Here is a 72089-nt window from a genome sequence, read left to right as displayed (position 1 = left end):
AGAAAACTTTGAGTTGTGAAATGTATATCATTCTGAAACAGTATATTGTCATAATACAACAGGCTCTTTTATCTGAAAATGGATTCCTCACGATATGACCCCTTTGGAGACAGACAGACTCGTTTTGTGGTGGGACAGAGAGACAGAAGAGGCAGTTGCCCATCACAAGAGGAGAAGAGAGGCGTGATTGGGCAACAGTGCTAGCGGCAGCGGTCTAAGCCAATCGGTGAGCTGCCAAATGTCACATGTCACAGCGTGCTGGTGGAGGAGGATGCCAGCCGTTTCCCTATGTATATTCTGAGAAAGATAGAAAACAGAAAGAAAGACAGAAAGAGACAATCTGTCATCGTTTCTCATCTCTCAGATGGTCATCTGAGTTCTTATTTGAGTTCTTTCTTATGCAACATCAATGCCTGTAATGAAAATGGAAGTCAAAAATTCAATTTGTTCAGCTCAATACATTTTAGAGAGTCTGAGCACAATTTTTTTTATTTGTTTCTGATTTATTGCAAACACAGACATATGGGACTCGGGGGCTTATGCAGGGAAACACTCACAGCGTCACGAGCCAAAGATAAAATTTGATCTACAGTCATTTGTACAAAGCCTCATATAAGCACTAATGGTCAAAAGTTTGAGATCAGTATGAGAAAAGTAATTCAGACTGATTAAAATCATCAAAGGTGAAGAGTAAAGAAGAGGAAAAAAGAGGAAAAAAAGTGTCTCCATTAGCAATACTATTTAAGATACGATAATTTTGCGGATTCACTCATGCATTTAAATGCATAAACACTCCTAATCAGAAACAAATAAAAACAGATTGCCAGCACTAATGGATGGCAAAATGCACACTCTGACATTTGAGCACTATGTGTACAAGGTGTATTAAATTCCAAGTGCCGACTCGTGACTTTTAATGCAAATAAGGCTTATGATGGGATCAAAAATGGCATGTTTAAAGGCTCTTTCCCAATCAACATCAATCATCTTTTGCATTAAAATCAGCCACAGACTCGCAAGAAAACAATGAGTTCAATGGGGTTATATGGGGATGGGATGAGCGTCCGCAGAATCCTACACTTTTTTTAATGCGGATAAACAGTGCTTTAATTCTGTAAAATATTCAAATGCACAAAGGGAATTATATACGGACTGTCTGAACATAGATGAATGTCTTAAAGCTATCGCTGATTTGCAATGATATTAAAATGAAAATATTAGAAGTTAGGATATGATATGAAATATGATGTGAGAAACTGCCTCACCCCAGACCCAGCGTCAGAGCGTGTGAGGCGAGCAGAGAGGGCAGGAGGATGAGGAGCACGTCTGAGGAAAACAAACCCCTCTTCATCACCTCAGTCTTCCTCACGCTCAGAGAGCCTGACTGCTTTGGGTGATGAAACACAAACTCCCTAAAGAGAGAGAGAGAGAAAGAGAGAGAGATCAGGGTCATTCAGCAATATCATCTAGATATGTATACATGGATTTAGGACACGAAAGATCTGAGAATATAAATATATTCAATAAGGGGCCCTATTAGCGCATGGTCTAAAGCGCAGGGTGTAAGTGCACTCAGGGTGTGTCCGAATCCACTTTTGCTAGTTTAACAATGGGAAAAATGGTCGGCGCTCCCGGCGCATGGTCTAAAAGGGTTGTCTCTATTCTCTTAATGAGTAATGGGTGTGTTTTGGGCGTAACGTGCAATAAACCAATCAGAATGTAATATCCCATTCCCTTTAAAAGCCAGCTGCGCTCGCGCCATGGCGGATTCGCTATTTACATGACGGAATTTGCAAGCGGAAAGACTGAACGCTTCTCTAGAGAGGAAACGGATGGCACTTATGTTTTATACTCATTATAAATTACAGTTTCATCAGCATAATTTCAGTGAGAAGCTATTTTGAAAAATGCACATGAATCTGCGAATGTCTCAGTATTTGGTGCATCTCTCTTTTGCTTTAATGACAGCAGCACTGGAGCAACATGAACAAAACCTTGATCAAATGGCTGAGGAAAACGTGTCAACTGGAGTGACAAGACTAGATCGTCTCATTCTCACCTTTATATTCCAAAAAGTGCATTCAGGAAAACCTTGGCAGTAAATTTGGCAATATATGAGTAGGCGCAATGCTAGAGCTTTAGTATAAACAGGTCGCGCGCTGCGCTCGTCCAATTAATGACACTGACTGACACCGCAAATATGAATGATAACCCAGGGTTTAGGAATGTACAAAGTGAAACATCAGTTTATTAATACCTAGGATTAAGGTGTGAAAAACCCATAGCCTATATGTATTAGATCAGGGGTGTCCAATCCTGCTCCTGGAGGACACTGTCCTGCAAAGTTTAGCGCCAACCCCAATTAAACACGCCTGAACCAGCTAATCAAAGTCTTACCAGGCCAAAGCTGCTTGAATGTCAATGGAGGAGAAACCGACTGGACCGAAAAAAAGCAGTTTTACAAGAGACAATTTCGCCACAGGTATGATTCAGTTTAAGACACTTTTCATTCATTTCTATGGCATCCGCAAACAGTGATTGACTGTCAAAATTCAATGATGTCAAGGCTGTAATGTGATTGGTTATCAAGGCACACGTGATCAAGTTAGCCGTTACGCTTTCTCCAATGGTAGAGCCACGGACCATCTCTGACTAGGCATACTAGAAACTTGAGGCAAGTTGGAGCTCAACCCTGCAGGACCGAGTCTGGACACCCCTGTATTAGATGCTTTTGACACAAATATCACGTCTGGCTGGAGAATTTAACAAGCGTGCACCATGTGACCCTGAAGGTGTTTTAAGCTTAATTTCGCTGAAACAGATTAAGCCAAATTCAGCATTGTAATCCCAGTTTAAATCTTGTCTATCCTATCATATAAAGCTTGTTGCTATAATGAAGTCAGACTGGACCTCATACACATGCAGATGTTGGGAGAGCAGGAATATGCAAAGAAGTTTCATCTTTTGATGAAAAGACATTTGACATTTAAACATTTAAACATCACAGCTCAATGCAACCAAGATAAAACTCAAAGCCGCATTGGTTGCAGGAAAATGGAGTAGATAGTGTATGTTAACATTTTTTTATGTTTTTTCACAATCAATAAAACGATCAAATTTAATGTGAACGTTTTAACTAAATGACTCTACATCAGCTCTATTTCTAAAGACTGATTTTAAATAACCTTTGAAACATCTGTGCAGCAAGATTTATTTTTGCACAGTGCGTATATGCACCGCCATGAAAATTGACAATGACAAAGTAAAGCTTTTTGTGCTTTCTCAAAGGTTTTTGCTTTTAATAGCATCATGATATCGGAGCAGTCTCTTGCTAAAATCTGCAATCCTAACATCATTAAACGTTGCAATCCAAAAAGTTTTTGTTGCAAAGGTTTTTTTTTTTTATCTGTATAATGATATGTGCATTACAAACTTTCTCCTCTAGAGAGCCAACTCAGATTCGCTGACTCATGGTGTGGCGCACAAGCTATTTTTGTGTGGCGACTAAATGATCCTCTCTGAGATTTAAGCAGAGGTATGCAGGGCTAACGGAGGTCAAACGCTCCACTGCAAGAACTGGCAATCTGTGAAGCGCTCCGTTAATCTGAAAGGACACATCAGCACACAAGAACACCTCATTTATTTTCTTCCAAAATGACGTTTTTATGTCCTTAATAAGCATAATTTTATCTAGGACTGTAAACTGGCATCATGTGCACACAAAAAAAAAGTTTAAACTTTATTATTCTATCTATTCCAGGGCTTTCTGGCTGTTTTTTCAGTCAGCTGAACCTATAGAACTCAAATTAATTACATGAACTATCCTCTGAAATTTTAAGTAGCCTATTGTTCTTATCTTTCTACCATAAAAAAATTTGGGGTCGGTAAGATTTTTTTAAAATGTTTTTGAAAGAAGTCTCTTACAAGGCTGCATTTATTTGATCAAAAATACAGTAAAAACAGTAATATTGTGAAATATTTATTCCTGTGATCAAAGCTGAAATTTCTGCATCATTACTCCAGTCTTCAGTGTCACATGATCCTTCAGAAATCATTCTAATATGATGATTTGATGCACAAGAATAATTTATGATTATCATCAATGTTGAAAACGGTTGTGCTGCTTCATATTTTGGTGGAAACTGTGATATGTTTCTGAGGATTCCTTGACTGATTAATATAGATTTCAAAAGAACAACATAGAAATGTTTTTGTAAGATTATAAATGTCTTTACTGGCACTTTTGATCAATTTAATGCATCCTTAGTGAATAAATTAGTCTTAGTAAAAACATTATTTTTAGATTTTAACAGTTTTTAATGAATGGAAAGTAATGCAAACAACTCAATGAAAAAAAATTAAATAAATTGGGGTAAAGTATGAATTTCAATACATTACATTAATACTCGCTTTTGTATATAAGACATTTACATTTTACATTTACATTTATTCATTTAGCTGACGCTTTTATCCAAAGCGACTTACAATTGCTATATATATGTCAGAGGTCGCACGCCTCTGGAGCAACTAGGGGTTAAGTGTCTTGCTCAGGGACACATTGGTGTCTCACAGTGGATTCGAACCCGGGTCTCTCACACCAAAGGCATGTGTCTTATCCATTGCGCCACCACCACCCATAAGACCAGAGTAAAGGGTTTGGATTAAGGGTTTGGCAGTTCCATCATATACCACAAACTGCTTACAAAACACAGGAATACATTTATTAATTACTAACCATCAACCGCCTATATGACTTCAGAGGGTGAACAGAAGAGACGAACATGATTTAAGAACGTAGGCTACAAATGAATCAAAGTATGAATTAAAGGTAAATCTTACTTGGGCGGGAGGTTTTCTGGCCGACTGGACCAATCCCACACCCATTCAGCACTCACTCGCCTGTCATTCTCATCCGACTGAAAGAGAAAGAGAGCAGACAGAGACAGTGTGAGCGTATCAAATACATGCATTAAATCAGTGCTTCTCAACTGGCTTTGCTTCAGGAACCAGTCCATGGTACAGTGGACATCAAGTGGTGACCTGATACAACCATGTTTGTCCTTATTGCAAGTGAACCTGTATTTAATGTAGTCTGGGTCGTATTTCTTTTTATTAGGAACTCCTTCAAGTTGTTTTTCTGTCCTATCATGCATGATTATACAGTTGCGTCTGCATTCATCAGCATTACCGCAAAAAAACAGAAATGCAACACATTTGTGGGTCACCAGCAGTCTCTGCCTTTGCTATTTTTCACCCGTTTCACTTGAAACGGACATCACAACAGAAGGGGCCTCCGCTTGCACTCGAAAAGAGGCCCGGCCCTGTCATCACGCAGCACACAAACACCAGGGTTGGGAATTAACGAGGGCTCGGGGCAAAAATGCCATCAAAATTAATAAAAATGCTTCCAAAAACCAAGATATGGTGCAAAAAAAAGTCCCCGTATAAGTTCTTGTTTTTAATATTTATAAGCAATTTCACATGAGCAAAAGTGCAGTTTTCCCGAATATCAGCACATTTGTAAAAGTGATATTGATTTTATACAATAATTCTCCGGGGGGATCCGGGGGGAGGGGGGTCTCCGACTACAGCCATATAAATGAGACGCATAAAGGGAGGGTTTTTTCAGCTTGATGATTGAGTGACTAATCAAAAACTTATGAGCATACATAAAAACCATGAAACCAATTACCATTGCAAAGTCTGTCTCAATCAGTCATTATAAAAGTACTGATATGATTGTAACCCTCAATCATTCTGGCGATGTTGTTGGAGCTAACGTACTGTAGACTGAACAGTGCTGTTACCTGTATAGTGACACAGTCTGTGCTGCTGCTGCTGCCCTCACTGGCTGGTTTAGGAGATCCAGATGTTCTCGGGGTCACGACCTGCGGAGGACTGAAATCAGAGACGAAACTTGTGTTATAAAAACAGAACGTTTTGTCCACTTCCAACCACTTCTGTCCTGATTTCTTCGAGGGGAGGTCTATTGGTGGGTAAATGTATGGTGTTTTTTTTCCAGATCTTTCGATCTAATGGAGAAAATAAGCTTGCGCAATTTACATATGAACGCGAAAAAACACACAGAGAACATCAGCTTTCATTTCTGCTCTGACAGACACAAGACCAGCCGAACACTGTGAGTGTGTGTTAGACATCAGGAATGGTGAGAGAACATTGTGCTTGGTATGTTTTTCCTCTTCAAACCAAACTTGGGTCTTCAGCCGACAAAGTTTAAATCTCGTCTGGCTAGAGCTCTTCCTATAATGGTTATGCATTAGGCCAGTAGGTGGTACCTCTGGAAGTGGTCGAAAGTGGACAAGCTCAACACGTTCTAGACCCCGTTTACACCTGTGTTTAACGTCGTCCACTTGTGCTCCGATCGACCAAAACGCGTCTTAAAGGAGAACTCCGGTCAATTTTAACATTGAGCTCATTTTTTTGTACATTTGGAGTGCTGTCAATACAGAGAACAACGACAAAAATCGGTGTTGCCTACACCGAGTTATTCTATTTTTAAAATTTGCACCCTATTGACTTCAATGGGGCAAGTAGTAAGCCTGCTTTTTAGCCTCTTAACATCCTTAAGTGTCATTACAAGTGCACAGAAAATGTGAGTGATTCCTTCCGACTGAACACGGGTGGATCTGACTGCAGTAGATGTTAGAGATATTAATAAAAATGAAGTTTATTCAGCCAGCGCTCATACCTTTGTTTACATCCTGTTTTCAGTGGAAGGCCATAGTAATCGATTGTCGAGTTCACGCGCATAGGTTTAGTACCTATGATCACGCGCGTGAACTCCACAATCGACTACTATGGCCTTCCACCGAAAACAGGATGCAAACAAAGGTATGAACGCTGGCTGAATTAACTTCATTTTTATTAATATCTCTAACATCTACTGCAGTCAGATCCACCCGTGTTCACTCGGAAGGAATCACTCACATTTTCTGTGCACTTGTAATGACACTTAAAGGATGTTAAGAGGCTAAAAAGCAGGCTTACTACTTGCCCCATTGAAGTCAATAGGGTGCAAATTTTAAAAATAGAATAACTCGGTGTAGGCAACACCGATTTTTGTCGTTGTTCTCTGTATTGACAGCACTCCAAATGTACAAAAAAATGAGCTCAATGTTAAAATTGACCGGAGTTCTCCTTTAATACCAGATGTAAACAGGGTCTTGGATCAGGTTTGGAGCTGAACTTTGCAGGAAAGTAGATCTCCAGGAACAGGATTGGGCACTCCTGGTGTAAATAATACTGAAAAAAGTCAACCACTAAAGCCCAATGTTCCATGCATACAACACAAACTGTATAGACTGTTACTTTTTCAGTATGTAATCACTCATCAATCACTAAACATGTTGGAAACTGATTGAAATTAGTGATGAGTCGTTCATTGCGTCTGTCACGTTGCAAATGAACGAAAGACTCGTAAGGTAAAGTAATTATTTATGTTCCCTGTAAATTATTTTTGACTGCATTATAATGATTTCTTAATTCAGAATATGATCAAGATTGCGGAGGTGGATGTGGTCGGGGAATTTGCCTGTTAAAAGTATAACATTTAAAACCCCTTAAATAAACGAAACTGACTCGAAAAAAGATTTGTTCATTTTGATGAACGAGATCGAACAAGAGAATCAGTAAAATGATCCGAACTTCCCATCACTAATTGAAATAAAACACTGCAAGTCCAAACATGTTTGCAATTATGTCTTTAGCAAGCTGTGTACAGCAATACAGGTACAAAACAGGTATGATTTGAGTGCCCTATATGTAAACACATTGCTTGACGTCTTGGAGAAACAAAGAAAATAAAGAGATCTAAAGGCTCAATATTCATAATTCCCAAAGAAAAGCTTAAACAGGCCTTCAGACACACACCTCTCTGTTTGACTGCTCCTCTCACACTCCAGCTGAGCTTCCAGCAGAATCCTCTCCAGCTCCCCCTGCAGGAAGGAGGCTGTGGTGTCCTGTGCTCCTAATTCTCCTCCTGTTTGACCTGCAGATCCCACCAGACCCTCCAGCTCCACCCAAGAACCTGATGGACATATGAACCGCGTGGACTTCTGGTTACTTTTGGATTAATACAATGGATTCAGTTTATTGCTGTGCTGTAAGACAGTGGAATCTGTTTGCATGAACGTCAACATGAATACATCCATTTTGTGACAAAGTAATTAGTTTCATAGTGACATAGTTTCCAAGTAAAACTGGATTTTGTCTATCTATCTATCCATTGTTCTATCGTCCTGTCTGTCTATCATTCTATTGTTGTATCTCTCTGATTGTTGACATGAACACAAAAGCTTGCTTACATAAGCATTTTATTTCTGTCAGAGATTAGCCAGTCACCCTCTCTCTCTCTCTCTCTCTCTCTCCTAATCCTGACCTTCGTCATCTTTCCTCATGTGTCAAGCATCTTCTCTTTCCGCCTTCCTGGTCATTTTGTGGTTATTTTTCAGAGACAGGGGTTTTGCAGTGGAGAGAGGAGGGATTGTGCCATTGCTCCAGATTCTCCAGCATGTGGAATTGTGACATAACCGCAGACGAGGGCCGTGTGTACAACAAGCACAATATCCGGCTGTGAGTGTGTGCATGTCTATTTGTGCATGAATGAGAGAATGCATTTGTGTGTTTTATGAATGATAACGTATTCCCTGAGAGGGATTCGGTTTTATGAAGAACTTGTGTTCTGCAAACACTATTGTTCTCACATTTCCCCCTGCGGACAGTTTAAGCCTCTGATCAAATTATGAGTTGTTAACCCTCTTCACAGTAATTGGCTTAGAACAGGCGAGTCATGGAATCTATTTACATAACAATACAGACAATACAATGGCACTGCAAAATAAAAACACACAGATAGTAGGCTACAAGGTTATATATGTGCACTGTAACACACTTTGAACAAACGTGATTGTGTTATTTTAAAATAGAATTCATAAGAAGTTAAATATATTTTAAATGAATTGTAATTAATTTCATCAAGTTATTTTTTATAGAATTGAGTCTAAAATGTCTTTTAAATCGTATTTATATGCATTCATGTTATTTATTTTTTTCTATCAAAATTATAATAATTGTATAATTTATTTGAAAATAATTTATGTACAATATACTATGGGTATTAAAATGATAACTTTGCAATTTAAATTAATAATAATAATAATATACATAAATATCAATATCACATATTATCACATATGTCACATGTTATAAATAGGCCTTTCTTTATAGGCTGCACATCACAGGTTAGAACAATGAAGCAGTGTTATGTAAACATGCAGTCTTACCGTGCAGAGCATCGTCCGGTGTTTGAGATCCTGACAGAGACATGATGGGACAGAAGAGTTCAGGAGATGATGCACTGACTTCAGCTCCTATCGGCTGTCTTTGCCCGTGTTTAACCGTCCTCTGCGTTTGTTGACAACACTTTTGTGGGTGTGTTTGAGTGGCTAATGCTCGCTGATCACCGTTTCTTAGAGGACGTTAACTCTCTTTCCTCCAGGGGGCGCTCGATGGCTCAGAGAACCGAAGCCTCCATTGAATCACATTCAAAACACACGTTTTTTATTTCTTTATTAATTAATTTCTTTCTTTTTATTTAAAAGTATTAGTTTTACATAAAATTGGGATAATGTTAAATAATGGAGAAAAAAATCAGATAGTAAATTAGATATTGATATCTAGTAACTGTAATGACCAAGCAGAGTGCGGTCTAGTCTAATTGTATAGAGGGCACCTGAGTAGTGACACTGAAAATAATAAATAGACATTGTATTTAAAATAACTGGTCGATATATAAAATAGCATAATAAGTGTTTACGACCCATCGTTTCTGACCAATCAGAGACAACTTGCGGGACTCCACGCCCCGCCCTCCGTTTCAATGTTTTGCCATTCTCTGCACTTGTTATTTTTGTGACGTAAATGCGGTAATCTCTCTTTCTCTCCCCACGTGTTTCAGCAGGAGGTAAACATTGGCATATTTCCCTTCTTTTCCATAAATAGACCTAAACAGGTGCCTATCTTTGGTATAAACTGGAAAACAACAAAAACTCAGCAGATTAAAGATTTGTTTATTTTATATTTCAAATCACCCAAGTCCAGATATGACACGTAGGCTATATGATACAATTATTTTAAAGGGTCAGTATAAGATGGTTTGTCTTTGATAACGACAAGTGAGAGTGTCTCAAAAACTTGCATGACGTAACAAAACATCCAGCAGGTGTTGTTACCATTTAGAGTCACATGACCTCAAATAAACTTTTAATAACATGATAATCTCTTCTGATCACCACACACACACACCATCTAATCCGTCTTTCATCGACAAAAAAGTACCATGGTACTACTGTATTTTCGCAGTTTTAAGTGTTGCATTTCAACTGTGATCATTTAAATGCATTTTATGAACACTGGTAAACATCTTCACACCCGACTGCTACTTTCTGCCCTGACAAGAAGACATATTCCACTTCAAAAATGTTGTAGTGAATAGTGTTCATATTAGTTCCCCTGATTCCTCATTCTTGCTCTAGTTTGTTGTTAATCACGGATAATTAGATTCTGTTCACGTGTTCATCTGGTTCCCTTTGTTTGTTTGTTCCTTGTATTTAAGCCCTGAGTTTCTTTCTGTTCCTTTGTCCGGTAACGTCAATGTTTATCGATCTCCTGAGTTTAGTTTTGTGAGAATAAAGATTATTCTGTATTCGTCGTGCACGTCTCTACAGCACCCACACGTGACAGGAATACAGTAAGGAAATATACTATGTTAGTATAGTAGATGCTACCATAATAATTGGTAATAATATAAGTTTTTATAATCTTTTTAAAACTGAATATTAGCATTTTAGAATACATCTGTACTGAGATCAAACTTAAAAATAATTGACTAATTAATAATTTCCTGCTCATTGTCATTATTAAAGCCAACTGTATCATATTTTGATAACTCTTTACAATAAGGTTTATTAGTTTACAATTAGTTAATTGACATGAACTAACCATGAGCAATACATTTGTTACTTTATTTATTCATCTTTGTTAACAATAGTTAATAAAAATCCAGCTGTTCATTGTTTGTTCATGCGCATCAATTAATGTTAACTAATACAACTTTTGATTTTAATAATGTATTAGTAAATGATGAAATTAATGAGTGTTAAAAAATGTTGTAGAAGTGCAGTTGAACATTATTGTAAAGTGTTAGGCCTATGCAGATTTCTAAGGATTCTAAATAACATGATCAACATGTTGCAGACAATCTACGTCATGCCTTCTGTGGTCTGATTGATAGCTTATACTTTTTTAGCAAGTAAAAGGACTTTTATGTTAATCATGCATAGTTAGTGTTAAAGGGTTAGTTCACCCAAAGATCGTTTTGATGAAATCTGAGAGATTTCTGTCCCTCAGATTCAGATTCAGATTCATTTTATTTAAACAGGGACAATGCACAAAATAACATTAACCTTGTATCAAAACAAGGAGAGATGCATTGTGCCAGGTTATAGCACAAGTGCTATTTTCCGCCCGTAGTCCCTTGACAGATCAATAAGACAATAAGACAAAATTTCATAAAAGTAAAATACAAAACATTAAAATATACAATTTTACAACTACAGTCACACTTAATTTCCAATTAAAACTATCATATGCTCAATTGTCCCCCCTTCCTTAAACCAAAACACACACACACACACACACACACACACACACACACACACACACTTCATAAATGTGTACAATTTTGTTGTGACAGTAACCATGCCTTTGTCAAACTCGAAAAGGTTAGAGGATTTGTACATGTAATAAGGTGTGTAGGAAGAGTATTCCACTGAGTTATGGCCACAAAAGAAAAAGTTGTTTTGCCAAATGAAGTTTTGCGATTGGGAATATTGCACTCTCCTCTAGTGGCTGACCGAGTAGCTCTTTTTTTTTCTGAGTTGAGCGTAATAAATTTTTTTAAAGGAGGAGCGACAGCATTATTAATGATTTTAAAAAGTAAGCAAACATTTGAATGCATTATCAAATTTCCAAAATGTAAAATATTATACTTAGTAATTATTTTGCAGTGGTGATATTGACGCGTTTTTTTATCATGGATCTTAAGTGCTGTTTTATATAATGATTCTTACCCGCTTGTGACCAACTTGTCATGCAATACAAAAAATGTGGAACAATCATTGCACTTAAGTAAGTATTTGATGCCTCAATGGTAAGAGAGTTTCTTATATATCTGTAATTTATAAGATTAAATTTTAGTGTACTACTCAATCTTTTAACATGTTTTTTAAAACTAAGAGTTGGGTCCAGGGTAACACCCAAATATTTGAATTCATCCACATTTTTAATTGCATGCCCATTTACTAAAACCTCAGGACATTCCTTCAGTTTACATCTATTTTTAAAAAACATGGTTACCGTCTTTTCAGTATTCAAAGTGAGACATGAATTATGTAACCATTCAACAACCTTATGCATTACATTTGTTAATTTTAAAGCAACCTCTGTAGCATTCTTCCCATGAGTGTACAGCACAGTATCATCCGCATACATTATTATATCAATATCATTACATACTAGTGGAAGGTCATTTATATACAGTATATACTAAAAAGCAGTGGCCCTAAGATTGACCCTTGCGGGACTCCCATGGTACAGCTTTTCAAGGGAGATAATGTGTTGTTGATTCGCACGCACTGATGTCGTCCACTCAGGTAAGATTTGAACCAGTTTTGTGTATTTATTGAAATATTGTAGTGTGCCAATTTGCTTAATAGTATCTCATGATTAACCGTATCGAAAGCCTTGCTTAAATCAAGAAAAACTGCTCCAACCACTCCACCTTGATCTAAATTTGTTTTAATTTGTTCAAGGAAGTAGCAGCATGCTGTTTCAGTTGAGTGTTTTTTCCTGAATCCAAATTGCATTGGGTGTAAAAAGGCATTAAACTCAAGGTGAGCAATTAGTTGTTCTACTACCAACTTTTCAATGACTTTTGAGATGACCGGAAGGATGCTAATTGGTCGGTAATTGCTAACCTCTTGTTTGTCACCAGATTTATACACCGGGGTCACAATAGCAAGCTTTAAGGCACTAGGAAAGATGCTTTCTTTAATAGATTTATTTAATACTTTAGTTAAAGGAACAGTCAAAGATTCTTTATGAGTTTTTAAGAAAGCAGTATCAAGACCATAAATGTCCTTTGCTTTGCTATTAGTTAGTGTTGAAAGTATTTTACTAACCTTTATATCGTTTGTGGGTGTCATAATAAAACCAGCATCACAGACTAAGGAATAATTAAATGTTTTTTTAGTAAAATTTTGACCCAGTTTCTCCACGGAATTAAAAAAATAATCGTTAAATTCTATTGCAATAGCTAAGCTATCATTTTGAATATCATTATTTATTTTGAGCTGTATGCTTTCATACTTGGGATTATCCTTGCCAGTTAATTTGTCAATGGTCTTCCATAGTTGTTTACTATTCCCTTTTGCTTCTCTAATGATTTCAAGAAAAAAGGATGCTTTAGCCTTTCTAAGCTGCATTATAACCTTATTTCTCAGACTTTTATAAATTAAATGATCAGTAATTAAACCCGATTTTAAAAACCTTTTTAAAGAGGCATCTCTTTTTTTCATTAGTTGCCAGAGATTACTATTAAACCAATGCAATCTATGTTTAGCTGTAGGTTTTCTAGTTTTTGTTTCTGTATATCTTGCTATTATATCTTTAAGGGCTGACATTATTTCATTGCATGCTTGCTCACAAGATTTATTTTCAACAGTGTCCCTCCAATTTGTTTGCTTTATTTCATTCTCAATTTGTATTAACTCTTTCTTTGGAATAAATGACATAGTGAGATTACCTTTCATTGTGGTTTGGTCCCTGTACCTTGATTTAGTCAGTTTCCTAGCAGCTAAAGTAAGATTATGATCTGACAGGCCAGTAACAAGGTTATATATTTTAGTTATCCTTTCTGGTGTATTTGTAAATATTAAATCCAATAATGTTTGGGAAGATTTAGTTATTCGTGTAGGTTTATTTATCTTTTGTACCATATTAAATGTTTTTGCAACATCCTTAAGCTTTTTTCTGCGTGATTTGTCAAGCCAGTTTAAATTGAAGTCACCCATAAGTATAACTTCTTTTCTTTCATGTTGTTTAAGGATTGCAGATAAACAGTTAAAAAAATCATTTGTGGCAGTAGGTGGACGATAAACTGCAAAAACAACAAAAGACATTTCGGGGGACAATGTAATCCTAACCCCAATGCACTCCAGGGTGTTTTCATTCATATCTATTTGTTTGCTTAGAATGCTCTCCTTAACATAAATTAAAACCCCACCGCCTTTCCCTTCCTCCATTGACAGCTACACAACTACCCACTTTGACGCTTCAAAAAGTTCATAAAGAGATCGTAAAACTAACCCATATGAATCCGTTTGAGCTTCACAAGAACCAATGAGGTTCATTCTCGTGTTACGCAGCACGTTTGAGCTTCACAAGAACCAATGAGGTTCATTCTCGTGTTACGCAGCACGTTTGAGCTTCTGTAAGAACCAATGAGGTTTGTTCTCGAGAGTCAAGCGCTCAATTCATAATGATTATATTCATAACAACTTTTTGAAGCGTCAAAGAAGTAGTTGTGTAGCTGTCAATGGAGGGACAGAATTCTCTCAGATTTCATCTAAAAGATCTTCATTTGTGTTCCGAGAATGAACGGAAGTCTTGCGGGTTTGGAACGACATGAGGATGAGTAATTAATGACAGAATTTTCATTTTTGGGTGAACTATCCCTCTAAGGCCACAATAACACCTTCCAATGTGCTTCAAAATATTTAGAGGGGTCATATAATGGTACATGCACTTTTACAAGTTGATTGTACTGAAATGTGTGTTGGCAGTGCCTGTACACAACCATCATATAATGATAAAAATCCATCCAGTGTTTTTTTTTTTTAAATCTTCTTATATGTTTTCCCCCATCTCAAATCAAGCCGTTCGTTTTTGTGACGTCACACGGTCGGACACCCCTCCCACGATTGTTGATTGACAGCAGCGTTTCAACACAGACCCGCCCTCGTTCGTGACCGAGCTGTCAATCATAGTCCGCGCGTTCATTGTTGATACGCTGGAGCACTGTCTATGAGCAGAATGGCGTGTAAGCGATTGTGGTGTTCTGTTCTTGGGTGTAAGAAGGAACACATCAGTCATTTTGATGTTCCTAAATCCGAACCGCTGAAGACGCAGTGGCTGAGTTTGTTTTCGAAGGGAATATTCCCCACGATCAACAGCAATGCTTTCATGGTTGCGCGAATCATTTCACACACCAGACTGCTTTACAAACGAGGGTCAGTATAAAGCTGGTTTTGCTAAGAAGCTGCTCCTGAAAAAAGGATCGGTACCAACTATTCGTGTTCCTGCTGCACCTCCAGAAGAAGAAGTGAGTGTAACGTTTTATTAACCTTTATATTAATATTTATATTAATCTTTGCAAATCGCTTGCTGCACGCTTCACGATTAATGCGGCTGTTTACGCTCAGGGCACATTACAGCAGGTTTTCTATGTACGACGTTCTCAATATAATTCATAATCCCACGTTTATAATGAACAACACGTTATGGTTATTGTGTTATTATTACAAACGGTGTACGCACAGAACAGAGGGGCGGGGTGAGCAAAGCTCATTATCATTTAAAGACACATGCACTTAAACGGCGTGCTGAAAACAGAGCTGTTTTTGACCAGGTAAAATTAGTGTTTTCTTATAATACTAATGAGAATTTTTAATTAAAGTATATTACAAACTTTTAATTTAGACCCTAAACAATCATATTAGCTTGTACAAAAATGGCATTATATGACCCCTTTAAAGTCAATAACAAATGTATTTTGTTTGACTTTATAGCTCATTTTTGTGAATGATCCCGAGGGCCGAGGCTAACAGATTTTGGAAATGATCTTCACCACACTCCGGAGAACATCAGGATACAGTGACAGCCAGAAAAACAATATTGCGATCTAATATTTATAAAATGAAGATCAAGAGTCTTATTATTATTGTTCATTTTACAAAAATCAGCAATAAAAACTTAAACTGATGTATTGATTGCCCCTGTTTTATGAGTGATCATGCAATTCTGACATCATTGGATGGTTGTTTAATATGTCAGCACCAGAGGGAGACATTCAAAAGCATTTGAAAACTTCAGGATGGACCCTGCAACACACAATATAACAATATAATGTATTTATTTGTTTTAGTTTGATTAACGTTTGGCAAGGTCATGCGTTTGATTCCTCGAGAATGCATCAACTAATGAATGTATACCTTGAATGCAGTGTATGCATTCAAGTATATGCAATGCAATGTTTTAGATCAAAACATTTGCCAGATGCATAAATGTAAATCATCTGAAACATTTTGCTGGTCAGGAAGAGGTCTGGCAGTTGTAAAGATATCAGGTATCTTTGTGTGTGTTTACTGAAGGATGAAAAGGAAACATCCATCTGTCCATCTAAAGAACACCTGCATCATCAGGCGGCCAGCTCACAACGTGCCATTTGACCCCGGGGTTGTTCAGCTGGATCATGTTGCTCTGCCCTCAAGGCAAATGTGCATGAGAAGCTGAGATGATTATTAGTTGTTTGCTGACAGCAGCTGGTAAAAGCTGACCTTTCTTCTGCTCCAGCTTTTTGACTTCCAAACACGCCAATTCTACACTCTTGGAAAAAAGGTTCTATTTAGAATCTTAAAGGCGCTTCATATAGAACATTTTAGGGGGTTCCAATGGGATCGATAAAATGTTATGAATTAAGCATGCAGCTCTTAAACAACTTTAGCACCTGATAACCTGTTAAACATGAAAGTATCATGCAACACTTTAAGACATTTCTCCTTATATAGAACCTTTTTGGCATCTTTGAAACTGAGTCAAGACCCAGAGGGTTCTATTTAGAACATCATTTAACCGGTTTAGGGGTTTCTAATGGGATCTATTACATTTTATGAATTAAGCAGCTCGTAAACAACTTTATCACTAGAAAAAAAACATAGAAATAACCTGTTAAACATGAAAGTGTTATACAAAAATGTAAGAAATTTCTCCTTATATAAACCTTTTTGGCATCTTTGAAACTGAGTCAAGACCCAGAGGGTTCTAGAACATCAATAAACCTTTGTTTTTTTTTACATTACATGTGTTACCTGAAATAAAAAAGCAACCAGACCAAATGTAGTGGACTGTGTCAAGCACACAAAAAAAAAAAAAAAATAGGATTTACTTCAAAACAACTTTCCTCCCCGAAATTGCAAGCAAATTTCACAAATAATTACAAAGAAACGGCAAGCAACACTTGAAATTTTGATGTAGAAAGACTTTTCACAATGTACTTTGAAAAATCATTATGTACAGTCAGAAATCATAATGATAGTTTTTATTGTACTCAATTTAATAACATTTAAAAATGTCATTATTGTAATGCTAAAAACAGACTTAATTGTCATGAAAATAGTGTCACGTTTATTTGCTGTTAATTATTAATCCTGATATTAAGAATAAAAGCACATAATCTGATGAGTGTTCGACTCATGTAAGCGTGTTTACTGGGCTGAGGTGTTTCCGTGTGAGCGGGATGGACTTGTGGAGCGTCGGGACCAGCTCGTGTTTTTCAGCACACTGCTGATCCAGCTATCCCGTGTCATGTGACCCCGCTGGCCAGGACACACTGGATAACAAGAGGCCCCTGACGCCGCCGTGGGATTGAGACCCAACACTATATATAGCACGAATGAGTGCTGAAGGGACATATCCAAATACATCATCTCTCTGGCCTGAAGATTAAAGGGGTCGGGGAGGGAGAAAAATTAATGAGCTTTAATCTCAATGTCCTCCTATCATTTCCATCTTATTTGGTCTATAAAGTGTAAGTATAACTTTAAAAGTCAATGTGAAACCTCATTTTACTTCCATAATCTTATGTGTTTCTGAGTAAAAAAAATTTTTTTGAAAAGTGATGGATGGATTGGCTAACAGAAGAGCAAGCTATGACTTTTTATTAAATTACATAAATATGGTTTTACTAAAATTGAATTATACCTTTAAATTTCTTGCGCAAGCTATTTCAACTTTAAAGCCTTTAAAAACACATTGAGCTACTTTATAAATGCAGTTTATTATTTAATTAGGACAAGTTCATAAAAACATTTCATTCCAAATTAGTGTCCTTTGAATTTGTAAAACATTTGACAACACATAAACACATAATCACTATTTAAATTAAAAAAAAAGAAAGAAAAGAAAGAAAACTCCAAAAGTTGTTATAAAAATTAAGACCTTTATCATTGTTTTCATGATCTACTTGCAGAGGAAAACACTAAGCACCAAAAATGATTAATATTTACATATTTAGTATGCCCATGTCCAGTGATTAGTTTTATAGGACCTGTTAAGACTGTAATCAGTGTGATGTGTTCTAATGATATGGCATTATTAACCATTTTTTGCAGAGACATTCAGCCCTGAAATCTTTAGTTATATATTTCAACAGCACAAAAATTATTTTGAAAAAGAATAGACATGCATAGGTTACAAAATTATGTACATATTCAGCATGCGCGTGGATGCATTGTATTAAGTGATTTAAAGGTGCATACATTGAACGTGATTGTCTGTAAAACTTTGCTTTTTAAACTTTTTTTCAAGCCCTGCCATCTCCCTCTCCCTTTGATGTTGTATAATGTCCATGAATGTCCATGCATGTTCATGCAGACGGAGGAGAACTGATGTGAGTCTGAATCTGTCCTGGTCTGGAGGACAGTAGAGGACAGCAGGATAGAAAAAAACGTCGTCTTAAACATTTTTCTAAAGAGTCAAAAAAAAAAGATTTTTAAAATCTGTTACTATAGCGGTTCATTCTGTTACATTTCATCAATTGGGCTGTCAAGCGATTACAATTTTTAATTACATGAATTAATCGCACATCAAACTTGGATGAGAAATTACAGCAAAAAAAAAAAAATTTCAAGTCATTATTGTGTTAAATGAGAAAATCATCAAAGAGACATTACAAAAAGTAGCTTTAAAAAAAAAAAAAATATATATATACAGTATATATATATATATATATATATATTTTTTTTTTTTTATATATATTTTTTTTTTTTACACAAACTTTTAGGCTTCAACGGCTATGAGGGTGAGTTAATGATTATATAATTTTTGGGTGAACTATACTTTTAATGTTTTTTTATAAATAAGGAAATATGGAAAAAAATAATATTATCATTTTTAATGAAATATAACTATGGAATATATGGAATATAACTAAGATATACATTAGTATAAATATAAATACCAAGTTTTATATGAGATGCGATTAATGGATTTGACAGCACTACAGTATATGTTACAGTATGTGTAGAATTAACAGTATTTTACCGTGCTGAAATGCACAGCGCAGAAGATGGTGATGATGAGGATGCCGATGAAGATGGAGGCGATCGACACATAGAGCGCCATCTTCCCTAAACGCCTGGAACCATCATAATCTCCCTGATCATAACTGTTTCTGGACTATAAAAGAGAGAAGATACATTACAAATTACAGACACAAGTTTTTCCCTCTGTGATTTGTATGTTTTTAAATTTGCCAACTCATCCAGCCAAACTAACAGCTGAAAAACCCAAAATTATACATTTAGTTTCATGTACACACAGTTTACTACAATATTAATATTTGATGATATGTGAATATTAATATTATTGATAATAAACATTCAAACTGGAAGAACAAAACTACAGCCTCTTCTTTAGAAAACCTGGCCTAACACTTAGGCCTACATCTCTGGGATATTCTGCTCTCTAGATATGGGTGGGCCCTTTTAAATATAAATATTTGGGATATTTTGTCTTTTGCCTATTTTATCCTCTGCTAGGTTACAATCGTCTGATTCCTTAAACAAGTAATCAACAAGCAAACTTATCCTCAACAAACCCCAGCATTAAGGAATAACAACTCAAAGAGATAATGAGTTAAGCGTACAAGTTTCATATTTAGTTTCATATTTAGAGTCAAAAACTGAATATTTTGTCCAATAATCTGTTTTATTTACAAATTTGAAAAATCATTATGTACAGTCAGAAATCATAATGATAGTTTTCATCGTACTCAATTTATTTCATTTTATTTAAAAATTTCATTATTGTAATGCTAAAAAAACAGACTTAATTGTCATGAAAATAGTGTCACGTTTATTTGCTGTTAATTATTAATCCTGATATTAAGAATAAAAACATATATTAGAATATATTTAGAGTCATTACTGATATGATCAAGTAATACTTGACACTAACTGAACAATCAATATAAAAAAGTTGCTGCAATACATTTTTAAGTACAATCAACTTGGATGATTGAGTCATTTCAACTTAAATTACATTAAACTGGCTTATAAAATGAGTCGAATCTTGTATAACTTAGAACACAAAGTTGAAAATGTCTTATTTTGATGAGTTGAAGCAATGTGAAAACATGTGTTGTCATAACTTATCGATGGTGCAATATGAGTCGGGCGGGATCTGACGGGGAACTCACCATGACGGAGAACACCAGGGCTAAGATGTTGACGGGGTAAGCAGGACAGAAGCAGGTGAGGATGGTCAGGACCAGGTAATTTCGTAGAGGAGGTCGTGGGGTCGTAGGACCGAACCAGTGGTGATACAAATCCATACTCCCGTTCAGAGAGCCTTTCACATCCGTCTGTGAGACGGCCGGAGCCATGACGGCAGGCCAACACTCCTGATAACGGGCAAATGTCCACCAAAAAAAACACTTTTACAGAGAAAGCAGTTAAAAACAGAGTTAACTGAGAGGAATAAATCCAGCAGAGCTGTGTGGGCTGTCAGGAATCAAGATGAAATGAAGAGTGTTTTCGGTGGGAGGGTGTTTGGGCAAGAAGAACCTGTGAGTAATGGGATCGCAGGGGAGATGAGACAAAAATATGGACAACACTTTCCCATGGACTGATTCCAAGTCATCAAAACTTGTGTGTATGTTATTCTCTGATTTTCCGCGGTTGTACCAGGACCAACATCTACGAGGACTAGGTCTCGTCAAACTGAACTAATAATAGGGTCAAATGCAGAAATGGTGATGAAACTGGTGTGTGTGTGTGTGTATTTCCACATGGGTGGGCGTGCGGTATTGGGGTCACAGGGTATCAGGTGTGTGTTATGGGACAGAGATGGACATATCAGAGCAGGAGGGGGCAGGTCAAACACGTCTGTTCCCATGCCTCGAAATTTTGGATGGCGTCTCACTTGTTTGCTTATGACGATCTGGAATGCGGCAAGCTTCACGGACAGCGACTTGAGCTGAGACTGACAACGCTGAGTGTTTAGATCTGATAGTTATGAAATGGTTGAAATCTACTGTGAATGTTAATGTTGCAAACCAGCTGAGAAACCACACACATTTTTGGCAATGTGAAATATCTACATTTCTTTTTTTCATTGAAAATGAGTACACCACAAACACCATAAAAATGTGGTATGAAACATATTCAGAATTTTAGTGCTTTATTGTACAGTCTATAAATTATAAACGGCTTTAACATTTGTTGTGAATATTCAACTTCTGTATAGCTTTTGAAATACATATTGTAGAACTCAAAGGTTTGGACACTATTTATTTATTTATCTATGAAATGGAATTGAACTAGTTTGGGAAAAGCAGCCAACATGTTAATAATAATTCCTTAATTATGATGACTTAACTAATATTTTAAAGTAATAATTATTATAGTTATAGTAATACTAATATATCTACATATAACATTTATTTAGGATTTCTGAAATTGAATTGGACTGGACAGTTAGGTAAAAGCAGTCAACATTTTATTAATAATTCTTTAATTTTAATGACTTTACTAATATTCTAAAATTATATATATATATATATACACTCACCTAAAGGATTATTAGGAACACCATACTAATACTGTGTTTGACCCCCTTTCGCCTTCAGAACTGCCTTAATTCTACGTGGCATTGATTCAACAAGGTGCTGAAAGCATTCTTTAGAAATGTTGGCCCATATTGATAGGATAGCATCTTGCAGGTGATGGAGATTTGTGGGATGCACATCCAGGGCACGAAGCTCCCGTTCCACCACATCCCAAAGATGCTCTATTGGGTTGAGATCTGGTGACTGTGGGGGCCATTTTAGTACAGTGAACTCATTGTCATGTTCAAGAAACCAATTTGAAATGATTCGAGCTTTGTGACATGGTGCATTATCCTGCTGGAAGTAGCCATCAGAGGATGGGTACATGGTGGTCATAAAGGGATGGACATGGTCAGAAACAATGCTCAGGTAGGCCGTGGCATTTAAACGATGCCCAATTGGCACTAAGGGGCCTAAAGTGTGCCAAGAAAACATCCCCCACACCATTACACCACCACCACCAGTCTGCACAGTGGTAACAAGACATGATGGATCCATGTTCTCATTCTGTTTACGCCAAATTCTGACTCTACCATCTGAATGTCTCAACAGAAATCGAGACTCATCAGACCAGGCAACGTTTTTCCAGTCTTCAACTGTCCAATTTTGGTGAGCTCGTGCAAATTGTAGCCTCTTTTTCCTATTTGTAGTGGAGATGAGTGGTACCCGGTGGGGTCTTCTGCTGTTGTAGCCCATCCGCCTCAAGGTTGTGCGTGTTGTGGCTTCACAAATGCTTTGCTGCATACCTCGGTTGTAACGAGTGGTTATTTCAGTCAAAGTTGCTCTTCTATCAGCTTGAATCAGTCGGCCCATTCCCCTCTGACCTCTAGCATCAACAAGGCATTTTCGCCCACAGGACTGCCGCATACTGGATGTTTTTCCCTTTTCACACCATTCTTTGTAAACCCTAGAAATGGTTGTGCGTGAAAATCCCAGTAACTGAGAAGATTGTGAAATACTCAGACCGGCCCGTCTGGCACCAACAACCATGCCACGCTCAAAATTGCTTAAATCACCTTTCTTTCCCATTCTGACATTCAGTTTGGAGTTCAGGAGATTGTCTTGACCAGGACCACACCCCTAAATGCATTGAAGCAACTGCCATGTGATTGGTTGATTAGATAATTGCATTAATGAGAAACTGAACAGGTGTTCCTAATAATCCTTTAGGCGAGTGTATATACACATAAAATTGTGGCTGTGAACCCATTTTTGTTCATGTTGTTAATATTACAACCTAAATGTATTTTTAAATATTGTTTTGTTGTATAATATTTCAAAAGATCCTCAGATATTAGAGATATACTCAACACTATTTTTTATTTTATTTTTATTTCTGGATTGGACTGGATAGTTAAGGAAAAGCAACCAAAAATGTTTATTTTCTCCATAATTCCAAAATTTTGTTGACTAAAAATAATATTGTTAGTATTATTTCAACAATTTTATATTCCATTTTTATTTACGAAATATTTCAATGTTCAGGGTTTACAATATTGTAGAATAAAGGGAACATTATATGAGTGTTGTGAAAAACTACATACACTATTTAACTGTAAACATGATATTTTAGATTTCGATTACAATTAGATTTTACATACAAGAGCACGATCCATTCCGCATACGACCAAACCATGACAATCTCAGCTAAAAACTCTCTGCAAATCCACAAAGAAAAACATGAATACAGATGCCATCAAATGGAATGTTTTAAAATAATTTATTAGGATCTTTTTATTTGAAAATTTCCAGAGGTGAAAATTAAAAAAAAAAAATACAGTAAAGGGACAGCGGAGCAGCGTAATCGAGCATCAGGTCACAGTGTTGCTTTCCAGTTCTGCTGCTGATCCCCAAGCCCCGCCCCTTTTACAAATCATCCGAACAAAACATGTACTGTAAAAATCTCAGAAACTTTCAAAGGGGTTAAAACGGATCTTGAAAAATATAGCTTTTTTTTTTTTCTGAAAAATAATTCTTAATGCCACATAATCGCCGCCGTATTCGTACCACCGCTAACGGCGTTCGTTATTACTTGAGTTTAAAAATAACTTATTGCTTTTTGTTGGTTAAATAGTTACAGTGTGTGCCGTGCAGTAGTTTTGTGAGGCGTCCCCGTCAGCTGGAGTTTTCGGATCGTCACGGTGACCACTGCTCCAAAAAGAGGCTACACATGTCAAACGGAAGACTCAAATGTTATTGCGAATAGGTAGAAATCAATGATCAAATCCAATATTGCCAACTTAAATCACTCTGGATGCAGTATTATTAATGTATTTTTCCCAGAAGGCCTCCGTTAGAGCCGTGATGTCACAGACGTCCTCCTCCATTACCGGCAGAGACGAGACAGTTTCAAAGGTGGCAGTTGAATGCATGTAAACTAGCTACGTGTACATCCATACTTCAGTCTACGCTGTGCACACACACACACTCTCTCCGTCACACACACACACACACACAACAGGATAGAAACGGAGATGTAACAGCGCTCAGACTCCTTTGCTTTGTAAATGTGTCCTTCATTTCTTTAAAAACAGCAGTGTACCGTCAAAAAAACAAAGAGAAAGGAGAGGGAAAGTACACTGAAAGAAGTACACCGCGCAACAAAATTATATATATAATATATATTTCCAAAAAACAGCATGAAGAAGCCTAGCAGCCGTGCCCTTCCGAATGAGGCTACTAAACTGGTTGCGACCTTCCTCTTCCCTAAAATGGGACCGAATCATATGCTCATTTTGGAAAACCAAACCTGGTTTTTCAGGGATGCGTTTTGACGCCTCGTACGGGACGGCAAACGTTAGAAACGTGGCTTACGAATTCATGCAAAAAACCTCGAAAACTGAAGCACTTTGTGCAACCGAAAGAGCCCAAGGAAAATTTTGTTTCCCGAAAGAGCATCAAAACATTTATCTTAGAGAAACTGTCAGTATAAATGGAGTCGAAAGTGAGAGGAGCACAACCAGAGACCAACATCAGTCCAACTCGGTCATGATGCTAATCTCAGAAATACAAGATTCAATGTGAAGAAAGACGTTTGCATGTTAAAAACCCCATAAAGGACCCGCACCCTCCCGCGCCCCGCCCCCATCTGAACCCTCCCAAAATACATGCAATATATACAGTATCTACAAAAAGAAGCTGAACAATGAGCCTCGGCACGAGCAGAACGAACTCCTGTGTAAATCTGAACATGTAGAAAGGTTCGACCAACGATTCACGCAGGAAATTCGTAAACGAGGCCCATTGCTTCTCATATAAAAACCAATTTTACGGAAAAAATATCAAACCGATTCAGCTTACAACATTACAAATGCTGTGTAAAAACTACCAAAATATACATTTTTGTCCTGTCGTTTTGTTTTTGTAAATTTGATTCATTCTCACGTCTTTGTTCGGTGTTGTTTGGATTTGTAATGCTTAATAAACATCAAGGAAGACAAATCCTGAACTTTTTTTTCCAGTTTCGTTGCTCTTTCTCTCTCTCTCTCTCTCTCGACATCATCCGTTACAGCATGAGTACAGTAAAAACATCAAAACACAGTCAGCAAAGACATCGTAACAAATGCAGAAAAACTTGTCAAATAAAAATCCGGAGAAACGGAATCCCTCGCGTGTTTCCCGCACGTACAATCAAACAATATGGTTTTTTTTTTTTTTCTTCATTTTTTTTTTTCTTTCCAAAGACAGACGGCAGCATATCATACACGAGTCGCTGATAAACAGGATACGTCAGGAAGAAAATACGGGATGAGGAAAAAGAAAAGTGATGTTAGTAGAGAATGGAGGAAAAAAAAAAAGAAAAGATGGGAACTCCAGAGTGGAGTCGGGAGGGAGCGTCCCGTAAGCACGTCACGTGGTCAGCGGCGCTCGTGCTTCACAAGCTCGTGAGATTCTTCATCCCGTGCCGGATGCTGATAGGACACCTCAGTGGTAGCCATTGGTAAAGGCAGTTGCAATCAAAGGGCCCTTGGAGGAGAGAGAGAGAGAGGGATTTTAAAGGAATGATCCGGTACAATACAAGACTCCTGTGGCCCTGTTCACACCTGGTATTAAGATGCGTTTTGGTCGATCGGATCACAAGTGGATGACGCTAAATACAGGAGTAAACGGGGTCTGAAGCGCTTTGAGCTTGTCCACTTTTGACCTCTTCTAGAGGTAGTCGAAAACACATTCGACCGGATATAACAGAGACCGGTCGATTACGCATTTCTTACTTCTAAAAGTTTCATTTTTACTTCTAACGTTTGTTCCAAATATTAGTTTTTCTTCTAATATTTGTTAACTCAGAGTGTAATGCACTTGGAAGTCTTTGTGGCAAGACATTCCTCATCACATATTGTAATTCTTCTGTACAGAATGTGTTATTTGAGATGTAAAGTTGTTTCTCAACTAGTGCGACGTGACCCAAATTTGGATGACAGGTCTGTTCTTAGCAGGGGGGTTCAGTGATATTTTAGTATCATTAAGATTATAGTTTGAATTAGTTTTTATTTTTACATTTTTCCTTTTCATTTTGATTTTATTTAAAGTTTTTGTTATTTTGTACATTATTTCATTTTTTTTACATTTTTATTTCATTTTATTTTAGTACATCAAGTTAAACTAAATGAAAATGAGAAATGTTTCCTTACAACTAACTAAAATAAAAAGTACGTTTTTATTTTATTTTATTTTATTTCAAGTAACAAAATCAGAAATGTTGCCATGGCATCTAAGTTTAGCATGAAACAAATGAAACAAAATATTTAAAAAGCATATTATGTACAACGACTACAACTTAAACTAAAATTAAAATGTGAATTGAAAAATATTTTTTTTTAAATACTACAATAGTAGCAGGGCAAAAAAATGATAAATGCAAATAATAAAATGCAATATAATAGTTGCCAAAATAAATAATAATGCACTTTTAACAGGGCACATAAATTAACAAAGTATTTATTTAATAAAACTTCAGAAGTCTTACAATTTACAGCTCAAGTCACATTACCTACTTTTTATGATGCTTGTGTCCTTTTTGACCGTAAAGTTATATTTATAAATGTTTGCGTATGTGCCTGTATGTCTGACTGTACCTACCCCAAGTCCATGTCCGAACCCCGTGCTGGGGGCGGGGCTTGCCGCACTGATGTAGCTGCTGACTGAATCCTGATTGGCTGCTGCATAAAGGTCTGCCATTGGCCCAGGGCTGCTGGTGCCCAGGAACCCTGCGCGTGACGGGGTGGAACCTACGGGCAACAGACGACAGACAGATGTTTTAAACGCTCAGAAGGTACTTTACAAGTGGAAAGAGTTTAACAAATTTCAAAATCTGAAAGTAAAAGATCATACAACAACCATAATAGAGCTGATTTTGCGCACCTCTGACCACCGCTGCAGCTGCGGCTGCTGCCATTGGTCCATAGGCAGTCAGTGGAATGGCTTAAGGACAGAGAGAGACACTTCATTCAGGTGACAAGAAGCCACATGCAGGTGTCAGTCACACCCTACTACAGTATCCTGTTTTACTCAGAAATACATCAAAATGTAATAAAAAATGATATATAATGTAATAAATAACTTTCTCCATTTCCGACTATTCTGCTGATGTAACCATTGTCACGTGGACAGGAACTAATAATATAATTTTTCATGATCTAATCAAATCCCAATGGCTAAAATCAAGTCCTGCCTAACATTATGTATTATGAAACACTGAATATTCAGTTTCACTCAGAAGTGTTACATTACAGAAGTTATATATATATATATATATATATATATATATATATATATTATTTGATCAAAAGTACAGTAAAAACAGTAATACTGTGAAGTATTATTGCCCTTTAAAAGAACTGTTTTATATGTGAATATAGTTTTAAACTGTAATTTATTCCTGTGATCAAAGCTGAATTTTCAGCATCATTACTCCAGTCTTCAGTGTCACATGATCCTTTGATTAGAAAGTTAAAAAGAAATGCATTTATTTGAAACAGAAATCTTTTATGACATTATAAATGTCTTAACTGTCAAATTTTGTGGCCAAAACTGCTTTTATCAATTTAATGCATTGTAAAAAAAAAAAAAAGATATTAAGTTGCCCAAGTTTTGAACGGTACTGTATATATGCACCATTTGTACGCTGACTGTAACACTTTTAAATATTGCTCTGTTTAGGCATTACGGCATGTTAACCTCTGGCTCAGCCAATGTGTGTGTGTGTGTGTGTGTGTGTGGCCAGATGAGAACTAACCTGTGATCTCTTGGGGGTGAGAGGAAGTCAGAAGGGGTGTCCGTTCTAAATGGAATTCTAGAACACAAACGGCAAAAGAGTGGTTTGTGAATAAACTCAGCGTGAACAAGCTCAGAGCTAAAACACCAACACGCACGCACACACACTGCAAAAAAATGATTTTCTTAGTATTTTGTCCAGTATATATATTTTTGTTTTCCAGCAGAAATATACAAAAATTCTTAAATCAAGATACAGTTACTTCTGATGCAAAATGATAGCCTGGGTGCCAGCCCGAACCCCGCCCACAACATTTTTTGGTCGGGAAGTTCGGTCTGGACTCGCTCCGTTGAGGAGCTATTATGCCCGAACAAAAATTGTTCGGACCAATCAAATTGTCAGGGCGGGCTTTATACGATGATGGACAGATGAGCAACGGTAACGTAATCATCCACGTCACCAAAGAGCGCTTGATTTGAATTAGTTTACAACAAAGACGACTGCTGCTGGAGAATTGAGATTTCACGAGTTCACATTTACAAATAAGTCAGATAGAATAAATGCGTATATAAGATTTCACACAAATAAGTCGATGGAATAAATGCGTATATGACGTGCTGTCCGAGGAGAGGGCTGTGGGCTCGGTAGCCATACTCCCCCCGTATTCCTGGTTGTGAGAGAACAAGACAAGAGTGAGGATTCGGGGTGGTGGAGCGATGCTGAAAAACTGTCAAGGAGTGTTAGGTAAGTTGACAGAGTGAATATGCTTCCTCATGCTGATAGATAGGGTAACGTTAGACATGGTATTGTTTGATGACAAGTTGATATTGGATTGATTATTTGTACGTGCTCCTCCCGAACTTTGTTTATGAAACATCATGTGTAGATTCCGCCATCGCGTCTGTTATAGAAGATAACCACAGTGCATTCATTTTAAAAGAGGAACAGAGAGCCGCGACATTTTGTTGGTTGAAAATATGAATGAAGAACATGCGTCATTTACTCCGTTGCTCTGATTGGTTGTAGGTCTATCCAATTGAGTGCAGAGTTTTTTTTTTTACTGGTTCGGTTGAGACACGCCCCATAATCAAATCTCTATGGAACAGTATCAGACTCACATTCTGACTAGAATCTGAGTATGACGACGTCAGGCTAGCAAAATGACATAAGATATTAAGAATTGTTTTCTGAAAATATTTTTAAAATTAAAGGGGTCCTTCACTGCTGGCAAAATGGGTTTTCAAATCGGCAAACTTGGTTGCCTACGCAGCAGAAAGGCAAAATATATTTTTTAATCAGTGCTACCTGACTAGAGAAAGCACTGTTGTCTTTCCTCTCGCCAATTAGATAGGAAAACTTCAACACCCATAATGCACTGGGCATGTTGCCATCCAAGGCCACTCCCACCAGTCTGCCATAGATAGGGTGAATTCAGGTTGATTGAGAAACTTTTTCCAAGTCATCTTAATGGCAATCACCCTGAACTGAATATTCACCCTACGCTTAAAGGGTAATTTCACCCAAAAATGAAAATTCTGTCATTAATTAATCATGTGATTCCAGTGGTTTAACTTGAGTGCTTTGTTTGCGCAAAAAAACATAATTTACCACTTTATTTACAAAATATTAATATCTGACGCACGTTCACACAACAACGTCTGCTCTCGCGTCAACAAAACACGCATGGGTCGCAGTGGTCTTGTGCACGTTGGAGACTAATATTTTGTGAATAATTTTTTTTTTTTTCGCAAACAAAGCAATTGCGTCGCTTTATAAAACTAAGGTTAAACCACTGGAGCCACATGGAGTTCTGTTAATAACCCTCTGATGATCCGACCGTCCGTGAGCGGGGATACAGAAATGCAGAAGTATAATCTGTAGTTTTGTAGCCGTCAAAAGACTTTTGCTGACAAATAAACGTGAATTTCTCGGTCCAGGTAACACAGAGAACGAGTGAATATTGCATTACATTACAAAGCGGATTTAAGTCTCACTTTAAAGGGGTGATATAATGCCCTTTTCACAAGATGTAAAATAAGTCTCTGATGTCCCCAGAGTGTGTATGTGAAGTTTTAGCTCAAAATACCCCACAGATATTTATATATAGCATGTTAAAGTTGTCACTTTTTGAGGGTGAGCAAAAACACACCGTTTTGTGTCTGTTCCTTTAAATGCAAATGAGCTGCTGCTCCCGGCACAGGGGGCGGAGCTTCAACAGCTTGCACTCACACACACATGCATTGAAAATGTCAAAAACTTTTAGCCTTTTACGTTCAACCCGGAGTCAGACAATGATGGAGAGACTCAAGAAGAAGTGACAACATGTAGAAGCAACAGGACATTTCTAAATGGTTAGTTAGTAGGTATGTGTTGTTATCTTCTAGTCATTGATTAGCAAATTCTGTCTTGATAATCTATAAATCGTGTTCAGGGGGCGGGGTTTATGTAAATTCTAGGGTTGGTGATGTCACTAACCCGGGAGGAATGTTGTGTAGTCTCTACCAGCCGTTTGTTGTAGTCCTTAAAAACCGATTTCTTTAAAAGCAAATATCTCCCTTTGCTTTAACTTTGAGCGTTGTAACTTTGGAGATGTTGTTTATGCTCAAACAGCAACATTACACACTAACTAAAGCTAGAAAAGTGAAATCATAATCAACCACCCCTTTAAGTTATCTGGCAGTACGGTTTTGATTACTTGATAACTTATTTGATCTTGCTTCTCCAGTAAATGTATCCTGATTTAAGAACGTTTAGATATTTGCACTGGAAAACGAGATAAAAATCCTGAGGAAGAACATTTTTTGCAGTGCACACCTAGTCCTATCTACACAAACACACTGACGTTCACCATGAAAGGAGGTTTTCAGAGCAGAGACAGTCTATGCACACAGAAACACACGCAGGGAAGAGACTTACAGCCAGCTGTAGCTGATACACAGGAGGAAAGGAAGGGGACAGATTGAGGTGCAGAAGGACACGAGGGATAAAAAAGCACAAGGAAGAGAGAGAAACGGGAGGATGTCGTTAGATCGCTGATCTTAAGGTATGGAGTGTTAGACATGGAGCGAAAAACTCAAAGGTTAGTATTAGAGCTAGGCAGTGTGACGGTATCATGCAACGATACAGAGTTTGCGATGCCAAGGTTAGAAACAATTGCACGGATATTTACATGTGAGAATATAAAATAACACAGAGAGGGACACATACACAGTCGATGAGTATTTAAAGGATAAGTGTAGTTGTTTACAGGTGCGCTGTCACATCGTTTAGATTCTGTATCATTGGTTTTATGATATTCATTTGACTTTTTTGAGACTTTTTTTTAGGCTGATCATTAATTTGTTATGAATAATTTTTTGGTTTGCATGCATCAAGAAAATCAATGAGAAGTTCCTTTCATTTGTAAAGCATTTAATTCACAGGATTATATATATATGAAGAGTTCAGATGCAAAAGCCTCTAAGTGCCATCTGAAATTTTCTTCTACAATGATCATTTTTATAAAGCTTGTATATTTAAGTTCAGTAATTTCACTTAAATGGCAATGAAAATGACCTATTAATTGTCATTTAAGTGAAATTACTGAACTTAAAAATACGAGCTTGATAAAAATTTCAGATGGCACTTAGAGGCTTTTGCATCTGAACTCTTCATATATATATACACACACACACATAATATTATCTATTACAGGTTATAGCTGAAAGCGCTATCAAATTAGTTTAATAGTCAATCAAATTGTTTAATAAATGATCCCACGAGAGGCAAAGGAACATTTTATTGGCAGTGACAGGTAGTCGACAATTGTCAATTATTGTCAATGCCATTTGGGGAAAAAGGTCATGTGACTGATCAAGTGTGATTTCTGCAGTTCCTGTTTAATCAGAGGAAACATGCAGAACTTCTTTGACTGACGTCGCGCTGAGAAACAGTTATAGTCCCTATATGGAGGACAGATGGCAATATTTCTTTCTCTTTGAAATGTCTTGTGGGAAAGCATGACAAAAAAAGCATAATCTCCTGCTGAAATCTACAAGCAGCTTTAAAAACTGTGAGTGTGTTTTGATCAAATCCATAAAAAATATTTTTTTGCAATTATCAGATAAGAGGGAAAAATAGTTAACTTCTTGGGGTTTGTAATGTATTAAATCATGCATTTTGACATTGCAGTGGATGACTGGCGCTGTGAAAGTTCTGCACAGATAGAAACGAGGGATGGTGGACGTACCTGGGAACTGGTATGTGTATCCTGGTGTGATTCCTGTGTAGCCACGACTGGCGTAGGTGGCCGCCTGGAACCCTGGGTAACCTGAAAATAAACCAAGTTTACTTATATAGCACATTTACAATAAGGTTCCATTTGTTAACATTAGTTAACTAAACGAACTAACAATAAAAAATACTTCTTTGTTAATGTTAGTTTCAACATTTACTAATACATTATTAAAGTCCAAATGTTATTTAATGGACCTGGGATAATAACATGATCTAAAAATGAACAGTTGTTTTATTAACTGACGTTAACAAAGATTAATAAAGAACTGCAACAAATGTATTTCTCTTTGATATTTAATGGGACGTCACTGTAAAGTGTTACCAGCATATTTCATACACCGTTGTAAAGTGCTTTCCATTAAAAGGATTAAAAAACAATCACAAAATAATCATAACAGGTGTAAGAAATAAAAATAATAAAAAGTAAGAATAAGAATAAAATGTATTACAAACAAAGAAGAAGAAAACAGAAGAATAGGTTATCTTTTCTTCCACAGTTAAAAAGTCATTTTTGCTCAATGTCTTTTAATCAAGAAGTGTTTTTAGTGGATGTGTTAAATTAGTCTCATATTTGACTACAATATTTGTTACTAATTCTGAATTTAATTCTCTATTTATTCACTTTCACTAATTTATCCAGTTATTTCCAGCAGTAAGAAATTTGCAATGTTGTGTATTTGTTTTAGAGTCTGCTAAATGATTAACTGTGAATGAATGTTCTGAATAAACCCCTCGGTTTAACCGTTGTAAAATAACATTTGATGTAATTTGCAATGTTTATTTGGTAAATTAACCCAGCCCACACACAGCCAAAACTGCAGCTTCATTTTCACAATAAAGTATAAAAAATATAAACTAAAATCTTGCATAATGTGACATTTGTTGCTCTGATTTGTGGCACACTCACGATCACACAGCGCAGTTCCCTGTTGTAAACAGCAGGTGGCGCCAAACTCTCATCAGACAGGACTGAACGCTTGATTTACTCATGTGTGCGCGAGTTCACTGAAATGATTTGCGTTTTCCATCTTTCGACTCACCCAGCATGCCGATCCCCAGCATGAAGGCGTCCATGCCGTAGGGCATCACCCTGGAGCGGCCTCGCGCCGTACCTGTCGGTGACATCACTTCCTTCGGCTGCGCCTTCTTGCACTCCACCTTCAAACAGAGCCGAAGACCGACATCACACACAGAAATAAGTCAAGCCTCCTTTATTTCTATGGCGCTTTATACAATACAGATTGCTTCAAGGCAGCTTCACAAGTAAATAACAGAATCGATGATGCCAACTTTAACAAACATGAGAATAATGAATAGCGTCATTATTCAGCGATGTTGGTTTAGGTTCAATTATGAAATGTGCTCAATTTCAGCTATAAGCAGCTCTACAGAAGACAATAGTGTCATTATTCAGCGTGAGTCAGTTCAATGATGATTCAGTTCGGTTCAACGTCAGTGTCGATGTTGCAAAATTCATCAATAATGAAGCAAATTTGATTCAGCTGTAAAGCAGCTCTACAGAAGACGAAAGGTTCATTATCCAGCTCAATTCAGTTCAAGCTTTGGTCTAATCTGATAGAGTCAGTGTGGTCAAATCGACATTATTTAAAGTGTCTTTTAAACCTTTATAAAAAGGTGTTTTAACATAGCAGGACACACTCACCATCTTGTTGTTGATCTCATGAAAGTGGATCTCGCAGACCTTTTCCACCACGTCTTCATTCTCAAAGGTCACAAAGCCAAAACCTGCAGAGCAAGTTCACACGAATCACAAACATGACGCTGCTTTCACAGAATCTAAACATAGAGCATGTTTATTTTGCACAGGCCAATCCTGACATCAATTTTCCCCTTTACTTTCTCATTAGCTGTTCTCTCTTTTGTTCTGTTTACATCTGCTCATATATTCTGGCCATTCTCTCCTGAGATTACCTCTTCACCTGCTGCACTTACCTGTCCTACTCAATCCCGCCCACTCATCTGTCACTCACACTCAGACACAACCACAGGCTCCGCCCACCTTTCCTTTCGCAGGTGCTTGACGGTTTAACCTCTGAACTACTAACCAGATTACATGAACTTTAGCAATGCCTCTGAGCCAACAGACATGAGACAATGATGAGAAGAGACGAGATGAGACGAGACGAGATCTCAAATATCACATCAAGGTATGAAAGACCAACCTTTGACCTTTTTTTTTTTTTCAAGAGAACCTGTTTGATCTGACTTTCTTTTTATTTCTCCAAAAGAAAGCTTAAATGACGCATAACTTTGGCAAGTTCAGCAACTTTTGATCACAACATGATCACATATAAGTTTTTCTAGTAATTTAAGCATCTGAGACTAAGTTGATACTTGAAATATAAATGAAATATAAGTCCATTAAGTCTACTGAACTATGAGCTATGAAAGAGCAACTATTGATCAATTAAATGAGAATTTATTTCGTCTTTTATTTTTAAGTCTCGAGTATTAATTCTCCTAAAATAAAGAGTTGTAAGAGAAACGTCTGAGACGAAGTTGATACTGAAGAATAAGTATAAATAAGAACTTCATTAAATCTCCTGAGTTGTAAATGAGCAACTTTTGAAGATTAAATCATTCCTCAAATACAAGAGATGAGATGACGAGACGAGACGAAACGAGAAGAGACGAAAAGTAAAGAGTGGAGAAGAGAAGAGAAGAGAAGAGACAAGACGAAAAGAGATGAGAAGAGTGGAAAAGAGAAGAGAAGAGTGGAGAAGAGAAGAGACTAGAAGAGACCAGACCAGACAAATAGAGAGGAGAAGAGTGGAGAAGAGAAGAGACGAGACGAAAAGAGAGGAGAAGAGAAGAGAAGAGAAGAGAAGAGAAGAGAAGAGAAGAGAAGAGAAGAGAAGAGAAGAGAAAAGACAAAAAGAGACGAGAAGAGTGGAAAAGAGAAGAGAAGAGTGGAGAAGAGAAGAGAAGAGAAAAGACAAAAAGAGACGAGAAGAGTGGAAAAGAGAAGAGAAGAGTGGAGAAGAGAAGAGACAAGATGAAAAGAAAGGAGAAGAGACGAGAAGAGAAGAGTGGAAAAGAGAAGAGACTAGAAGAGACCAGACCAGACAAATAGAGAGGAGAGGAGTGGAGAAGAGAAGAGACGAGACGAGACGAAAAGAGAGGAGAAGAGTGGAGAAGAGAAGAGACGAGACGAAAAGAGAGGAGAAGAGTGGAGAAGAGAAGAGAAGAGAAGAGAAGAGAAGAGAAGAGAAGAGAAGAGAAGAGAAGAGAAAAGACAAAAAGAGACGAGAAGAGTGGAAAAGAGAAGAGAAGAGTGGAGAAGAGAAGAGAAGAGAAAAGACAAAAAGAGACGAGAAGAGTGGAAAAGAGAAGAGAAGAGTGGAGAAGAGAAGAGACAAGATGAAAAGAAAGGAGAAGAGACGAGAAGAGAAGAGTGGAAAAGAGAAGAGACTAGAAGAGACCAGACCAGACAAATAGAGAGGAGAGGAGTGGAGAAGAGAAGAGACGAGACGAGACGAAAAGAGAGGAGAAGAGTGGAGAAGAGAAGAGACGAGACGAAAAGAAAAGAAAGGAGACGAGACGAGAAGAGAAGAGACTAGAAGAGACCAGACCAAGGAGCAAAGGAGAGGAGAGGAGACTAGACGAGAAGAGACGAGACGAGACGAAAAGAGAGGAGAGTGGAGAAGAGAATAGATGAGACAAGACGAGAAGAGACCAGACCAGACGAATAGAGACCAGACTAGACTAGACTAGACCAGACCAGACGAATAGAGACTAGACTAGACTAGACTAGACTAGACTAGACTAGACTAGACTAGACGAGACTAGACGAGACGAGAGAAGAGAAGAGAAGAGAAGAAAAGAGGAGGGTAACATCAGCTCCTGAATGACTGCAGAAGCATGTACACACTTGACTGTTGTTGTATAATTATATGACTCAGCGAGGCTTTGAACGCGAGCGTGTGCATTTGCGTGTGTGCGTGCCTGAATGCCGCCTTACCTCTGTGCCTGTTGGTGGTTTTGTCAAACATTAGCATCGCGTCATCAACCTGCAGACAAAACACACACACACACACACACACACACAAAAGAGAGGGATGAGACACTCTAAGCCATTACCCAGCATGAGGCTCTATTGTGAAGCTCTGAAGAAACAGAGAGGGGCAGCAGATGGAGGGGTCGAGAGGGAGGAGGGAACAGAGAGAGAGAAAGAGATGGACAGAGAGAAAGAGAAGAAAGACAATATGGATGGAAGAAAAAGAGAGGGGGGGGGAATAAAAGAGGGGACTTTGAATACTTTGAAGCACCTTAGGTTAAGCAAACAACGCTGTTTGTATCCAGAGCAGTTTTTCAGTGTATACGGTTCTATAAGATCAGCGGTTCACAACACAGATGTTACACTGCACATCAGATAGCTAACTAAAACTGGCTGTGCTACAAAATAAAAGCTCTTCGTGGAACTTTCTATGATGCTTAATTTTTATGCTTCATTTAATTTGCATCTTCATTCTTAATGGTGAAGGAACCTAGTGCTGAAGTAGAAATTCAGGGTCATTTAATCCCATTAATTTAAACCATTTTCATGATGTGCATGATTATATGATAGGGCTTTTTGTAAATCATTTTGCATACACAGGAAGCAAATATTTCAGAATGAAATAAATATTGATAAGATTATAGAAATTGCCATGACTTGTCAAGGTTTTACAAAGTTTCCCAAAATCCTGGTTTGTGTGATTATTATATAAGGTTTTTTTTTTTTTTTTGTTTTTTTTACAGATTGCACACACAAGAAGCAATTCAGGCTGATAAAATATTTTAGAGTAAAACACAACTATATAAATTTATTTCCATTATATAACTTCCCTAATATCCTCTTGTGTGTGATTACATGAGGAGGATTTTGTTTTGTTTTTACATTTTCCACAAGAAGCAACTCAAGCTGGTAAAATATTTTAGAATTTATTTTCACAATATGATTTTTCCAGGTCTATAAATCCCCTGACATTTCTAGGTTTTTTAATGACTGAAGTAACCCTAGAAACTGTTTGTGGAGAATAAACAGTGAAACCGGTGCAGACACAAAACGAAGGTGCAAACACATCTCTCTCTCTCTCTCTCTCTCTCTCTCATTAAACAGACATCGGTGTCCACCGGCCGTAGTTTACACGAACAGCCTGATTCCCTGAATCTCTCAGTCCGCTCCCTCCCGACTTCACAGTTCGTGGGGGTAAATCTTTTCAATAACTCTCTCTGTCCTGTTCCCCCCTTTCTCTTCAAACCCTCTCCAAAGTTTACTATTCCCATGGAGACTCTGCAAAGAATTTCAATTAGAAGAATTGACCCCCTCCCTCGCTTCTCCTTTCATGAATAGAACAGAGAGAGAGAGAGAGAGACGAGGAGCTGGATAATAGCTGTTATGAATAGTGCTGGAAGAATAAACTTTGACAAGAGAGAGGAATATGTTTTCAGTGATGAAGCAACGGTCAGGCTAACAAATGAAAAGAGAACTTTAAATTCAAATTGCCGTATAAAAAGCTATAAGTCTCCTACCCATCAACAGGCACAATATCATCTAACATAAGACTGCACATAATAACATTTGCCGTAGACATAACCGATTAGACGTTGTACAATCAACCGCCACAATAAAAAACAGTTATGAATAGATTTAAAATCTGTTTGGATGGGTTGTCTTTAAAGCCATTATAAAATGGTTCACCTGTGACTGTACATCAGTTAAATTATATATTACTGCTTCAGTCATTCATTTACAGAATAATCTTTTGATCATAATAGTGCAACCATAAAGAGCCTACAGTTAGGCTAATAAACAATATTATTACTTTGTCAAAGATTTGCTTATTAGCATCAAGCATCGCTATTACTAAACTGAAGCTTTAGGTTAGATAATGTGGATATTTACATTACATTAAATATATACTGATCTTTCATTAAAAAAATTCACAAAATTCTAACCTTTCATTGAAGTATAAGTGAAGTAAAACAATTGAAAGTGGGGGGAATTATGAATCACATTATGAAGTAAATGTTTTTCTCCAATGCATGTTGGCCACAATTATTGGAATTCTTATGAGTAAATTATCTCTGAAGTATATTCCCATTCATATTTACATTATTTTTATTTTTTTAGCAAACCAGGGTGACTTTATCCAGCCATGACTTCCTGTTCCACAGGAGTATAAATATGAGGAAACACAAAGGCCAAATTCTCTTAATCATCCATCACAACGAGTAAAACCACAGAATATAGTTCTGATGTGCAGCAAAAGATTGTTGAGCAAATAAACGGCGAGGAGGAGAGAATTCACAGCTGGAGAATTGCAGAAAATAGTTGAGTCTTTTGGCAGCAAACACTCGAGATGTGTTTGGTGCACACTGGGATCAAAGGTACCCCATGCCCACGGTTAAAGATGCTGTTGGAACTTTAATGTTGTGGGGGCCTATTTTTTTTTTTTGCTGGAGGTCCTGGTTCAGATACATGGCATTATGGATTGTAACAAATACCAACAGATAAACGAATCAAAACCTGACCGCCTCTGCTAGAAATCTTATAATGGGCCGTGGTTGGATCTTCCATCAGGACAACGATCCAAAACAAACATCAAAATCAACACAAAAAGTGTGTCAATGAGCACAAAATGAAGCTTCTGCCCTGACCGTTCCAGTTCCCTGACCTCAACCCTATAGAAAACTGAAGAGGATCTGGAGAGATTCTGTATGGAAGAATGATCTCTGATCTCTTGTCCAGGTGTTCTCCAAACTCATCAGGCATTATAGGAGAAGAATCTTGGGAAAAGGACATTGCAATAATTGAGTGCCAATAATTGTGGCCAACGTGACCTAGAGAAAAAATATTTATTTCATAATGAGATTTTTATATATATATATATAAAAATATGAATAAAACATTCATTTTGATTATATTATATTAATATGATTTGTAACTCGAGATTGCTGTAATTGCATCTAGCGTAACACCACACCTTAACGTTGAAAATGTTGATAATGACTGTGTGAATTTGTTCACAGTTATATCCTGCTTTTGATCGTTTGATGAAACTCAACACAACCTGTAACACGAGCATCGTGAAGCAACTGTTAACTGTCTCCTGTCCAGATCCGAGGCCTAATTATTTACTGACTGATGGCTTCTTCAGGATTACACGTCACTTCAGTCTGTGTGAGCCGAAGCGCTCGAGAGTCACATGACACGCCAACATTTATGTGACCGAGTAGCTCTTTTCAATGCCACCTGGTTAAATGACCATGGGAAAGGTCAAACACTCTTAGCCCAGATAGGCCGCTGTCAAACACACACTCTTAGACTTGACATTTAACTATAACCCTCTCCTAACCCCTCCTATTGAAACCTGGTCGTACCCTTCCCTTCATTGAGTCAATCCCACAAACACCCCCTCCCCATCCTCCAAAATCCAATGACACTGCAAAGTCAGGAGAAGACCGCGGACCGACAGCTGCTGTGAGCATTAGCATTGAAGTGTCTGATGTGAAAAATGATCAATGTGATGTTTGTGTTTATGAGTTACTGATCAAGTATAAATAGGTGAAAGAGACGGAAAACTTGTTCTACTCTCCCATTAACCATTCCAATAACAGATAAACCGATAGTGACAGTCCAATTTTTGGATGATTCAGATGTTTTTGTCCCTAAAAACATTCACACTAGAGCTCCAAACTACAAATGTACAGCCTAACTTTTTTAAACCGGGCATTAAAAATGAACTTTTTGCAGATATGCCAAATTACAAATGATAAAAAATAATGCTGCTGATAGTGTCACCGATATATTGTGTATCCCTAAATGATCTGCATATCAAAATTAAAAGTTTGAGAACTAAATGTGGTGTGGTGTTTGAAAAGGTGAGCATTACTATTATTATTGATCAGACTTGAGGTTAGTGATTCCAACAAACCACTAACCATGAGTATTAAACTTTGGCGCACAAACAATCCTGCTCCGTTTGTTCTATGAACATGAATCATACCTCAAATTGTGAGGTTTGTTGAGTAGAGGTGTGTTGTTACTTTACTAAGCAATGAGATTTACCTGGCAGACGATAAAACGACTGAAAAATCCCATGGATTTAGACTGAAGAGTGACCCGAGCCACACATAGGCCCTGTTTACACCTGGTGTTAAGATGCATTTTACAAGTGGATGACACTAAATACAGGAGTAAACTGGGTCTAAAGCGTTTTGAGCTTGTCCACTTTTGCCCTCTTCCAGAGGTAGTCGAAAACACATTCGACCGGATTGCTTTCGTAGTGTAAACGCTCATGAGGTCGAGTGTGTTCAAACAGACACAAAAGACCGTCTACTCTCCGTCTACTGATCTAATGAGTAACATTATGGGAAGAGCGCTAGCCAGACAGGATTTAAACTGTCAGCTGAAGTCCCAAGTTTGGTTTGAAGATGAAAAACATACCAAGCTCAATGTTCTCTCACCATTCCTGATTTCTAACACACACTCACAGCGTTCGGCTGGTCTTGTGTCTGTCAGAGCAGAAACTAAACCTGATGTTCTCTGTATGTTTTCCGTCGTCGCGTTCATATGTAAATTCAGCTTATTTTGTCCATTAGATCGAAAGATCTGAAAAAGCCCATACATTAACCCACCCACAGACCCTCCACTCGAAGAAATCAGGACAGAAGTGTTTGAAAGTGGACAAAAGAGATGGATTAAAACACCAGGTGAAAACGGGAAAGTGTCTCCCTCCTCTACTTCTGATCCGATCGACCAAAACACATCTTAATACCAGGTGTAAACAGGGCCCTAGAGACAAGAATAGATTTGGTCCAGTAAGAAAGAACCCAAAACACCCTAGCAATTTATGAATGATTAAAGTTTAACGTTGAACTTGCACCAGTTCCCTCCCAAACTTCGTCACAGTGAGTTTTACACAGACACTCATGTTTGCTTTCTGAAAAAGTAAGTATTTAGTTGTTTTGTACTTTTGTAAACTGGCATGTATAAAAGTTTACTTAATTATAATTAGTAAGTTTATCTTAATCGTAACAAAAAATAAACCCTGACATTATATGATTGCAAAATCAGTCTAATCAGACTGAAGCCAAAAATGATTAAAACAAAGAAAATTGCTAATATAAGATTAATCGCATCTAACATAAAAGTTTGGGTTTATAAAATATATGTATTATATATGTTACACACACACACATTTATATACAGTGTGTCTGTGTGTGTGTATAATATATAATACATATATTATATAAACACAAACTTTTAAGATTCGATTAATTGCGATTAATCGATATGACAGGACTAAAAGACATGACAAAAAATATATAGCATCCCTAAACAGAATAAAAGGTTTAGGAACTGTCAAAATATAAATAAATTTGAATAAAAAAATAAAGTTCAAAAGTTTAAGAAGTCAGTCCTTCAAAGACGACAGCTAATAATGCTCCAACACAACCTAAAATCATTTTACATGTCAAAACGAGAAACAGCTATGAGACAAATTACATTACAAAAGAAATGTTAGGGATTTCTGGAGACATGTTTGTTTACACCGTCATGGATGAGCACGTTATTTAGTCTAACAAAACACACACTCTCTGTCCTCTCCAAAACCCGCCAAGTGTCACATTTCTGTTTTATTAAACAAGCAGAAGGTATAAGATCTCCAGATAAAACTTGATTTTTATGCCTTCCTCATCACTCGTTTTCCCTTTAAACAGGCCAGCGGACAAAAGGTCCAGTGAAGCTCTCTAATCGACACCTCTCATGGCTGACTGGAGACTAACTTTTCCAGTCTGTCCGTTCCACTGGCCCTCTCCCTCTCAGTGTTTCATTATATCCATTGTTGTGGGTCGGAGCGCTTGGACTCTCACTGTACTTCGCTTTTGTGAGGCTGATCATATTCCAACCATTTTGGATTGTGCCTAACAGATCGGGACAATGGAGGGCAGTGAGTTTTCCCGGACGGGCTCGGCCGGCCAGATTGTGTTCACGGCAACAAGGGCTTCTCCCACCAAATACTGTGAACAGATACATACGCTAGTGCATGTGCACCGTGTTTTCTGATACCGATCCAACCGCTGAGTGAGAGGAGTGTGGAGAAGAAGCACAATATTTGCACAGATTAAATGTAGAAAAATCCCTTCTTTGTAGACTTTAACCTTGCCTAAGATGAATCCAGATTGCTTTCACATACTTTCCCCGTGCTTGAATGCCCAAAATGGAATTTGAAACACGTTTGGATTTTACTCTACCAGTCAAAAGTTTGAAATTATTACGATTTTGTTATGTTTTTGAAATGTTAACATAAAAACATTATTTATACATCGTTCATGGAACTTTTTTTTCTGAAATGTTTTGGACGTAAATGTTACTACTTGTTTCGGAATGTTCAGAGAACATTTAAAAAAGTAACGTTCCAATAACGTTTGTGGAATGATAAAATGGAATGTTTCCTTGACGTTCGCAAAACCAAGAACATTTTTTTAAAAATCATTCAGAGAACATTCATAAATAAGGTTCATATTTTTGTTAGCTTGGATTCTGGTAGTATCCTTCATTTTTGGTTGTTTTGGTTGCAAATCAGCATATTAGAATGATTTCTGAAGGATCACGTGATCATGCAGCCTTGATGAGCATAAGAGACTACTTTCAAAAACAGTAAAACATGGTAATTATTCCAAACCTCTGAACGGTAATAATACTGATTTTATGTTGTCTTGAAACTCCCAGCAGCCCAACAGGTGCACGAGGTGCTGACACCCACTAATACGCATTTGTGAGAGTGTACACCACTGAATCCACACGTGCATTTACATATTTAAAAAAAAAAAAAGAGCCCACATGCACCCGGTGTCACAGTGAGATGTGTGCGGAGACAATAGGCCCAGCAGGTCACCGTGGAAACAAGCTTGAGAGGGTGGGGGGGGGGGGGCAGCAGCTGTTGCATCAGTTAAGATTCGGAGACCCTCCCCCTTTCCCAACAGCACCCTCACACCCTCGCCCCATTCTCCCGTTCCTACCTTCACACCATTTATTACAGTAAGTGTCACTTTATATAAGTGTGATTCTGTTGTGAGGGACTACTTGAAATGTCTTCAGAGTATGTCTCATATAAACATTACGTCATGATCGAATTATGGTCTTGGTAAACACGAGTGGATTTTGGTATTTTTTTTACAAGTCAAAATGATCATTACAACATGAAGAAAATATTTTTTCTTAAAGGTGAAATCATAAAATTGACCCTATTTATATAAACACAACATTCCCTTCCAATCACATTACACCTGGTGTGTTTCACAAACCAATCAGTTCTTATAATTAAGTCCTGCCTCACCGAATATCCTGTTTTACTCATAAATACACTCTTGAGCATCAAATTAGCAAAGAATTAGAGCTGCACGTTAAAGTCCCCCCTATAGTCGATAATTTTATCCCTTAAAACTCATCTTTGATCACCAAAATTACATATTTTAAAGTTTTTTCCTTCAAAATAAATTTCTTCATGCCTTAAAATAGCTTGAATGTAACTCTACACCCTTGCCTCATTTAGTATACGTGGTTCTATGAATATGCAAATGAGCCCCGCCTTCACTCACTCACACCAGCTCAGAGATCCACTCGTTGACGATCACACGTTGACGTGATTGGTTACAAGGTAGTTTGTGACGTCAGAAACACCAGCGTTTTTTAGACTTTGGTTCACTGCAGTTTTAAGGAGAAAATACTCAGCAATGGTGTTTTGAATTTGTGGTTTGTCTTAAAGCATATTAAACACACCAAAGACATATAAACAACATTAAAAGCTTGATTTTCACCACAGGCAGACTTCAAATCATTGAAAAATTTTGATCTTGATTCAAAAACATTCGTTTCACCTCTATCTGTTAAAGGGAGTTCACCAAAATGATGTCATTATTTACTCGTTTCAAATAACGACTGTATCAATTACATCGTTTACACCAGTAGGTGGCGACAAGTGACTGTTAAAAAATTTTTTTGAGATTCGTTCAAACACACTGATTCATCCAATAATGAAACGAGTCTTTAAGAGCGAGTCATTGAATCGTTCACTCAAACTGATTTTTAGTTTCAAATAATTCATTCAAATTAAATACACATTTTTGAATAGACTGCAGCAATTAACATTTTGTCATTCTCAATTTGTGCAGCTCTAATTAGAAAGATTTCTGAAGGATCATGTGACACTGAAGAAGGAACAAATTACATTTTAAAATATATTCACATAGAAAACCATTATTTTTAAATTGTAATAATATTTCACAGTTTTTACTGCATTTTTGCCCAAATAAATGCAGCCTTGTTGAGCAGAAGAGACTTCTTTCAAAAACATGAAACTTTTGAAGGGTAGTTTACATTTGAAGGTCAGAAGGTTTTCCCTATTAAAGAATCACCCATAAACATGATCATGACCAGTTGTTTGGTGTCCCTTTTACTCTAATAGTTCTGGCTAGTTTAGGACAATTTTATAGGACACCCACTTTTAAAGCTTCCCTTTGTAGTGCGTGTCTTACTCTTTCTCCTCCTTCTCTCGCTCTCTTCTCTTGCCCTCGACCCACAGGAGGCGATGCCGCCTCCCTCACTCGTCTCCTGCCTCTACTCATATGCTTTTCTCTTTCTTTAGACCCTGTTGTCCACTATTCAACACAGCGGGCCGCTCTCGCACGAAAGAAAAAGCAGCAACACAAGGACTCCAACTGGGACACCAATTCTTTACCACTGACATCGAATATGACAGTAACAAATGGAACAAGTGGAGACAGATGGAGCATAAAAGAGATATCATGTGTTCTGTGTGCATCAGAACAGAGACAGATATACGGGACCTTTTTGTTATTGGAAATGTCAAAGAAAGCACCAATTATCAAGAACACATTATTGGGTGATATTACAGGCATATCACAGAAAACTGTTTTTCTGGTTCTTTTAAAACTGGTTTTGGTTTGTGTGTGTGCATGTGTGTGTGTGCACCTACTTAACTATATTTTGGGGACAAATTTGTACACAGAAGTGACCAAAACCTGACAAAATCTCCAAAAACCTCCCTTTAGGGACCTCCTCATTTGTAAAGCTGGTATAAAAATAAAGTAATTCAAGTTTTTTTTTTTAAATGTAAAAATCCAGAAAGTTTTGTGTGATGGGTAGGGTTAGTGTAAGGGGAGAGAATATACAGTTTGTACAGTATAAAAACCATTACATCTATGAAATGTCCCTATTTAGATAGCTAAGTAAACACGCGTGTGTGTGCGTGTGTCTATATACATTTATAAAGTTGAACTATGTAGACATACTCTAATATATTTACAACCATTTATAGAAACTAAGATGCAAATCATCATGTGACATCATGACATCTATGACATCACAACCACAAGCTCATTAACATATAACCGCCTACATTTACTTAAATGGTATTAAGAAGCGTGACCTGCCCTGATGAACAAAAGTATGATTGTCATACAGAAGTCTTAAATTACAGTACTAAATACAGCCGGTTTATTAATGATCAGAGAGAGGGGGGGGGAGTTGGAAAATGCATGAGAAACTAAACTAAATGACAGAAATAAGAAAAGTAGAAAAGAGCCCTTGAACTCACCTTTCCGAACTGATCGAAATACTGTTTCACATCTTCGATGGTGGTGTTGACAGACAGCCCTCCAACAAAGATCTTCTTTGTTCTTGTTACCAGCTGAAAACACCAGAGAAAAGACAAATGATGAGACTACAGGACTTTCTACAAGAAAACTAGGGTGGCATTTGGTAAAACTTTACAATAAGGTTTTATTTGTTGACATTAGTTAATAACTACATGAACTTACGATGAACAGCATTCTACAGCACTGACATGCTAATTTTAACATTTTACTAATATTTTTTGTTAAAAAAAAGAATGTGTGTGTCTATTACACAAGTTAATGTATGACTGTTCCAAAACCTAGTGAGCTATTTAATTAATGTCTGCGCAGCTGCCTTCTAAGGGAACATCCTAACTAAAAATGGAACCTCCAAAATGGAATTTAATGAACTCGGATTTGGAACGTTTCACATAGTGAGAAACTCTGTCAGACAGATCCACAAGTAACACTTTTCATGACACGCAGGAGAGACTTGATTTCAAGCTAACAACGCAATACACTAATAAGCATAAAAATACACCGCACCAATATCTATTTTATTCTTGGAGGTTTTTTTTTTTTTACATTATTTTTATAGGACAGTCCAGTGTAGACAGGAATTCTATTTCATTTTTAATTTTATTTTGACTTTTTTTTTTTTTTTTTACGCCATCTTGGAAGAAATTTCACTGAGCCCATTACAATGCATTCTGGGCTTACCTTCTCTTTGAAGGATATATAGCTACTACAATTCAAAAGTTTGGATTTTTCCAAAATAAATTAATACTTTTATTCAGCAATTCAGCTAAGGATGCATTAAATTGATCAAAAGTGCCTAAATGTACATTTCTGAAGGATCATGTGACACTGAAGACTGGAGTAATGATGCTGAAAATTCAGCTTTGATCGCAAGAATAAATTACATTTTACAATATATCAAAATAGAAAACAATTCTTTGATATTTTAATAATATTTCAAAATATTACAGTTTTTACTGTATTTTTTTATCAAATAAATGCAGCCTTGGTGAGCAGAAGAGACTTCTTTCAAAAACATTTAAAAATCGTATCGACCTCAAACATTTGAACAGTAGAGTATGTGCGATACGGTCAAAAATAAAGTATCTTTAATTGTTTTATTGTTTAGTCTCTATTTACGGTCCTCTTACTTGCCATTCTAAAGGTTTTGTTTGCTTATTGCCCATGCTTCAAGCCACTTCTATTCAATATGGTCAAAAAGAAGAGCTGTCACATGGAGAAAACACCTATGACGCTTTGAAACACTCAAAGGTTTTAGAACAGAGCCTACATGTCCTTAATGAGAAGTGACGTGTGACATCACAACACCTGTGATGTTAACCTGAACTGAGACTTCGCACTCACCTTCGGCTGAGCTCTACGTGGGAAGGCCACCTTAGGGTCAATCTGAGACAGAACGAGAGAGAGAGAGAGAGAGAGAGAGAGAGAGATTTGTTTAGCATGTGAATTAAGCTTCTTTGAATCTTGAGAGGGAATAAGAGGCATGAGTGAGAAGAAACGTCACGTACGGTCCGTTTGAAAGACAAAGATAGTAGTTCATTAATATTCTCAAAGTCCAATCACAGCTGTTCAACAAACAGACCAGGCGGTGTTTCCCAAAGATTTACTGATGTTAACATAATGTAATCATTATATGAAAAATAAACATTAAACAAATCAAACTGAAACTGTGCATGTGAAGTCAACTAGATCACCAAATTAAGTATTTCTACATCTTACATCTCAGTCAGTGTTTTCTTTAAGCAATCTACACCATGAAAATGTAAGTTACTATATTTAGTATGTTTTATTTATTGATGAAAGCCTCAACACATACTTCAACACAAAGTTTTACTTGAACAATATTCACAGTCTTGCGAGCAGAACCTGGCAGGAAATGAAAGCTTTCGTAACAGACAAATCCTCTGAAATATTTCAAAAGGAATTACATTAAATTCCCACCATGTTTCAGGCCAGTGTGGAATCATCTGACCACTGCAAGTCATGTGAGAAACACAAGAAAAACTGAAAGAAAACTTCTGCTTAAAGCTTTTCATCTGCCCATGTTTTCAAATATCTATTGTGGCAAATAAACGTATTTAAAAACTTGTTTTAAAAAAAAGTTAATTATACCAAAAATGATATAATCTTTTGCAAATATCCTGCAAAATGAAAAAGGTCACCAAGTTTTTCACCAAGGCTGCATTTATTTGAAAAATATAAAACTATAAAAAAATATCAAATATAATTATATATATATATAATAAAATATAAAATATAAAATAAAAAATATAAAATATAAAACTATAAAAAAGAATAAATAACATAATAATATATTTTTAAAATTAATTATAATAATAAAATAAAAATCTGTATCTGTGTAATTCGAAAGTCAGCAATTCGAAAGTCAGTCATTTTTTTGGAAAGATTTTAATATTTATTTAAATTCACATATCTTTTTTGTTATTGAAAATGTCAATATCAAGAGCATATTATTTGGTGATATTACAGACATATCACAAAAAAAACTTTGTACTCTGTAGATATTTATAGAAACTAAGATGCAAATCATCATGCAACCACAATCTCATTAACATATGATCACCTATATTTACATAACTATTTACTTATACCAAAAAATCACTCTTTTGTAAACATCCAGCAAAATAAATTTGGAAAACAATGACATTCTAATTGTTTGTGAGCACTGATGCTTCCTATTTGTTGGGATATATTGGGATACAATAGTAATATGAAATAGTTGGATAAATATCTGTATAATATCTATATCAATAAGCAACCCTGACAGCGGGGAAAAAAGGAAGCTCGCAGAAAAAAAAAAAGATCTATTTGCAAAAAATTGCTAATTGTTAAACTAAAGTTACTAATAGTTTTAGGATCATAATATATTCCGAAAGATACAACTTAAAATAAATATTTGATAAGTAAACCATACTTGACCAGATGCCTACAGCAGACTGTATGAGAATAGAGCCTGTAAAGTAAAATATAGATCAGTATCCTGGCAATCTAGAAGGTATAGATTTGTTAATCAACAAAAATCAGCACTAATCCCACTAGACAAGGCTATCTCCATCCTAATTCTAGAAACCATCTCTAGCCACCCCATGCCATGCACTGCCATTGATCTAAGTGACCTTCTACACCAACTAGATTCATATAGGCGTAGCACACAGTAGCGATCTAATGGTGCGCTCCAGCAAGACTCTACCACGTTGATCTTGCTAGTGTCTACAGTTTTAGTTCTATGATTTCAGCTCAGAATCTCTAGACTGCACTCATAGTCACCTTTTGATCCCAAACCTCGTCCCAACCTGTGCACGAGAAATACAAAACATCATGTGAAGTCATGTCGGATATATGAGTGGGAATCAGTTCAGCCGGATAAAAACCTCACTCATAGATCACCATCATTTTAAACTCATTTCACAGGATTCTGTAAAGCATTGATTATCCTTAAGTGATTTTTGATGTGCGCATCTACTAATCAATTTAGTTTCTAATAGTTATACATTATACAAATTATACAAACATTATACAAATATCTTTGCAAGCACTTTATCAATTCTGAGCCCCTTCATTTTTTAGTCACACTTGGTACCTTCACGGTGAAATCATTTTTTAGGAAAATCAATTTAATATATTTTTGTTCAATATTATTTTATGATTGTTACTTTTTATTTTATGATACTATGCGATGTACAATTTTGAAGAGCTATTTTTTCCTTTAAAATGTATATCTTTTTTTTTTCAAATAATAATTATTTTCAATAAATGCAATATTTCAGATTAAAATAGAGTGAAGGCCTTTAAAATATATATTTTTTTAATTGAGAATAGTGGCATTTGGAGACATTAAAAATAAGAACCTGTGCAATGTCATGGTGTGACCAGATAGCTCCCTATATAAATATATAGAGAGGCTTTTGGATTCCCTAGTTGTTTTTTTAGACATAATTTCTTTCTTTTATTAGGTTTTGCATTTAGAAATACATTTAGACATTCTAAAAGACTACTTTTTTGTCAAGGTTTAGATATTTTGATATCTGTCTCTTTTTTTTTTTTTGGTTTTGCATTATGATTACAATCAAACATTAAAATTTTGTTAGAAAGGGAGTACATGGATAGCATTTTTGTTACTCAGGAATTGATTGATAATTAAAAATTCTAGCAAAATAAGGAATGGATAGTGTTATTTTAAAACACTTAATACAAACATTTTGCAATTAAAATGTCATTTTTGTCGGTGCATTCTGCATTGGGGTTGAATTGTTGATTTTTTCACACATTTGCAAGATCTTGCTATATTACAATTATACTAATTCAAATGTGTGTTTTGAAAATGAACCCCTTCATTGCTATGTGGTTTGTTTTGGGGTTTTTTTGCATCATGGGTGATTTGTACTTTGTACCACCAAAAGATTCTCTGAGTTTTCGTATTTTCCATTAATTTCCTATATCGGTCATTATTGACCGTGAAGGTACCAAGTGTTACTTTTTATTTATTTACACCATCCATACATTTTTATGTGTGTGTTCAGCTAATGCGACAAAGTGTCACCCCATTCCGATGAAGATAAAAATTAAAAACGTAAAATAAAATAAAATAAAATAAAATATTTAAACGTGGGTTAAATTATTCATTTCTTAAAAAAAAAAAAAAAAATCTTACTGACCCCAAACTTTGTATGTTAGCACATTATATTTGAGTGTGCCAGATTACAAAACTACTTTTTTATTTTATCTTTTTATTTTTATTAATATTTTAACATTTTCTGAAGAAACAAGTGACATTTGCCCCTGGGAAAAACCAATGTGATGCAAAGATGTTGTGGATGTGGTGTTTTTAGTGCAATGTCTGATAGTTCAGCAGTCATTTTAATAGCACATCTCTTCTTAACAAGCTGCATGATTTGAGGATTCATTCACAATAAAAATAAATAAAATAAAAGTGTGTTTCCAAAAGTGTGCATTCGTAGCGAAGCAATGGAAGAACCATTTTTGGTTCCCCAAAGAACCAGTCAACGGTTCTTAAAATAACTCTTAGCGTGAAGAATCTGAAGAATCTTTTTCCACTATAAAGAATCTTTAGTGCACTGGAAAGGTTCCGTGGATGTTAAAGTTTCTTCATGGAACCATAAATGCCAATGAAGAAACTTTATTTTTAAGAGTGTAGGGTTAGGGGTTTGTAAAAATGTGTAGCCCTAACTCATGAAAATCATATAGTTCCGTCTTTAAAAATATCTGAACACAACTGTTGTTGTTTTAGCTATCTGAGCATATTCCTTCAAATATGTTGTAACATCTATGGATAACCAAAGCTTTACGGAATCCAAAATGAGGTCAGAAATGACACTGCTACAGTTTTAAGTATCAGACAGAAAGAACAAACTGATAGAAACACAAGCGTGTGTGTGTGTGTGTGTGTGTGTGTTGACGAAGGCTACTCCTTTTACAGGTTACTGGAACAGATCTGTTTCCAAACAATCCTCTTTTCAGGCCTGAGGGCAGGCAAAGCCTATCCCACCATCCAATCTCTGCTCGGAGCTGAGAGGGAGGAGATACGGAGAAAACAGAGAGAGAGAGAGAGAGCGAGAGAGAGAGGCAGGAAGGGGGTGAGGGCAAATTAATCAGCACGAAACGGCAAAAACAAAAAAAAAGTAAATGAAAACAACAAAAGAGAAGGAAGAGAGAGAAGGCGCAATTCAGCTAAAACAAAACCTGCTAGTGAAAAGCTCAGGGTGTTGATTGTGTGTGTGTGTGTGTGTGTGTGTGTGTGTGTGTGTCATGAAGCCCCCTCTGCTTTCATTAATTATAAGGACAAAGATGAACCCCAAACAGATGGGACGGAGAGAGGTCCACCCCCTCATGAGCGAGCACACACACACACACACACACACAGCTTGCCTTTCACTCCACACAACCATCAACAAATCAAACCAAACTACACAAGTATATTTCCTATTCACTCTTTTATCAGCTTCTACCTCATTTTACACACAGGAGCTCATATACACTCTTTAAAGTTCCTTCAAGCCAAGTTAAGCATCACTATCACCACTCATATAGTTAGTGTAAGTAAACTGTAGTTAGTGATTTTGAACAAACCTATAACAAGTAGTAAACTTCAGTGCGTATACCTCATCCACCAGCATTTGAGCTACAGACATGATTCATGAAGGATTTCTCAAGGTGTTCTGTTACTTTGCTAAATCCTTTATTGGACTTAAAAAAATTCTTAAGTACACTAAAAAAATAATAATTAATAATTATGAGGGAAACTGTTAGATTTCTAATGTTACACTCTTATAAAAAAGGTTGTTAAAGGGTTCTGTCAGGCGTTTCATATGCAGAACCTTTTAAGGGTTCCCATCATGGGATCAGTTTTAATTAATTTTTCTTTCATTAATTTTTAATTTTCATTAAATTTGTATGAATTAAACAGCTTGTAAACATACTTTATCAGTAGGGGGAAAAAATTATTTAATGAACACATTAAACATGACAGTATTAATATGCAATCATTTAAGACATTTCTCCTTAGACATACAGAATATTTTTGGCATAAAGGATCTTTAAAACGGAATCAAGAACCCTAGATTTCTATATTGAAGCCAACTAAACTGAACTTTATTTGCAAAGGGTGTATACCATATAGGGATGCTATATGTGAAATATAAAAATTATATATATAGTGCTGGGCAATGATTAATCGCATCCAAAATAAAAGTTTATGTTTATAAATTATGTATAATATATATATATATATATATATATATATATATATATATATATATATATATATATATATATATAAATATAATACATACTTAAATATATACAAGTATATGTGTGTATTTATATATACAAAATAATTATACACAGTACACACACATATATTATGTAAACACAAACTTTTATTTTGGATGCGATTAATCGTTGCCCAGCACTAATATAAATAAATATATATACGGTATATATATATAATTAATTTTAAATAATTGTGTATAATTTTTATATTTCACATATAGCATATATATATAAAATGATAAATATAATGAACTTTATTTGTTGCAAAGAGTGTATTACCATATGGATATGGTATACACTCTTTGCAAATAAAGTTCATTATATATATATATATATATATATATACACATACAGCCAATATATATAATATTTATATTATAATATATTACATAAATGATAGACAGACAGACAGACAGACAGATAGATAGTTGTATGGCAACATTCACAATACCTATTTTCATAAGTTGCTTTACGAAGAATATTGGTAGTGAACACTATAAATGTGAATTGTGAAAGAAAGCTAAATCAAGACTCAACTGGGGAAGCCCTCGTGCTCAAGCTCACGCATATTTAAAACCATTTTATACAAAGCTTACATAAATATGGTCATTATCAGTTTAGGCCAATATTTCTCTCTATATACAGACTGCATTATAAACTGTTGGTGTTTGAAAGTGTGTTGCTGGAAGAGGAGGATCTGCTGTTGTATATGGGACTGGGCCATCAAGGTCACTGTGCATGAGTGAACAATGGCAAAGCAATTAGCTAACGATGCTCGTTAATGAGGCTCAACAACCCCACACCGTGACCAAGACGGAACAAAGGTGAGAGTGTGTGTGCTGACACAATGCAAAATCTCAGGAGAGGCTTTGGCTTCAGCCACGTAGCTACCTCGGAAATGCAATCCAGTTTGTTTCCCTCAATCCGATTACTTGCTTTTGCGATCCATACTAATTACGGACAGGGAATTCTCTCTCTCTCTCTCTCTCTCTCTCTCTCTCTCTCCCTCTGTCCCGCGGCCCGAACCACCTCATGCCGTCAGCATTTCAGATCTAATCTTCAGAATCTACCGCTAAACCATCACACACACTCTTGCACGTCAATGACACACTCAAGGCCTCCAACGGGACTCTCATCCAAATCATTTCAAGTGTCCTTGTACCAGTTCTGCGCAACACACAACACAGGAATGTCTCCATGGTCTTGAAATCCCAACTTAAATGTTTTTTTTTTAAAAGCTGAAATTGTCCAGAAAAAAAGGGTTTAGATTTAAGGCTGTATTAAGCACAAACAATGCATGATAAAGTAAATGCATAAACGCATCAAGCCACAAGCTATCAGAGACATATTTTCATTTGTGTGTGTCAACTGCTAAAATAATAGTTCATTTCCACCAAACGCCACTGAGTCTAGAAGATTTGATCACTGTATTATCAATACAACTTGTAGTACATGGCTAAACAAGCATGTCTCAGCTGAATGTGCAATACAATTGAAAAAGCAATTTCAGGAATGAATGAACAGACAGATTTATTATGTATTTTTTTTTTTTTTTGCCAGTCAGCTCCCGCATTTTGGATTATTTTCGCAAAGCATTCATGGGCCCCAGAATATTTAGCTGTATGAATATCTGAACAATCAATATGTATATATAAATAAAATAACAGAGACTGCCTTTAAACTAACTTGAAAGTGGGTGTTTCATTAAAAACAAGCAACATTTTTGAACAAATAGCTGAGAAAATCTAATTTTTGTCAAAGACTTTGTCCAGATCAGATTCAGAACGATGTTCTAAACATAGATAGAGTAGATCGAGTACATCAACACCCCCAAAACTTCACAGTCCTCGCCCTGGGTCGGTAACATTAGGCAGTTTTGATTTATATGCTGTACACAGATCTTCATCTTTGTATTGTTTTGGGATCTGGCGATCCTGTGCTAGTTCAGAAGATGCGTAATAGCGCCGCCTACCTTATAAAAATGATTGCCGGGAAAACTTGTCAATGGCGGGGAAGCGTTGTGTCATAAACGACGGAAAATCACGTCAATGGCAGGGAAAGAGTTCATCTCTTTTGCTACACGAATAAGTTTAATTGAAGTTCGTATTCAAATATTGAGCCTAACTAACCTCATTTGACAAATGCAGATCCACATTGTTCCCATTGGCACTTGTTCAGGTTTGATATTTGCAGTTTGTCTTTTTATACAGCATTGATACGATCTTGTTTAATCATTTAAATTTGAACAAACTTCTAACACTAAATATTAAAATTAGCTGTGTAACTCATTCTGCAGCGTTACAGACATGAATGATTGTGCAGATCATTGAGAAATGTAAAACAGGAGACAAAACAGCTGGAATCTTTTGACTTCGGCTGGTAAGCAACCAACTAACAACTAGGGATGCATGAAAAAAAATGTGAAAATTTTTCGGGGGGAAAAGCCAAAATGTGAGTTTTCTGATAAAAATTGCGACTTTTACAATTTTACAAAATGCGTTTACAGTGCTTAAATGTCCAAAATGTAGTGATCACATATCAATATGACATAATATATAATAAAATAATAAAAATTGTTATAAGGTGCGTCCCAATTCGCATACTAATGCACTATTCTATGCTGTTTTAGTGTTAAAAGGTGGTGTACTTTAAATATCTGGATAATGCTTAATAAATATGGAATGTTGTACACTGTCGCAGCTTTAATTACATAACATTTGGGATGGGGCTGTCAGGCTCTGAGGCTGAATGACAAAAATAACCTTATTACATTTATACATTAAACGGTTGAGTACATAGAGCACAAGTATAGTGTGTCATTAGGAACACAGCTTTAGAAAGCCTTAGCATACCATGTAACAACACTTTGACAACCACCAATAACACCTTAGCATAATGGTGGTAAGAAATAAAATAAAAATATTATAAATTTCAAGACAATGTACAACATTGATGTCCAATAGTTTCTTAAGATACGGCCCTGAAAAAAAAAATTGACTACGTACAGTACACAAACACACACAAATCAGACACCTACAAATTTTTCACATGGTTGCTGTCTCTTAACTAACTTCGGGAGAAGTGCACATTCTGTCATGTCTGTTTTAATTCTGCCTTATTTTTACGAGATTTGACCAAATGACCTCTCGTTTCCAGAACTCAACCAACCTATCCTCTTTCATTCCTTCTTCTGAGGGCCGACAGCACGCAAAAACACTCTCAGCATGGCACATTCTTTCTGTTTTCAACACAGACTCTCACAATATCTTCTTTTCATTTCCTCGCGTGGACGGCAAAAGCAAGAAACAGGAAAACACTCAACAGAAGGATGGAAAATGTTGAATAATGAAGGACAGCATGGAAACGCTTTGCTGTTACATGCACAACTTTACAGTTCTCTACACAAGCACCACATCAAATATCAAATAAAAAAAAAGCACATACTGCCATCTGTGTTACAGACTGTTGCCGATTCTTCGGCAGTTCCTCTGGAATCTCAAAACACAGCTGAAAGTGGACGAGGAGCTGTTTTCACAATAGTCTTATCTATCAAAATTGCTTCCTGTTATTGTGGATCCCTCCCCACGCAGCCTTTCATACCCCACCGGAGCGACCTAATAACCCCCACCACAACAGAGGCTCAAATACCACGCCAAAGGCTCATTCAAACCCGTCAATACACAATCAACACACTGATTAGCCTTTGCATCACAGCACACAGAAATCATGCTTGGCTTAATAGGCTACCTGTAATGGAGATTTACATCACAGCTACCAGAATCATCCGGGTCGCTTTTAAAGTCGTCTGGTATGCTCATCACCAAGCCTGCATTTATTTTGATCGAAAATACAGTAAAATCATGTGAATTGTTATTACGATTTAAAATAACTCATTTAATATTTGCAAAGCTGAATTTCCAGCATCATTACTCCAGTCTTCAGTGTCACATGATCTTTCAGAAATCATTCTGATTTGTTGATTTGCTGCTTGATATTTTTATGAAATCTGTAATACTGTTTATTTTTCAGGATTCTTTGATTAATAAAGTTCAAAAGAAAAGCATTTATTTGAAACAGAAATTTTGTAATGTTATTTTACTGTCACTTTTGATCAGTTGAATTCATCATTGCTAAATAAAAGCAATCATTTCTAAAAAAAAAAAAAAAAAAAAGATAGACTTTCACATAGATAAATGATATGTGATTAACATTAATGTTATACCACAGGAAAAAAAATGTCTTCATAAAAATGAATCACGTTATAAAAAATGTTGTCTCACTCTCTTTTAGATACTTTTTTCAAGTTGTAAGTTCTCTCAATTTCCTGAAGGATAAGTCCTAGCATTTCTCCCACTGAATATTCTGTTTCACTTATCAGTACATCACATTCCGAAAAGAAAATAGATTGTGAACATCGCTTTCATGTCCACTTTAAGAAGCCACAAAGTATTATATTCTAGAACAGAATTGCTCTCGAGCATTAAAAATAAAACAGTGCCTCTATATGTGTCAATCTGTCCTAATTCCTTACTGAATTAATGCAAAAATGTTTGATATGATGCAACCAGGGCTTGACATGAACTTTTTTGCTCACCAGTGTGGCTAGTGATTTTCCAAAGTTACTAGCCACTCATCATTTTCACTGGCCACAATTTTGACATCAATACTGGGGAAATATCGATTTGACACCATGGGGAAAAACTGCCATACAGATATTCTTAATATTATCTCGTAATTTGGCAGCAGGTAAATTAGGCTGCTGTCACTTTAAGACATGACGCACAGATCTATTATACTGTTACACATGCGTTTTCTTTCTCAACTGTTTACATTCACTTAAAACATAACTGTTTACATGAATACTCACCAAGACTGGCATTTTGACATTATTTTGTGTGTATTTGACTGTTTAAGCGCAATAAGCAGAGAAAAAGAACTTAATTTAGTACTGAGATGCGACTTTATGTTTATTCCCTGCACAAAATCTGCAGGAAAAAGTACAATTACGCACAATCCCATGCCGAAATTCAAGCCCTGTAACAGCAAAAATATTCATCCGGAGCAAATTAAACGAGCGAGTGAGGAGAGGCGGGTTTGTGTGCCAAGCCCTGGATGCAACTATGATGCCTTCCATTTTTCAAAACAGAAAATAAAGAGATTTATATACATAATTCTACACCATCAAGTGTTACTCGAACTACCATTGGTCCCTGGCGATTATGTAATAGGTGGGTGTGGCTCAGAGGCTCCGCCTTCTTTGGCGTGGAAATTGATTTGTTTCTTCAGTTCAGTCCGTCAAGGTCAGATGTGAAACATGAACACTACAGAGCTGATTTATAGACACTAAAGTTGTAATTCCAGTTGAAAGTGACACTGACACGTCAATGGCGCGTTTTTTCATGTTTAATACTGTAAAGCTGCTTTGCTAAAGCAATGTATTGTAGAAAGCGCTATATAAATAAACGTGACGAGATTTGACTGGAGTGCTGATTTGCAGAACTCGTGCAAACATCCACATCGCCGTGATCAGATGCTTTTTATGAACTGCTGTTTTCTTACCACTGTCATTTTAGTGGTGTGTTTATTTTGTTATCAAGAGGAACAAGCGCAGCGCATATTTACATATTCATTAAACACAGCCAGTATTTCAACCTGTTTACCCCTAAGCAAAGAACGAAAAGAACTTCTCTGTGAGTATACAGGGCCTTTATGCAGGGGCACAGTGGTTAATAGCCGTGGTTAAGTGTGTGACACTCTCGGATATAACCAACAAAGTTGTTATGGTGATGGTAGTCCCACATGGCGACCAAACCCAAGAGACTGAAGTGTTGCCAGGCTGAGTCTCTCTGCGCAGTGGTGTTTAAGTCACCATTAATAGTTGTAAATACTCTTGCTGCAAACAAATGCGTCGAAACATGATTCGGCTAGCCTCGTTCTTTAATGTGAAAAGACTAGGAACAGGCCACAACACAGCCCAAATTTTACAACAAACAAATACAACCCCATTTACACACGGTCTGTGCCATCTCTGTTGTAAAGCTCTGGCTGGTTTTGTCTGCTGACACACCCACACAGTTCTGACAAAGGACCATCAATGACGTCCCAGGACTCACATATTCAAACACGACCTGGGAGCTTATTCAAATAGAGCTACTAGCTAGCACCATAATGTGGTCAAAAGTGGACAAAAAGTTCTGGAGCGAATTCAAAATGGATTAGGTTTCATAGCATTATAGGCCACTTTCATGTCATTTAAAACCATCACGGTAAATGCATATCAAACATCACCAAATACATATTACGACAACTGTAAAGGCCTTCGAAGAATACTATGCCATTACCATAGTAGTCATGGATCTCAACAACCCTGGTGGGTTGCATCCCAAAAAAACTGTTCTGATCGGGTCACAGACATCAGGGATAAAAATGCAAACATGCATATTCATCATAATTGTGAAATGTACAAACTAAACTGATAAAATGGGGGGGGGGAGCTCTACATTTGACATCAAAGGCTGTTCGATGAATCAAACTTTACATTACAGTACTATAAATTCACCTGTCACTATGGCTAATACTAATGTAATACTCTTAGCAATATGTGTGGCTGGCAAATCACTTCTGTTGTTTATGCATTTGCAAAATTGTCAGTTTTCCTATTCAGCCCTGTTAAATAAGTTCATTTAATATATTTCAACACTGTAAAAAATGTCCACCTATTTCAACTTAAAAGTGTCAGTTGATGTCTTCAATTTTTAAGTATAATCAAATTAGCTGTACCACCAGTCTTTGTGAAAGTGCATGGTTTATTTCAATAAAAATTTTAAACAATTTGGGTACAGTGATGTCTGATGTAAAGTCTGGGCCCTGACGCAAAACCAGCTGAGAAACACTGATGCAAATTAAATTCACAATTTTTCTAGATTGTGGCTAGTATCTAAACCTTCTTAATGTATAATGATAACATTAATGATTTAAAAAAAAAAAAAATAATACACTTATGAACAATACAGCTGTCAAATGTGACTATACATCACAAGTGCAAACGGACAAAAAATATTCTAATTCTGTGCCAGTGCCATGGTTTAATGATGGTAATAGAGTTTTATTTTGATAGATACCATAATGAAATGGTACTTCAAATAATAACATCTTATTACCATAGGCATGGCATAGTTTTAGTAATAATAAAACTAAATCCTCGACGATTTACAGTGGTTCTTAAAGTATATGCAAGCGCCTACACAACACTTTTGGAATGTTGATCGAATCCTAGAAGTTTTTGAAAAGTTTGATTCTGCCCCGTTTCGCTCCCCTGGTTGCCATGGCGATGAAAAGCGAGAAAGAACGCTTTCATGTGGCGCGCTCTGCGTCAGTCAGACCTGCTGGAACGGACCTCGTGCATGTGGACTTAAAGTGATCAAAAGCGAAAACCACCGCAAAGCATTCAAACCATTGAAGTGCTTAAGTCTTGCAAGGGAATGAACGAACGCATATAAGGCGAACTGCTTGAAAAACAAACGAATAAGCCAGTAAAACCACAGGTTGCACTGCTGGATTATTATTTCCATGCAATTTAGGCTATATTAAGTAAGCAAATGACTGATATACAGCATAATAAGAATGATATACTCACTGTTTTTGAATCCAACTCGTGCCTGTTTTGGGCCAAAACTTTATCCACACCGGTCTGGTCTACATAGGTGACAAATCCAAAGCCCCTGCGCAAAAGCAGTGCATGCACACACATTACGCATAAGAGTTGAGTTACAAACACACAAACAACAAGTCAGCAGTGGATGTGCGCGCGCCTCCCCCTCACCTCGACCGCTTCGTAACCGGATCCCGCATCACCATACACTCCTTCACCTCGCCGAATTTACAAAAGTATTCCTTCAGTCCCTCTGGAGAAAAAAAAAAAATACAATGCGTTTATTTCACAGCACCAGTTTAGAGACACAAATCGTGTTTGATGTATACCTTAAACAAAAAGCTCGCTGCTAGTTCAGCATTGGGACTGCTCATCTGTGACCACTTTGCATCTCAACAATAGCGCTCATTATAAAGCTCTGGAAAGCATTCTTATTATAATGTTCTAAGTTAAGCTGTGTATTTGAATAACAACGCAGGTATACATAGCGCGCTTGCTCTCAGAGAGATTTTCCACTCTGCATGTTGCATATATTCAAGCACATCAGTGCTTCCTCGCTAGCGCCCTTGCTTTCACCTCAAATCTCCACGAGCTCATTATACAGATCATCCGTAGCTCTCGAGGAAGTTTTCTGACAAAACATGTCACGTATTGATCAATAAATCACCTTCTGCGTAAAGGATAGCTAGGCTCGTGCGTTGAATGCATGCTTTGATTTTACGGTGTATGAACTATTCGCTTTCTGTTTCTAGCCAAACAAACATTATGAAAGAAAACACGCTCCTGTAAGCTCGTTTGAGCTCACAGCAACCCATGCACGAGTTTTTAGTGGAAGTCTCAGGCAGGACAGAAGATCACGCGTGTCTCACCTTGTGTCGTCTGCCAGCTCAGCCCGCCGATGAACATTTTGCTGAAAGGTGAAAAAGAGAGCCAGATCAGACATCTGAAAGTCTCCTGAAACGCGATCGATTGCTGATGCATGTGCACATGCAGCAATCAACCCGCCAGAATAACAATCAAGTGGAAAAGTGAAATTCGGCCATGATGGATGTGTGCCGTTATTTCCAATGAAAACGCAGAATTAATTATTTCCTCTCCTCTAAAAAGTAACAAGTTCGATCATCCCCTTTTGAACGGGCGAAATGGAATGTAAAAATATTAACAGGCTGGAAACAATGTAACAGTTCCAAATGTAACAGATGGAAACAATGTAACAGCGCGCGTCCTGGAAAGAGGGAACATGGGAACAATGTAACAGTGAGGCTCCTGGCTGTTACATTGTTTCCATTTTCGCTCTTTCGTAAAGGGACCCGCGCTTCTGTCTTTTGTCTCCGGTGGTCTCTTCCCTCCTGGTCCCAAAACTCTCAGCTTTATATAGGCTATAGTATATAGATCTCCCGTTCGCAAGGAAAAGTCAAACGGAGCGCGCGGAAAGGAGCTTTACCAGGGGTCGTGCGGGGAGTCCTGCGTGGAGGACGACAGGCTGCTCTGACTCCCTTCTGTGTCCATTCCCGTGTCCCTCTGTTGCCCGGACTGAGCCGAACGGGAGCCAGGAGTCTCCAACTCAAGAGCGGGTGGCCCGAGGGGGTGGGGGAGGGAGGGGCCCGTCTGGAGGAGGACGGGCCAAGCGGGGTTTGCGCAGACGCTGAGGCCCCGCCTCCCGTTTGACTTTCCCGGACTCTAGTTGTCGGCTCCGCCCTCTCGCTCTCCCTGGCCCCGCCCCGTCCTGCTTTCATGTGCTGTTGTACAGTAGCAGAAGCAGAGTCGAAACGTGGTCAGTCTGAAGAAAGAGACAGAAAGACAGACAGACAGATAGATGGATAGCGTTGATTACAGACAGGGATATAAAGAAAAGCAGTCGAACAGACTGAATAAAAATAAAAAGTATACATTTATAAACAGACAGATAGATAGATATAGACAGATAAAGATGTAGACAGACAGACAGATAAACAGACAGATAGATGGATAGCATTATAGACAGGAAGAAAAGCAGTCAAACAGACTGAATACAAATAAAAAGTATTATAAACAGACAGATAGATAGATATAGACAGATATAGATGTAGACAGACAGATAGATACCAAAAATAAAAATTATACATTTATACACACAGATAGATAGATAGATAGATAGATAGATAGATAGATAGATAGATAGATAGATAGATAGATAGATAGATAGAAGACAGCATTGATTATAGACAGGGATAGAAAGAAATCAGTCAAACAGACTGAATACAAATAAAAAGTATACATTTATAAACACAGACAGATAGAAAAGATAGATAGAACGACAGAACGATAGATAGATGTGTGTCTGTCTAGCATATTCATGACTTCTAAGTGACTGGACTTGATCTATTGTGTGTACCATCAACCAAACCAAGCCAGCGCATTAGCCAGTATCATTCAGCATCAGGGTGAGTTTGGTGATTGGTAGTCTGGATTCCAGTCGGCCTGAACTGGCAGAAGTCAAGAGCAGGTGATTGGTGGTTTGCATGAGTGGGTGGGACTGACAGACTGACCACAACCATCCGTGGTCCTCAGAGGGGTGTGCATTGTTCCTTGTAAACAACAGCATCTCACGTGGTATTGTTGTCGTTTTTATGTTTTTGAATGAGTTTAAACTGACATTCAGAGGCTCTGTTTCAAAAGATGAGCATCTTCCTCTGGACTTGAAATAGAATTTAAAAGATGATCCCATTAACAACTATTTGTTTTACAAAGCATCTGTGGAAAATAAAATGGTGATTTTATGTTTCCCAGTTTGTTTATTTGAGTAAAGCACAAGACAACCGTATGCAAAGAAAAACATGCATCTGTACTAGATTTATATTAAATGATAGAAAAACGCAAACTTTTATCCAAAGAAACTTGGAAGCAACGTTTCATACAGAAGCCAACAATATTAGCAGTTATTTTAAGAAAATAATAAAGAGCAGAAGTGCACCTCCTAAAGGGAAAAACGAAGATATATAAAAATTTAAATAATGCAACGTGAAGCGAAACAAAACTGAATGATCAGATCTAAAATAAAACTTTTGCACCAAAAGTTTTGAGAGCAGTTCATAAGCCGATCTGGTAGGAATACATGCCACAATTTGTAAAAAATTTGCGTGCTTATGTATCACGGCTCCAGGGTTTGTCAGCGTGGTTGCCCAGTGTGTATTTGATTGTGGTCTCAGGATGAGTGTGTGTAGAAAGCAGTATGTAGGACAGCGCCCCAGCGCTCCCGACTGGAGCTATGGGCGTGCTAAATTTCTGCATGCATGATCAATGGCTTTGAATAAAGAGAACGAGAGAGAGGGGGAGGGGAAGGAATTAGTTTGAAAAGGGGGTTGAGAAGAGGTTGAAAGCAGAATGAGAGAAAAGATGAGACAAGATGCATTTATGACGAATCCGGACTAGCTTCGCACAGGCCTCATTACGTACCTGAATGGCAGAACAGAGGGAGAAAACGACTGATGTGCATTTGTTCTCATAATATGCAACTTTTATTCTGTTGCACTTGGCTGGCGTCTCAAACACTGAAGTCGGTTAATGAAGCGGGCACTGGAACGGTACAAAAGAGATGAAAAAGCAAAATAAGAAGTTATGCACAGAAAAGATAAACAGAGCCATTTTTAATAGGGGGAATCAGAGGGACAGTAACTATACGATTTTGAGTCAGAAGTTTAAACACACAAATGCTTGTTTTCTCTAGCCGTGCTTTTGTGTGTCGGTTTCAAACATCTATACTTCAAAACTGTCAGAAGGACAGGATTGGATTTTGTGAATTTTATATTGCTGTAGCTTTTGTTTAACAACAAGTAAACATTATAAAGCCACACTGACATTCAGACCAGAGTCAACTATATAATGAAGCCTGAAATGTGTTTCACAAATTACCTTTTATATCAGTAGGTATTTGCCAACCCAATGTGACAACTTACCCCGTATATTGTGACGACATGCAATGCGTGTTAAATGAAAAGAAACTTTCAGAGCCACAACTAGCCTATGCTTTTTTCCACAATAAATGTTGATTGATTTAGCTTTGCATTATAAAAGTTTACTATATCAATAAAAAAGTCCTATGAAACATGATGACGAAATGCTTTGCTCTATTTCTTCCCCTAGTGTGATTTTCTTGGTCATTCATCACTCCTGTGGCTCTTTTGACTGAGGTTCTCACATGCTATTGTTGCTCTGTAACCTCGCTCAACCCTGAGATCTCCTCCCTCATTTTGTTAAGTGGGAAAGGAGGCCTAACTTTTGACCTCTGTGTCTTTTCCTCCCTTGTATACTTTGACAAACTGCAAAACCAAAAGAGAGTAAAGTCACTATTATGGCTATAGATGTGCTACTTTTCATAACTTTGCAATAAGTATGATTTACTTCAATTTTTTTTTAAAGAAGTCTCTTATGCTCACCGAGGCTGCAAAAAAACGTAAAATTGTGAAGTATTATAATTTACCATAACCGTTTTTTATTGTAATATATTGTAAAACGTAATGTATTCCTGTGATCAAAGCTGAACTGTCAGTATTATTACAGTATTATTCAGTGTCACCTGATCAGAAATCATTCTAATATGCTGATTTTCTTATCAAACTTTTGAACTAATATATATACAGTATATAATTAAAGAAAGAAACAGTCAGTAATAAAATATGAACAGATATTCAAATTACAAGCAACAGCACAATTAAATATAATAGAGCAAAGACACAAATTAAATTAACAGTGATTTTCAGGTTTTTCAGGTAGGTCTAACAGTAGTTTCCGAGGAACATAAATTTAATAAAGTAGCCTAAGTAAATGTAAAATAACACTGCATAGTCATCTATAAATTAAACATCCTTAAGCTACGTTCACACTACACGCGACGCGATACCATTCATTTTCAATGGGGAGCGGGCGACTTCCGGTGACACGCGCGGTCGCGACCGTTGGCGACTGGATGGGGCGTGTCTGGCGACGCGACAAAGTTGAGAAATGTTTAACTTTATGCAAATGAAGAGCGACTTTCGGGAGCGACAACCAATAGGAGTGAAGTCAGTGGAGCACACGTGATCCGTCACTCTTCAGTGCTGCGTCCAACCGAGGCAAGATGAATGAGAAGTTTATTTTAGCAGTCAGAAACTGTCCAATAATGTATGATATGTCTCCGTGTACATACAGTGGTACTCGCCGTGCTGACTCCGAGCCTGAATGGTTTCGTGAACTCAGAAAGACCAGTATTTGCCCATTTGCTGCAGTTAAATAGCCGCGATAGCACAGGGCACTCGCTGTTTCTCATTCATCTTTAATATTATGCATTTAATGTACTGATTCCATTTATATTTAGACTTTTCCTTCCAAAATATTAGCAGCGACAAAGTCGCTTGTAGTGTGAACGGGGCTTTATTAATTAATCCTAATTAAAGTTGCAAAAGTTGTGTGAGTGATGTTTTCTTTGATTAACATTAAAAACACAGCAGGAATATTAGGCTGCTGTCACTTTAAGAGTGAATGCACAGATCCAATATACTGATGCTGTACACATGCGTTTACTTTCTCAAATGTTTACGAACACTTAAGACATAACCGACTATGTTTTCTAGGACACTCTGTATTTTTGACATCGTTTTATGTGAATTTGTCCGTTCAAGTGCAAGAAGACGTGAAAGAAAACTTAGTTTAGTATTCGCGCACTGTCTGAGAAGCGGCTTTCTGGCTTTCTTCACAAAACTTTCCACACAGTGTGCGAGTAACAGAATAAGCTCCCTTTCGTGTCTTCTTGCACTTGAATAAATTGTCAAGCAAGGTGTCAAACTTTCGTGATGATGCAGCGCTGACCCGTCGTCAACTGTCCCGAGCGTCGTTCACGGTTGTTCATGTTCATACATTGTTAGAATTCAGAAAAATGTTACCGGCCAACTGGCGAGTGACACCGTTTCATATACTCGCCAACGCCGCTTTCTACTCGCATTTGGAGCTTGGTGAGTGTTAATTTTAGGCCCTTAATGTAAATGTTTACAGTTATGCCAGTAAACCATGGCTGACTCAGACAGTTGAACATGTATCTGTTTGTTTAGTGATCGTTACAGTACTGTGCAAAAGTCTTAGGCATGTTAATAAATCCAGTGAGAGTTCTGTATGCACAAGGAGTCTGACAACAGCCGGTATGATCTGATCTCACCCTCATCGAGTCCGTCTGTGATTACATGAAGAAACAGAAAAAACTGAGACAGACTAAATCCAGAAGAACTGCGGGAACGTCTCCAAAATGCTTGAAGAAACCTTCCGGGGGGGGGGATTTTAACATGCCTTTGCACAGTACTGTATATAGCTCAAAAGGTTCAATTTAGATCTAGGCTACCTGTAAATTTGATGTCAAAATCAATTATGTTGCCTAGGAGTGAACTTCAACAAAATTCTGATTGGATAAGAGCATCCAATGAGCCGGTCAGAAAGTAAGCACATCAGCACATAGATCACCTGAACACGATGCACAGTCTCTCCTCCGTCATCACACCTTTACCTCCAGTAATGAAAACACTTCCCATCCTCAGGGGAAGGCGCTGTCAAAAGGAAGAGAGGTAAACAGAAGGAGAGAACGAGTGCATCAACGCCCATTTCACTGTCATCAAGATCGCACGAAACTCCCATGTGATATCTCTCCTATCTGGATTACCTGAGTCAGAGATCCGCGGGCTGCAAGAACAGCCCGACCACCAGCCGAATATCTCTCTTAATCCTTTTTCCATGCCCCCCTCCTTCCTTCAACATATCACCACCATTCCTCTTCTCTATTTATAGGGTCACAGCGTTCCCTCTCTCTGTGGGATGAAGGGGGGTTTCATTTGGAGCGTCACCCTGCCTGGTTAGTGAATGGGTTAGTGATGGGGGTCAGGACGGAGGACATGGGAACCCCCTACTGACCAGGGCACATCTATTTTTACTTTTTTATTTGTTTAACATCCGTCCGATCAGGTGGATCAGTTTGGTGTGCTCTTAAAGGGATAGTTCACCCAGAAATGAAAATTCTGCCATTGCTTGCTGACTTGTTGCAAACCCGTATCACTTTCTTTCATCTGTGGAACATAAAAAGAGATGTTAGGCAGAATATACAAGCAGCAAAACGAAAGCTTAAGAGCTGTCAAATTACAAATAGACTGAAAAAGCAACATAAATGCATGTATTATTAAAAGTCTTTATTCACTGAAAGTCTTGCTATAATGACTAATTTAATGATGAATAAGACTGTTCCTTACATGGCTTCAGAACCCTAATCATACCAACAAATACATTTCAACAAATGGCTATAGCTCAATAATACTAAAAATGTATCTTCCAGAACTTTAAGAAATGATTGACGCACACAGGTTATAATAGGGCCCCTTTCTTCCATCTTTAGTACAATAAAAACTATTGAGATTTCCCTTTTTCAGCCCATGCTAATGTTTGAAAACAACTATTGCTCATTCCAAGGCCCAATATGTATTTAAGTATGTGAACACAAATGCTTCTAGATACACAGAAAATCCTACAGACTTACCGTGAAGGAGGGAACTAGAGTCATATCTAGACCAAAATAGCATATATCATATCAAAATATCAAACTTCTTTTGACTTTGGCCAGAAAGCAACATCCACAAAGTATGCCTTGGCAACCATTTACCCATATTGTGGCAGTGAGGTTTGCATTGGGACGCACTCATCTATCCATCTCCCCCAGGAGATGCAAAAACTTGATAATTATTTGAATCTGAATGTGCATTCTTCCCCAGTTTCTTCAAGTTGTTTTAAACTTTAAAAGGAGTTTGTGCCCTTCATCTAGAGAGAGACTGCTTTAACAGACTTTTGACTGCTGAAAAAGCCTTATTCAACCAAAACTAAACTTTTTATTTTTGAAAAGCGACTACTTCAACACGGCCTCTAAACACACTTTTACATCAACCACAACTCAAACTCTAAATAGATCACTCAAAAAAATATTTCAGTAATTACTCACCGTCATGTTCTTTCTTCCATTGAACACAAAACGACACAGGCAGAATGCTGAGCTGTTTTTTACCTCCATACAGTGATGTATGGAACGAGGGGCCGTTGAGCTGTAAAAACACCATTAAACCATTTTTTTTTTTTTATCTTATGCTCACCAAGCCCACATTTATTGGATCAAGATTACAGTAAATATATTTAAAATTACTTTTCTATGTGAATGTATATTTAAAATCTAATTTATTCCTGTGATCAAAGCTGAATTTTCAGCATCATTACTCCAAGTCTTCAGTGTCACATGATCCTTCAGAAATCATTCTAATATGATGATTTGCTGCTCAAGAAACATTTATGATTATCATCAATGTTTAAAAATAGCTTCTTTTTTTTTTTTTATACCGTATTATATTTTTTCAGGATTCTATGAAAACATTTATTTGAACAAAAAAATATATAAAAAATTTTTTTGTCACTTTATCTTGTTTAAAGGGTACTAAAATACTATTTTACAGTACAAATATTTAAACATCCTTTAAACAACTGTTTTAGCAGTACACTCCAAGTCTTTTTAAGCCTCTGGTACTGTTCGTGTGTCGGTCAAAAATGGCCGAAACATTTTTTTCATTTATTTCACTGAAATGATTGTATATATTTTAGTTTGATAATGGTTTTTATTTAATTTTATGGTACTAAATTATATTTATGCAGTAGTTATAATTCATTTATTGACTTTTTGAGCATGAAAATGAAATTTCGAACTTAAAGGAACACTCCACCGTTTTTTGAAATAGGGCTTATTCACCTTCTTTCCTACATTTAGATAGGTGGGCAAATGCATTTTTGTCTCAGTGCATGCGTTGTTTTAGTTTGACAGGGTCGGCGCTAGCTTAGCTTAGCATAATGAATGGAATCCTTTGTTGCCAGCTAGCATGTCCTGAGTAAAAGTGATATAAAAAAAAAAAAAAACCCACCTAATTACTTCTTGTGGCCTGCGTATTCACAACAAGTACAAATAGCGATGCAGATTAACACTAGGTGATTTCCTAGGCAGATATTGACTTGGGACTATATTAGGGGGAAGCACAGGCAAAGCACTGCTACTTGGGCGCAGAGATATCACGCCCAAGTAGCAGTGCTTCGCCTGTGCTTCCCCCTAATATAGTCCTTAATATATAAGTCAATATCTGCCTAGGAAATCGCCTAGTGTTAATCTGCATCGCTATTTGTACTTGTTGTGAATACGCAGGCCACAAGAAGTAATTAGGTGTTTAAAAAAAAAAAAATGTATATCACTTTTACTCAGGACATGCTAGCTGGCAACAAAGGATTCCATTCATTATGCTAAGCAAAGCTAGCGCCGACCCTGTCAAACTAAAACAATGCATGCACTGAGACAAAAATGCATTTGCCCACCTATCTAAATGTAGGAAAGAAAGTGAATAAGCCCTATTTAAAAAAACGGTGGAGTGTTCCTTTAAACAGTCATGCAATTTGAATGCTTTGGAGCACAGACTTCAGTCTTGTCTCTTTCTATAGAAGATACTTGGCAGATGATTGCTGAAGTGAAAAAAAGTTGTAAAAAGTGCACTTGAAAAAAGTGCACAAAAATGCAATTTTTCAACAAGTTGTGTTCCAAATTTGAGGTTGAGGTCTCAAAAAATGAGCTTTCAAGTAAGATTTTGTTTGCGCGCTGTACCAAACGTTTCCACTCAACCAATCAGCATGTTCAGCACCCAAGTCCCACCCCCAAAAGTTCCTAAACTTTGAAAAGGTACAGCCTCACGAGTAGAGACTTTCTGATGGGGACATTTTTACTCGGAACTTCATTTAGACCCTGGAAACACACCGAGTACCACCCTAGTTCCCTAGTCCCTAGTTCCTGAATCCTGGGGAAATTTCCCTGCGGTGCGAGTGCAAACGCAGGCAAGATTGGTTGACTCCACACAGCATTTTATTTTAACCACCATTTTTAAACGTCTGTGTGCAGTAAGAGTTGTTTGCTATTCGAATCAACAATGGAGTTTAAAAAATACGACAGATGGACCGAAGACGAGGTTCAGGCTTTATCAAGCTTATATGCGGAATCCAGCGGGAACGGGAAAGTCACGTGCAGTCCTACGTCACCGGACTAATTTGCCTAATCTCCACTGCACTTTAGACCGCGGTGGAAACGCAGAAAGCAACAGGTCTGGGGGAAAAAAGTTCCTGGGACAAATTGTTCCGGGTAATTTTGGTGGAAATGCGAACATTTTAACCTTTTCAAATCACGTTCATGATTGTGTGTTTGTGTGTGTGTGTGTTTACACAGAAAGTGCCAAAAACCTTTACCAAGTTTTGTACAATGAAGTCAAAAATTTAAATAAAATAAAAAACTTACGTTTTCGGTCAAAAATGACTGAACCACCAGGGTTAAGATATAGCTTTTGTGAGTCACAGACCAAATTTAAGTAGGCTATTTCACTTGCACTGCACACCTTCATTGTATGGAAAAGTGCATCGCACACATGCAACAAAACATCTCCTTTTGTACACAGAAGAAATAAAGTTTCATTTCCGAGTGAATTACTCCTGCAGCGGCAGGAAATGGCTATAATGACGCGTGTTTTTCTCAGTGAATGACAGCATGAGAGGTCACCGGGTGAATCTCGGCTTGTCTCTCACGGTGCCACTGCTGTCATCACAGCACACTGTAAACCAACACTCATATAGATCCCCCCCCACCCACACCCACCCGCCTGCCACATCGACTCAGTTACACTCGTTCTTTGCTGACCAGCTGCACACAGATACACATACACACATACACCCCAGAGTTTTGCATTGAGCGAAGCAGGACAGCTCAGAAGAGAAGATCCCAATCATTGTTTATTTCATTCGATTTCTTTTCAGTCTCTTGCGAGCAACTTGAGTTCTGATTTTTTGTGAATGTGTGGATGTGTTTCACAGTTTGCCGTGCAATTACTTTTTGTCTGTTTATCTGATCCGAACCGAAAAGAAAGAGACAGACGGAGAGAGAAAGAGTGCAAAGAAATAAAATGCCAAGGGAATAGCGAGGAAGGCACAGGGACAGTGGCGAATTAGAGGGAGAAAGGGCCGAGAGCGAGAGAGGAGGGACGGTGCCGAACAGCTTTTGTGGGCTTTGTGAGGCTCAAATTGTCTCCTTCTCTGGGAAAGTGGAAACTCAACACCCCCCACAGGAGGTCTGGTTACCTGGTGAGAGTGGAAGAAAGGAAGAAAAACACAACGACGGAGCGAGGGAGGGGCGCAAAGGTGCCGAGAGAGAGAAACGGGAGAATAGGGAAGAGGAAGACAGGACGAATTGTTAACATAAAGACGGGATCACCGCTGTATGAATGAGTGATTTAGTAGCCTTCTGAGAACAGGGAGGGGTTTGCGCAGAAATATTTGTGCTAATGAAATGCATAACCTGAATTTTTATCATATGATGCTTACCGCAT

General features: G+C 37.2%; 3 protein-coding genes across 5 annotated transcripts in view; all 3 read right to left on the bottom strand.

Annotated features, from left to right (window-relative positions):
* LOC311293592 (BCL2/adenovirus E1B 19 kDa protein-interacting protein 3) overlaps nt 1-9505 on the bottom strand; it is a 10123-nt gene extending 618 nt beyond the window's left edge. The window contains exons 1-6 of the mRNA XM_084413994.1: nt 9303-9505; nt 7891-8047; nt 5808-5898; nt 4840-4916; nt 1266-1412; nt 1-297 (exon numbers count right to left, since the gene is read on the bottom strand). The exon at nt 1-297 is cut by the window's left edge and continues 618 nt beyond it. Coding sequence (XP_084270120.1) covers nt 249-297; nt 1266-1412; nt 4840-4916; nt 5808-5898; nt 7891-8047; nt 9303-9345 — 564 coding nt within the window. The 5' untranslated portion in view covers nt 9346-9505 and the 3' untranslated portion in view covers nt 1-248. The remainder of the gene's footprint in view (nt 298-1265; nt 1413-4839; nt 4917-5807; nt 5899-7890; nt 8048-9302) is intronic.
* Nucleotides 9506-18176: 8671 nt separating this feature from the next.
* On the bottom strand, nt 18177-20940 carry LOC311294466 (transmembrane protein 233). The gene is made up of 3 exons (XM_084415375.1): nt 20615-20940; nt 19459-19593; nt 18177-18882 (listed from the first exon to the last, which is right to left on the bottom strand). The coding sequence occupies exons 1-3, from the start codon at nt 20798-20800 to the stop codon at nt 18871-18873; spliced, it is 333 nt and encodes a 110-aa protein (XP_084271501.1). The 5' UTR covers nt 20801-20940; the 3' UTR covers nt 18177-18870.
* A 4568-nt stretch (nt 20941-25508) lies between these two features.
* Nucleotides 25509-62228, bottom strand: msi1a (musashi RNA binding protein 1a). Of its 3 annotated transcripts, none has more exons than XM_084413991.1 (14): nt 62105-62228; nt 61530-61570; nt 60832-60913; nt 60646-60730; nt 47544-47585; nt 46142-46234; nt 36496-36544; nt 34177-34259; nt 33554-33671; nt 32467-32547; nt 28260-28316; nt 27386-27445; nt 27104-27252; nt 25509-25990 (listed from the first exon to the last, which is right to left on the bottom strand). In XM_084413991.1, exons 1-14 carry the CDS (start codon nt 62167-62169, stop codon nt 25949-25951), a joined length of 1047 nt encoding a protein of 348 aa, XP_084270117.1. In that variant the 5' UTR covers nt 62170-62228; the 3' UTR covers nt 25509-25948. The 3 variants fall into 3 exon arrangements, with proteins under 3 accessions (XP_084270117.1, XP_084270115.1, XP_084270116.1); XM_084413989.1 differs by having other exon boundaries at nt 25698-25990; nt 27356-27445; XM_084413990.1 differs by having other exon boundaries at nt 25702-25990; nt 27362-27445.
* Between the last annotated feature and the right edge of the window lie 9861 nt (nt 62229-72089).

The sequence above is a fragment of the Rutilus rutilus genome, assembly GCF_951802725.1.
Source record: "Rutilus rutilus genome assembly, chromosome: 7".
NCBI lineage: Eukaryota > Metazoa > Chordata > Actinopteri > Cypriniformes > Leuciscidae > Rutilus > Rutilus rutilus.
Note: the sequence above shows the minus strand (reverse complement) of the source record. Positions and strands in the feature narration are given on the sequence as shown.

What these genes read in the sequence shown, in the direction of transcription:
- LOC311294466 (XM_084415375.1), bottom strand. Translation starts at nt 20,800, where the DNA reads ATGGCTCCGGCCGTCTCACAGACGGATGTGAAAGGCTCTCTGAACGGG. An exon ending in CCCTGGTGTTCTCCGTCATG is followed by an intron (nt 19,594 to 20,614) that starts GTGAGTTCCCCG and finishes TCTCTTTTATAG; the next exon opens with TCCAGAAACAGTTATGATCA.
- msi1a (XM_084413989.1), bottom strand. Translation starts at nt 62,169, where the DNA reads ATGGACACAGAAGGGAGTCAGAGCAGCCTGTCGTCCTCCACGCAGGAC. An exon ending in ATTTCGATCAGTTCGGAAAG is followed by an intron (nt 36,545 to 46,141) that starts GTGAGTTCAAGG and finishes TTTTGTCTGCAG; the next exon opens with GTTGATGACGCGATGCTAAT. An exon ending in AACCACCAACAGGCACAGAG is followed by an intron (nt 34,260 to 36,495) that starts GTAAGGCGGCAT and finishes CTTGCTCTGCAG; the next exon opens with GTTTTGGCTTTGTGACCTTT.